The sequence below is a fragment of the Siniperca chuatsi genome, linkage group LG5, assembly GCF_020085105.1.
Source record: "Siniperca chuatsi isolate FFG_IHB_CAS linkage group LG5, ASM2008510v1, whole genome shotgun sequence".
Lineage (NCBI taxonomy): Eukaryota > Metazoa > Chordata > Actinopteri > Centrarchiformes > Sinipercidae > Siniperca > Siniperca chuatsi.
In genome coordinates, this window is record NC_058046.1 from 5,920,486 (window position 1) to 5,992,574 (window position 72,089).

The 72,089-nt window shown below is 40.3% G+C and overlaps 1 protein-coding gene and 1 long non-coding RNA gene across 2 annotated transcripts; one reads left to right on the forward strand and one right to left on the reverse strand.

Annotated features, from left to right (window-relative positions):
• Positions 1-4,745: 4,745 nt before the first annotated feature.
• On the forward strand, positions 4,746-44,450 carry LOC122876084 (protein crumbs homolog 1-like). The gene is made up of 13 exons (XM_044195988.1): positions 4,746-5,009; positions 13,581-14,276; positions 16,250-16,445; positions 18,362-18,501; positions 20,452-20,637; positions 20,750-20,863; positions 26,045-26,998; positions 30,078-30,619; positions 31,755-31,920; positions 33,876-34,737; positions 37,280-37,396; positions 37,559-37,685; positions 39,680-44,450. Exons 1-13 carry the CDS (start codon positions 4,940-4,942, stop codon positions 39,899-39,901), a joined length of 4,392 nt encoding a protein of 1,463 aa, XP_044051923.1. The 5' UTR covers positions 4,746-4,939; the 3' UTR covers positions 39,902-44,450.
• LOC122876085 lies at positions 27,462-28,936 on the reverse strand. Its single transcript, XR_006378001.1, has 2 exons — positions 28,608-28,936; positions 27,462-27,622 (listed from the first exon to the last, which is right to left on the reverse strand). It is a non-coding gene; the product is annotated as an uncharacterized LOC122876085 (long non-coding RNA).
• Positions 44,451-72,089: the final 27,639 nt, after the last annotated feature.

Genomic DNA, 72,089 nt, shown 5'->3' on the forward strand with positions numbered 1-72,089 from the left:
TAAATTAAGTTTGTCAGTGTTATTCTCACTGTAGCATACTGTTGTGGTCAGAGTGTTAATAGATGCGCCTCAGTGGGCAGCGACTGTTTTAAACCTCTATTACCATTCAATAGCAGAATTAGCATTGGCTGCCCATTAGCAGACAGCTGCAGCTCTTCCCACTGCTTGTAAAATACCACCAACAGTGTTTCCTCTTTAACTGCTTTATACCAGTGGACACTTGAACAGACAGAGGTACAGACATACGAGCAAGTGCAATGTTCATCTCATAGATTACATGCATTTTAACAGAATGTGAAAATTTGTATTATATATGTATATGTCTTACAAAGAACACAAATGTGTGCACTATTCCCTATGGGAGGTTATTTTAGTCAAATTTAGGTTGAAGTTTGGCTCAGGTTGTTGCTTATTTTAAAGGGTCAGTTCACAAATTCCAAATTCCAAAAGAAAAAAAGGCTTTCAGATATTTAAAAGATAAGTCTGGTATTATTCTATATTTTTCTCATTTCAGCAAATCCCAATGAAAAGACCAAAGCCAACAATGTATTAGTCTATCTCTCAATACTTTTTGACTTTGGTTCTTACAGAAGATGTAAATCAGGTAACGAATATATTGTTTCATTTCAAGATTCAGTAACTTCCTATAACAGCTGGTCACATTAGTTTTTAGGCAGCAGGACGGTGTATGTGGGATTAAGTCCAAATAAACTATTGTGTGCGTGTTCATGGTAATGAAGGAACATGTCACCCAGTGCAGCAGTGTGGCTTTTTAATAGCTTTTGGACAACAATGAAGCTCTATGGCACAGAGGAATAAGATATATCAGGCTTTGGATACACACACAATTATTTGAAGTATCAATTCATTGTTAATTTGTTCAATTTAGTCCTATCCACAAACTTTGTTGACCCAAGCTTCCTTACTGACTTCCTCCCTAAGAGGTTTTGTGATGTTCTGTTGCTTTTCTGGCGAGGAGAGTTTCATACTAATTTTCCAGGCGTGAAGTTTATAATTGCTTGTGACTGTTTGTTGTGTATTATAAGCATGTTTGTTTACCCACAGGCCACTTAGCTTTCAGCAGATCCCTCAGAGCACTGTTCCATATGTTACCATGGGTAAGCTGCAAATACTGAGGGACAGATTGGATGGTGGTCTGTTAATCTGGACAGTATTTGTTTATACAGTTGATGACCCCCTGTCATTGTTTGTCTGCCCCATGGATGAAACTGGATTTATCTGTCCAACTGCTCTGAAAGGAACACTCCCAAGTGTGGAACAGTCATCCAAGTGGTCAAGTGATAATAACATGCACACCTAATTTATCCTCATGTCACCTATAGATCATTAGATCATCCTAATTAAAACAACATTGTACATGAACAAGATTTATTCCTTTTCAGTGGCAGTAAACACAACACATGAGCCCACTAATAATAATATACACTGAATATCATGCACAATGTTGGACAATGTTGAATTAATGCGGATTTCCATCCAATACCGTTATGCGAATATTAGGAGTTGGTTCGCTGAGATAAACAGCTGATGGCACTAATTTTCCAGTTGGGTGCCATTAAACCTTTGCAGAAAAAGAGGGTGCAACAAGATGACGTAATTAAAAGGAGCGCCAGTCAAACCTCAAGCAGTGAAAAACAATGTAGAAAACACAATGGAAATATGGCTTTTATGTTTGTTTCATGTATTAATTTGAGAAGGGTTATAGTCTCCTCATCGTTTCATCTCTTCAGTGGAGCGGAAGCTTCAGTGGACGTTTCAGTCACATGCTTCATGTACGTCATGATTTATTCATTAAGTTGGTTTCCATTGCACTCTGTCTATGTCCTTGTCAGTGTTACTGAGTGATGGTCAGTCAGTCTCCTGCATGTCCCCTGGCTGTCTGCATCACACACTATGTGGCCACGCCTCCTACAGTCATCGCTCCCTCACTCCTCTGTTGCATTTTCAAAACACTTCCATAAACTCAGATTGACAGTCTACAGTTCTGAGAGACTGTAGCTGCCCTGTGTTGTTTTCTTTTTGATTTATCCATTTAATTTAGCATTTTTAACACTGGCCTGACACTTCAGCTTGCCAGGCCACCGGGAATGATGAATAGAGGGAGTCACAAATCTAAATAAATTCACTAGTCTTTAAAATTCAGGGAAAACATGGCAGCACAGTATATATTAAAGACATTTGTACCTCACTTTTCCTTGACAGAAAGACCTACAGACAAACAGAGAGACTGTCAGCATTCTCAGGCCTGCTCTTTGTATGGCCGACCTGCCTGAGACTCCATGTCAGCCTGCTGTCTATTTCTCTATTGTGTGGCAGCTTTAATGAAAGCAGCAGCCAGTCACTGAGGAATGTGAAGCTGTGGAGCTGTGACCCACTACTTTACACATTTGCATGTCGCTTGTTGAAGGCCCTGAAGTGAGAAGGCCTGTCCCTCCTTAACGCCTCCCCTCCCTCCCCCCTTGCCAAGTGTTTAATTAAACTTTTTTGTTGTTATGAAAGCAGCAGGTTGGAGTTAAGCCTGATGCTAGACTCAGGGCCTGGGGTTGCAGTTGAGGTTGGGGGTGGGAGTGTGTGTGGGAGTGGGAGTGAGTAAGGCATTCGTCTAGCTGCCACAGAGGCCTCCGCCAACCAGATAGCTCCCAAATGTGGGGGTGGAAGTTGAGGGGACTCAATCCATTGATCCAAAGCCTACACTCTACACTAATAATCCTGGACTGAACTACAGGCTTGGCTCAAAACAAACTTGTAAGTGGGTGACAGTTACGAGTTTAGATTTTATACCGAAAGTGCAAATTTCATTCTTCACATAAATATTATGAAACCTTTAAGATGATAACAAAAGTTAGGTCTCATATAAATAAAATATTATGTCAGTTTTGCCACTGTTGTTTCATTCACGTTGCATCATTAATGTTAGGTTTTTACATTAAAGGCACGGTTCACCCAAAAAAGAAAAGCAACAACAACAACAACAACAAAAACTAGCTTTCTCAAGTAAGTGTTACTGACCCTCTAAAGGAGCAGTCAGGCATTTTGGCAAATTTGCTTGTGTGCCATCTTATCCAAGGTCAACTGAGAAGCGAGAAGCTTTCTTACTACAATGACTGGAAACTCCTGAGACTCCTGTGGTTTAGGAGCAGTTACAATAGATGTGGAGGTGGATGCACTGACTGCACGCTGCATCTCACAAGCACTGTTCTCATAGTGGGGTTTCCAGGTGTGTGTTGTAACTTTAGTGTGAACAAAACACAGATAACTCTTTGATGCTAACAAAATCAAAATACAACACGTGATTAAGACATCACTGTTTTGGAGTTGTTGGGAGGTATACTGTAATTTTGATGGAGGCTAGCAGTTTCCCCCTGCTTCCAGTCTCTGTGTTAAGCTAGGCTAAACACACCCTGGACCTGTCTCTGTACTGGATGCACAGAGATGAAACTGATACGGATATTCTCAAATAGTACTGGGTAATACAGCAAACAAGTATATTTTCTAAATTCTTAAGCTTCTCCGTCAATGGCTTTAACAAGCCATGTCTATAAAGAGAATCACATTATGGACTGTTCTAGACAAATATGCCCACTTAACTGATAATAGTTCCGGTGTTTCCACAGTCCCCTAAGAAATATTGGAAACAAAATTCAATAAAAGAAAATGTTTCAAGGAGCAATCAAGGTGGTATCCTAGCAACATCTGTCTCCTAAAAACTACATTTATGTACTATTTACTTTTATCTACTAATTAACACCAACAAGTAGGTTTTTAAACAACATATTTAATTTCTTTTCCCTACAATACAGCATCTGCTCATGGAAACTAAAGTATGATTAATGTTTTTTGTGGTTGTTTTAAGGCATGTTAGAGTACTTGGGTAGAAAGTTGTCTTGGTTAAACAATGAAAAAGTCAAAGTGACACGAGAAAGCACATGTTTACTTTCTCAATATTTAACCTAAACCACAATCTGTGGCTAACCTTAACCAAAGTGGTAGTGTGATTAGCCTAAACCTAACCCGGTCTCAGGTGTCAGAGTCCTGCGCTTTGCACAACATCCGCCCGACCTACAACGTAACACTTCCTGAAGTAGAAAAAACATTGCCAGTGAACATAATTGCATTTCCTCTAAAATGTATTAGGCAAAACCATCTAGTGGTATATAAATGTACTTTTTAGGAGACAGGGTTGATCCCAGACACACAAAAACATATCTGAAAGCGGCTGCTAAAGGTGCAAAAATCAGTTGATTAAAAAGTAAATAATGCACAACACACTTTTTATTTGGAAATGTTATCATTGTCTTGGATAAATTGAGTACTTATTTCTTTCAGCTGCCATCTAGAATATCAATTGTTGTGAAAATGTCTAGCACTGAAACAATTAGTTGATTAATCGATTAGTCAATTGACAAAAAGGTTTGATAATTATTGCTCATTATTTGAAAATTGAATTGTAAAAGGAAAAATGTCAAACTTCCCGAGACTCTAAATTGTGAGGATATGCTGCTTATTTTAGTCTTATGCAATCTTAAACTGAATATATTTCTGTTTTGGACTGTTGGTTGGACAAAACAAGCTACAGTATTAAGACATCACCATGGACTTTTTCAATCAGTGAACCAGTGGTGGAGTCCAATCCAGTACTCCAGCTCACGTTTTTCTCCCCTCACTCTCTGCTGGGGTGATTACTCTGCTTTACTACAGCCCAGCTTGGTCCCCAGAGAGACTCACACACACTCCAAAACACAAGCTCACACACATTGAGACCCAGAGTCCCAGTGGTCAGGCATGGAGGTGCTGGTGCTCACTCTCAGCAGCTAACTTGGAGCAACCTGGATGGAGTGCTGCAGTGTGTTGGATGGAGAACCTGTGGACTGACAGCATCATTCTACACTGACTGGAAACCTCAGCAGCCTGTTTTACCATGGAGTTTGGAAGAGTTTGGTCCCGATATCAGAGGACGGTGCTGATCACCATGATGATGTTCAAACTGGGTAAGGCTTCAGCATGTGCAGTTTACTACTACTGTAGAAATGTAAACACATTAGTTTAAGATATACATTTATTCCATCAGAGTAGGGGCTTTTTTTGTTGCTGAAAAACAAACAATTCCGTCCACAATTGTAGCTGTAACCCTTGCTTGTGTATGTGTAAGTGTATGTGTGCAACTCTGCTTGTTTACAGTATGTGTACACATGCATGACTGTAATTAGTACCAAATTACAAGGTTCTTTTGAGGAAACTTCCTAGGGAATTTATGGACCCATAAAGTAAAACATCACTGTTAGTTTTCTTATCTCACATTTGTGTTATTCAATAGCAGCATCAAATCCATCTTTTAACAGTTTAACATCTTTTGTATATACTATATTGTAATCATGACAGTATCAGTAACTTAGAATCAAGTGATGTAATCATTGAAACATGTATTTATGTAGTGATTGCTAAAGATTTCTGTTTTTATCTGTAGGTTAGTCAGTTCACTAGCCACTACATTAGTAAATTTGAGTGTTTACAACTCCTTGATTCATAATAGATAATGAACTAATTTAACAGGATCTAAGTAGCTGGTTTCCTTATGACTCACACTCATGTGTGATGAATCTGCAGCTGGTGCAGCACCAGATTTGGGGTGTGTCTGAATGTGTGTGGGGGTGTCTTGGTCGACCCCAGCACCTTATGAAACCCTGTTGACCCATTTTTCCCGCAACCTTCATTTGTGAGAAGCGTCTGAAGCTCATTTAAACGGTTGCGGACCAGCAGCAGGGATTTGCTGCGGGTGGCATTGTTAAAGATCACCATGGTAACGAGCTGAGCGTCCGGCTGCACTGGTGCACAGACTTTTTTGTCTCAGCTTTGAATGGAGGGAGTGAGGAGTATTAAGGAGCATGGCAAGAGACCTGGCACTCTGAGCTCTTAAAGATTTAGAGAAAAAGACAGCGGCCAAAAACACAAACGGGAAGCAGGCTCATAAAGATAAAAAAAAAGAGAGAGCAGCCAAAAACACAAATGGGAAAAGGCACATGTGATGATGAAGGATGACAGGGATTGTAAGATGCAGGGTTTGACTACTATATTCAAGACTTCCTTTTAAAGAAAAGTACACAAAAGAACATCCTTAGCATTTATCAATCAATGTACTGAGAGGAAACAGCTTAAAAAGTTGAGCAGGAGGGGTCTGAGTGAAAAAGGGCCCCAAAATGTAGACTGGTAGCTTTAATAAAATCAAGCCTTAACAACAGCAGTTACAGGAAAGAGGAAAACCACCGGAAGTAGTGCGCATGTGCCAACGTGCATGCTGCCTGTTGCCGTTGCTTAAAGAGTTTCACCTCAGGGATCAATAAAGTATTTCTGATTCTTTCTGATTCTGAGAACCATCCTCTATGGGCCTCTTAAGGACTGCCATCTCCAGATGATACAAACAGAGGTGACAAGTGCATTCTAGGCTTTCAGTTTAAAACTGTGACTAAGTCTAGGAGGATTTGTTCTAATAAAAGTTGGGAACTGGTGACCCAAAAAGATGTAAAATATGGGGGTAAAATGGTCCAGAGCAAATGTATATAAAAGCTAAACCTAGTACTTAAGTATAGTTTCAAAGACAAAAAATTTGTGTTAGAAATGACACAGGCTTTGCAACAAAAAGATGGTCGTCTCTGACTCGTCTCTGTGTAACTGTGACTGATTCAGAGGATTTGTGCATTTTTTTTGTATAAAGCAAAGCAGTCACCTGCTGTGGAGTCTTTGGAGCACAAAGCTGAACCCAGTCAGAGCTGCCAGTCTCTTGTGGTGATTCAGTAAAATTCCTCTGAGCTCAACTTGTGCGTTAGTCAGTGTCTTCCCTTTCTCTGTGATTCATAGTATTGCTGCTTCCTCTGCCCTGCAGCAAGAGTCTCTGTTGACTTTGTGTTACTGTTTTCGTGACTCAGGGTAAACACTTAAACACTTTCTGTCACTCTCCCCCTCCCCCTGCCTTTTGCACCTGCCAAGAATGAAACAAAATCATTATCTCATTTAAGAGTGTATCATAGGTCATTATGAGACATGCAGAGGCCCTTAAAAACTCGAAATTGTTTTAGAAACATATATTACACATAGATTCTTGCCAAAAACACAAATTTGTGTGTTATGTGCTCTGGTTTTGGTTGTGTTTAGTTTGAAGTTTTGCTCTGGGTGTTCCTTAATTAAAAAAGTTGGTTCTTCTTTAAATACAGCTCACAAATATATAGTTTAATTTTTTAAAAAGGTTCAGTAATTTCCTAAAATAGTTGGTCACTGTAGTTTTTAGCAAACATTACTCAAACAAGAGGAAATTGTGCATTTGTTGGGGACTATTTTGTATGTGGGATTGAGTCAAAATAAACTACAGTGTGTGTTCATGGTAGTGAAGGGACATGTCACACAGTTCAATGGTGTGGCTCATTGATGTGTTGAGAAGAGTTTTTGGCCAACAATGGATCTCCAGAATTTCTTGAATATCACCTAGTGAAGGCCTTTACACACCAGAGACAAAATGAAAATGCGGAATATTTGTTTATGAATTTTCACGTTCAAACCTTTCACACCAACACCAAATGTTTGTGTTTGGTCTGAAAAGACCTTTATTCTTTAAAAAGTTGTGTGAAGTGTAAACGTGGTAGCAACATGCATTGTACAAGCCCAAAATTATCTCGAGGTCATTCGCTTAATTTCTTACATATCTTGCAAAAAACACACATTTGCGTGTCTATCCCATGGAAGGGTATTTTGTTAAAGTTTAGGTGGAAGTTCAGGGTGTTCTTACTTAAATGTTAAATAATGTGCAGCTTATGTGCTCAAACCTCAAGTCAAGTGTGTGCTACTGCAAAAGACCTCCTAAACATTAGGCTGCAAACATATAAAATAACTTATAATAATAATGATAATAATAGGAAACATGAGCCATTTAGATTGATGAATATGCATTGTAGATTTTATTCCATAACGTGACGTTTTGCCAACAATGTGCTTCTTCAAAACTAAAGAGAAGCATGGTAACATCTAATTTACTAGTCAACTGAATGTATAAACTAATCCATATAAAGTAAGTAAATATGTTGAATGCTTGTGAACCCTGTTAATGTTTAGCTCCTAATATTGAAGGCGAAATGTATGTCTTTCCTACTTTTACAAGTAAGGAAAATTAACCCCAGATGTTCTTTATTACTATTGATACAAACATTTTGCATAATGTGAACTGTTTGTATTTTCATTCAACATACTTGTTTCTCTATATGGATTATTTTGTACACATTGTTGCTCCAGAAGTGATAAATAAGATGCCATGGTGCTTGTATGTTAAGCTCTGGAGAGGGCATGTTGTTAGTAAAATGCCATCTAATGGAATAAAATCCATGTATATCCTGTCAGTGCTGTGTGTCCATGCTCCTGCTTACTTTTCAAGTTATCAGTCTTGTTTTCTGTAGAATGTAAAAAACAAAATACCACTCCACACTGGCCACAATTTTTCATATAGATAAGGATGAAGTGATGGTTTTAAATTTGCATTAAAAATTGCTATTTTCCTGAAACAAACCAACACTAACTTAATAATGTTGGGTCAGTGTTCCTGAAACTCTTGGTCTGGTCATACATAGACAGCTTTCATTATGAATCAGGTTGTTTTTTCCTGCTTTACTTCTATATTTTCTTAATTGGTTTCAAGACTAATTTCAGGGTTTAATTTTTGAAAGCCTATAGATACACTTAATCTAACAAGTAGACTTTATCAAAGAGGGATGAAGCTATAGCATTGCATGTGAATGAACTCCCTACTTCCCATCAGAGGGAGTAGTGATTTAATGTTAAACCAATCCCCCTTTGAAAGAGGTGAGGTCTCTGGAAAGCATCCGCAGTTTGATCCTAACATCCTTCTACTTGCTAACAGTCAGCGGCTCTGCTCAGTGTTATTGTTGGGCTGAGATGTTGGTACCAGTCAGTGCTAGGGATCAACCCTGTTTGGCCATAACCCAACATCTATTGGGGGGCTGTGTGTAGGAGGATCTGTTATCAGCTTGCTGGAATGTGTGAGGGGGTGATTGGGTTTGGAGGGATGAAGACAATGAGGAGATCCTCACTGCCTCAGTCATCCCTCAGGATTCATCAGATTACAGAAAGTGCGTGGTTATGACTGACTTCAACTTTACAGGCCAGTCCTAGTTTCGGAAAGTTTCCTTCGGTTAATTCAACATTGGAAAGGTGTGGTCTAGCTGAAGCTATTCGACCATCTGACAAGCACTTCTGACAAAGTATACTGGCCACATAGCACTCACAGTACTCACAGAGCTGCTAGCATGGCTGTAGACTTTTAGTCTTGTTTGGTGGCACACTGTTTATATGTTTTTAACTCAAGGAGAGCTGTTTCTAAATGTAAGTAATCATGAAATGGAAACATTGACTGTTATAGCAGGAGACAAACTAATTGTGAGATCAAAAAATATACATTGGTAAATGGAATGACAAAAAGTAAGACTTTTAGAATTAATTTTGCAATTCCTTTAGCAACACTGCTAATTCAATCAACTTTAAAAAACAACTTTCCTCATTGGTCACCACTGGTCTAAAGTGCAAAGTACTCCTTTACAAAACAAATCCAACAAGAGTTCAGACATTTTTCAAGGTCAAAACACATCAGAAAACATTTCCTCTCATCATAAATTCACTGACTCAGATCTGATTGCACCTCACTGCACTTCATTCTAACAGTGCAAACATCAGTTTAGGTAATAAACACTATGCTGGGACTTGTTACCAGCATTCAGATTAAAACAGAGGAAGCACAAACAACACAGCACTTCTCACGATTTATCAAGATGGTGGGAGAAGTGAGAGACTGATGTGAGGAGGAAGGCTCAGTGTTAAGAGCAGATAAAGGAAGTGATAACAGACGCATGTGATAGGAACTGGGGGTGGATGCAGTGGGAAATGAGAAATGTAGGTGTTGCAGGGAAGATATAAATGCATAGTTACTGCAATGTTGTTGATGACTTGCTAGCAGAGGAGCACATCGTCTGCCATTTTTGTTGATGATTTTATCCAAAGTACCCTACAGTACCATGATTCCATGCATCCATGAGTGTGGGTGATTGTGGTGGAAATCAAGTGTTGGGAGACACAAGAGAAGAAGGTGTCAGAAATGGCCTGCTCGGCATACATGTGCTTCCTGTACCATCGATAAAGAAGAATTTTAAAGCCAGACTATGTAACCTTTGAAAGGAAACATAGCACAATCTTCCTCTTCTAATTTTCTATTTCTATAAAATGCATCCTAGCTCAAGTCAGTATACTCACGGTTTGTTGTTACGGCATTACTTGGTCTGGTATGACCGTTAGCAACTGCTAGGAGTGCCTGACAATGTGGCAGGCCCATCACTCTGATATCTCTCCACAATGATTAATGCGTGTCCTGTGTGTGCATGTGTGTGTAATTCACTCAACAGACCCAAGATGGATTAATAAAGTAGGCTACTTCATAATTGTCATTCTTCAGTCTTAATTTTGCTTAGTTTAACTTGTAAACTTTGACCATATAATGGCACTACACCACAGGTTATTGAAACTCTGAATTCAAGAAGGCTCTTCTTCTGTGGAGCATGAGTGCAATGTGTGAAGTCAGAACTTCAGTATAATGGAGATGCTGATGGAAAGGCCATGTCAGTAAGATTCATCCTCTGTGGACCATGAATAACCATAACCATAGCAATCCAACCATCAGATATCTTGAGTACAAAGTTGACATTTTATTGTGGGGGTAGCTCAAGAAGAAAGTTCATAGGTTTCCAGGGGTGTTCAAGAGGAGTTTGTTACTCTTCATCACCAAATTGGTCTCTAAGCACTGCTAAAAACCATAGTTATAGGCAGCCCACTGTAAGCCAGAGGGTAATACAGCTAAAACTTGCGGGGAAAGGACTGTACTGTGTTAGCCAACAGGTATTCTGTTCACTTACAGCTTATAAAAGTGCTCATTCACAGTTTTGTACCTTTATGTTTGGCTCATACTACTTAGTAGTACTTACCAAGGTCACTTGTCAATTTTAGCTCTGTTTTTGTCTCCAACTTCTGATAAAAATATCTGGCTTTTTAGCTGCCAAATGCTCCACTGTGTTGTTGGGCCTCACCACGAGTGGAGAACAAGAGACATTAGCCTAGTTGGGACACAAAAGCCTTGACCCAAGGCTTGAATGGCAAACAAAGGCCAAAATAGCACCAAATCTCCACCAGCCGTTAATTCACAGTTAGATGTGAGATTTAGGCTTGAATCCAAAGACTGGATATCTATTGGATGAGCTGCCAAACAGGGAGCAGGAGACCCTGGCGCACATCTATGACGTCATCACCTCCATAAAGCCCAGTGCCACACACTGCTCGACATCTTTCCATTGTGACCTCAGTCGCTGCAGGAGATGCTCAACGTTGAACTTTTATTTTCCTAGGACAGCTGTCTGCTGTAGATGCACAGCAACCGACCATCAGAAATGGTCCACCTTGAATGATCTCAACCTTCTTGTGGCAGTGGGGGGTCAAGGTGCTATACGCATCACAGAATGGGGCTTTAAACGTAACACAACCAACAATTTCAGTATTAGACATCTCGAGAATATAAATAAAAGCACACAAAATAAACACAGCAATTATACCTGTTTGTAGATTTAGGGGGATCTATTGGCAGAATATGGCAGAAATGGAATATACTATTCACAAGTATGTTTTCATTAGTGTATAATCACCTGAAAATAAGAATCATTGCCTTAGAATGAGCCCTTTATATTAATAATAATAATAATAATAATAATAATAATACATTTTATTTGAATAACACTTTAAAAGGTACTTAAAGGCACTTTACAAGACAACGACAGAGACAGTAAAAGCAATCAACAAGATAAAACCATAAAACAACAAGAAGCAATAACAATATAAAAACAACTACTACAGTGAAAAAAGGAGAAGGGGGGGAGGACTAATGGATCACAGATTAAAAGTGGATTTAAATAGGTGTGTTTTTAATGCATTTTTGAAAGAGGGGAGTGAGGGAGAATGTCTGAGGTGTTGAGGGAGATAGTTCCATAGGGAGGGAGCAGCAATAGAGAAGGTCCTGTCTCCCCAGGTCCGGTGCTTGGACCAAGTGAGATGGGTGAGGAGGTTGGTGTCGACGGATCTGAGGTTGCAGAAAGAATTGTGTTGGTGCAGGAGGTCAGTGAGGTAGGAGGGGGCTAGGTTCTGGAGGGCTTTGTAGGTAATTTTAAACTGGAGGTCTTAAAGGACTGGGGTGATGTGATTTCTGGTTCGGGAGTGGGTGAGCAGACGGGCAGACGGGCAGCTGAGTTTTGAATATATTGTAGTTTGTTGGTGGACATGCCGTACAGAATGCTGTTGCAGTAATCGAGTTGTGAGGTGATGAAGGCATGGATGAGCGTTTCAGCAGCTGAGAAGGAGAGGGAGGGGCGAAGACGGGTGATGTTTTTAAGATGAAAAAAGGCAGGTTTTGTAATGTAATTAACGTGGTGTTCCAAGGAGAGGGTTTGATCAAAGATGACACCAAGGTTACAAATGTGCGTGGAAGCAGGAACAGTGGAGCTATCGATGCGGAGTGAAAAGTTGTGGCAAGATTTGATGAGGGTTTTGGGTGTTGATGATGTTTATTTCAGATTTGTCTCTGTTGAGAAAGTAGCTTGCATCCAGGATTTTATATCCGTTAAGTAGTTTGTGAGGGTGGAGTGAATGGCAGCAGTCATGGATTTGGTAGAGTTTGAAAGTCAGGTGTTCAAATGAGGATGGAGTTAGCTAGCTAGCCTAGCATGAGGAACAATGTCACGTGAGGCTCATGGCCCTCTTCCATAGAGTCCGCCATGTTGCACCACCATGTTTCTTCAGTAGCCCAGAACGGACAAACCAAACACTGGCTCTAGAGAGGGCCATTTGCATTTTTCGTTTTCGTTTTGTTTCGGGTATTCAGCTGGTTGCAATCTGCAACCTCACTGCTAGATGCCACTAAATCCTACACAGTGGACCTTTAAGCAAAAGGAAAAAAATGACATGCATAAGGGGCAGCTGTGGCTTAGTGGTAGAGCAGGTCGTCCACCAATCAGTTGGCAGTTCGATCCCGAATGTCGAAATGTCCTTGGGCAAGATACTGAACCCAAATTGCTCCCGAGAGCTGTGCACCTGCAGTTGGCACCTGCCATCAGTGTATGAATGTGTGTGAATGGGGTGAATGTGATATGTAGTGTGAAGCGCTTTAAGTGGTTGGAAGACTACAAAGGTGCTATACAAGTACAGTCCATTTACCATTTATCATAATATGCATACAAGCTATTATGTATGTTGCGTGTAAAAAAATAGTAATTGTGTATATGTACCTTACACAAGAATTTGGTAAAGACAAACCAAAAACCAAAAGACAAAGGTCAATATGTAATATTTAAATTTTTGGCTATTGGGTACTACCTTTCTCCATCCCAGATTGGGATTTAGGCTTGTAAGAAATATATATTTTTATACAAAAATGTTGCCTGTTGCATCTTTAATTGCAATTTTGTCTTCCATTCTAGGTCTATTGTGCACAGCAGCAGCAGACAAGTGTTTATCGTCTCCCTGCAACAATGGTGCCACATGTCTTGACCACCTAGGTGACTATGTGTGCCTGTGCCCCAAAGGACCGGTATGGTACATGGGCAAAAACTGCGATGAGCTGTATGACGCCTGTTTAATGGCATCTTGCAACAACTGTACCGGCAAGCCTGGGACTGACGAGTTCACCTGCCACTGCCCGGATGGCTTTGCAGGGCTCAACTGCACCCAGGATGTAGATCAATGTCAGAGCAACCCCTGCAAAGGCATCCAGTCCCATTGTGTCAGCGGAGTCAATGACTATTCCTGCCACTGCCCCCTTGGATTGGGAGGGGAGGACTGCAAGGATAATGTGACCGTTTGTTCAGAGAAAACATGCCAGAATGGTGGCACCTGTATGGACATCCCTGACACTGGGCACCAGTGCCATTGTGCTGCTGGGTACCAGGGGAGGAACTGTGAGGAGAACATTGATGAATGCCAATCTGAACCCTGTCAGAATGGAGCCATCTGTAAAGATGGGGTTAACGCCTACCAGTGTTTCTGCGTGCCTGGATTTCAAGGCTACCACTGTGACTTGGACATCAACGAGTGTGCCTCGCGACCCTGTCAAAACAATGGCACATGTGTGGATGAGGTGGATCACTACAGGTGTGACTGTGCTCCAGGCTTCAAAGGTAAGCCACTGTGTATAGTAAGTCAGGGTTATGACTAGCTGAATTTTTTTTATTTATGTTATTAGATCAGAGATTCTTGGCTAATGCGCAGACATTTGATATGAATACATTTGGCCATTTTCACTTTCAAGTATTCGTTGATTCTCACAGTTTAATTCATCTCAGGGTGAAAAAGGAACTAAAACAGAAATTCAACTATGAGGCACTAGCACCCTACACTTAAACACAAGGCTGGATTACCAAGAGGGTAAATGGGGCAACTGCTCTAGGGCCCCAGACCCTCACGGACTCCAAAGGCCACAGTTCAATGTGGTAATTTTGTTAATTTGATCTAATTGAAAAAAAACCAAAACCTTCATTTGATGCTTATTCCTAAATAAATGTATGTTTAATCAAATAAAAGTGTGGAGGTCAGGGTGGTGGATAAGTGTGTAGCACATCACTTTCATGTGGGAGACCAGCGTTCATGTCCTGTTACAGACTGGATTTTATCCTAGCCTTTTTATGAACTATAACCACCATCTTTGTTGTGTTTAAGCTGCCTAACCATAACCATACCTGAGCCCATAATAAATTTGCCATAACCATGATCTTTCCATAATGTTAACCATACTATGCTTCAGTTGTTCCCAACCTTTTTGACTTGCAACCCCAGAAAGCAAAGCTAAGCCTGCTTGGGACTCCCCACAGGTTGCATATATCAGTGGGTTTTGACTAAAGCCTGATTCTTCCCTCTAAGATTGTTTTTTGCAAGAATTACAAAAAATAATATACAGTATATTAGAAACATTTTTTGTGCCTTCCTATTCTGTTAAACATCTCGCAACCTCTCATATTAATCTTGCAACCCCTTTGCCCTACGCTGATATTGTAGAATGCAAGATTTTTAAAACTCTGGCATTGGACATTGAAAAAAAAAACATTGTCATTGAACATAATCAGGGGTTTTGTTGAATCATTGAATATCAACATTTGGTCTGTACCTGATAGGTACTTGAGGGCAACAGGATACATTCAAAATGCAAAGAGGTTTTTAAACTATGAGTCGAGAGAGTTGAAGGGCGGGCATGGAGGGAGAGACATGAGGCACAGATACTGCTTGAGGTGAAAAGGACAGGTGCATGACACAATAGTTCTGAAGACAAAGGGAAGTTAGTTACTGTAGTTTGGCCAGCTCACCAACAGTTCGTCAGCAGTTAGAGCTGCAGCAGTGGCTGTGACACACAGCTCATTTGCGTCATCCTACCGCTACTTCTTGGAGCATAATAACTCAGTCAGATCTGAACACACAGACATGATACATATTTGTATATTCAGTGTGACTTACACTTCCCCAGGATATCATTATCATTACAAATACACATCCATAAACCTGCTTAGAAATCAAAGAAAAAAGACACTCCTTATGACACAGAACTTGCCTAAGTATAGGTTTAGGTATAGGTATAGGCCTAGGTTTTAGGTCTGTGCATCTGGGGGCTTGGAGCGGGCGCATTTGTCTCACGGATGGGGCCATAGTGTCAGACTTTGAAAACCCCTGCTGCTGAGGGTTAATCCGGCCCTGCATAAAACTGTTCTTTTTGGTGGGTTTGGAGTAAGATTTGATTAATATGGTCATGGCACTACTTTTATGCTGACCAAGCTGTTATCCAGTATTTTGTGACATCATTCAGTGACTTTCAGGATGATCATTTTCAGGATGATAAAAAAAACTACATCTGTGAATGAAAATACAGAGAAGTACAGATAGTATATTGCTTTATTTTTATCTTTTTATACCAGTAAAAGAGAGAAAGAGTGTTTGAAAAGAGGTTGCACGGCTCTGTTTAAGTAGCATTAGTTTGTGTTGCTGTTGTCTGTCTGCAGCTGAGCTCTTGGCAGCTCCAGTGTTATTGTGTTGTATCTGTACATGTGCTAAGATAAATAGGTGTGTTTCCTACCCCACGCCTTGGCCCCTGCTCTTTCCCCTGCAGGGATTAACTGCAAGGTGGAGATCGATGAGTGCGAGGTGCATCCCTGCCAGAACGGCGCCACCTGCCAAGACCACGTCGCCACATACACGTGTGAGTGCATGGCCGGCTTCCAGGGCCAAAACTGCGAGGTCAACATTGATGAATGTGCCAGCATGCCCTGTCTGAATGAGGGCAAGTGCATAGACAGGGTTAACAGGTAGGATTACACTCACACAAGCATGTTTATACTGTCTGCACATACCCACACATACAATTTTAGTGTAGTTAGAGTGGTTTGGGTTTTTGAAATGCAATGCAACCTCATGGCTAAACAGTTACACGCAAATACTGATACATACACTATATGGACTACAGTATAAATTAGGTCTGACAAACAGACCATTGATATTTGAGTTTTTGAAATAATGAGATGTAGATCTACGCAGTTGAGGTTGACAGATTTGCTAGCTGGTGTGATGTTAATTACCTGAAACTTAATATTAGTAAAATAAAGGTTAAAACTGGTTAAAAATGTATATCTCAAGAGCAGAAGTCTGATAAATCAAGTCACCATACAACATCACAGACAACAAAAAGAGTGGTTATAAGCAAAACTAAACAATGATAATCAATGATAATGGCAGATTCGAACTGATATCGTTGGCCTCTGTCACAGTGTTTCCAATGATGATTTAGAAAAATGAAGGTCCTCTTTCTGTGTTTTTAGAATGAAGCTTCATTAGGCAACATTTTAATAAAACATAATCTTTATGTTTGAGTAGATTTTTCAGACATGCACACTAGAATGATGAGATGTCTGAATTTGAATAATGTGAACTTTGGTGGAATCTGATCAAATGCCCAATTATAATCAAGGTTAGACCCATACATAGAGTTAGACTGGTGGTTGGAAGAGATTATTCTCTTGTCATATGTATAAAATACATAATCAGTGCAAATTTCTACATGACTTTGTATTCTCTGTCTTTGTCTTGTGTTTCCCTCTCATGTTGAGCCTGGTAAGGCCGATGTGTCATCCAGCAGTGTGTTGTGTCCTGAGGCTGCACGGTAGACATTAAAGTTGACCAGGGATAAGAATTAATCCACTTACTGTCAGCCATTGTGATGAGTCATTAGATGGCTGGAGGTGGTGAGAATACCTGGTAGTAACACCGATTGGAATAGCAGGGAGTGAGGAAGATAGGGGATTGAAGGATGTTAAGTCAAGTAATGTTAAATGGTCTAGAAAACAGTAGATCATAGTGCAGATTTGGACAGGAAGTTGAAGTTGTTACCCAGATCATCAGCTGATCACCCTGAGCGCCAACTGTACACCCATTCATATATCTGAAGGATCATTTTAAGTACCCTTTCAAAAGGTACAGTACAATGATCAGCAAATGACAGGTCCAGTTTCTGTTTCTTCGATTTAAAATTTCTTTAAATGTTTGTTTATGTATATTTGATCATCTTTGAATATCAAAGCAAGATTATTCATTTTAAAAATGCAAAGGTGAATTCATAAGGAATTACACACCCTTGTGCGATTAAATTGATTTGTTACTACTTGGTCTGGTACGACAAGTACCTTGGAGTTGCTAATGTTTGACATTAAACTATGACTCTTCTCTACTTCTGCTATGGTCACAGTATGTTGCATCATGTCACAGATAAACATTCCAATGGTTTTATAACTAAACCCACCATACCTCACCAACAGACATATTTGTTATTTCCTGCATGTAGTCCCATTCCACTTACTCTTAGTCGGATAGCCTAATGATGATGTCTTTACTGACTTTACTGAAGGGAAATTCAACGTGTCATCATCCTGTAATTGCCACTTCTAGCCTCAGTGGCTGCTGTTCAGCAAAATCAAATAGTCTTGCATTACACTTTAGTTGACTTTACATTCTTTTTGTTATTATTTTTCTTTCCTTCACTAGAAAACTGAGCCAATGATTTAGAATATTAGAATTCAAAATGTGCCTTTGTGCTAATTTCTAATCATTTTTTGAACAAACCAGTGATTTTTCAAAGATGAATCGCACAAAAAATCTAGATATAATTATCCACCTCATCTTAACAAATACAGTATAAGACAGGCTTATTTGTGTCTCTGCTCTTTTCTAGCTATGAGTGTGACTGTGAAGGGACGGGCTTTGTAGGCGATCACTGTGAAGAGGATATTCCTGAATGTGCTTCTGACCCCTGCCAGCATGGAGCCACTTGTTTGGAGGGGATCAACCAGTACAAGTGCCTCTGCTGGCCAGGTACACCATTATTCTGAGCACCTAATATAAACCAACTCTCAAACATGAGACTGCAGCAGTCACACATAAAGTGCATGCAGTCTACATGTGATTTTTGCTGTCATATTTTGTTCATGAGTGTATGAAAAGTGATGCATGATCACAATGTGACAGAGAAAAATGCAGACGTCGGCAGTCTTTATGTGATTTTTGCATCATATTGTGTTCGTGAGTGTGTATGTTTTGTTGTGTGCATGTCCTAAAAGTACCATGTGCAGATTTCATGGGTGGAAGACTTAAAGGATAGGTTCAGAATTTTTCAAATATGTCTTAATACAATACTCACGTATCACATGTATTGTATGCCAGAAGAGATATTAGTCACTGTAATTATTCCTTCTGTCCATACTAGCTGCAATTGTGATCGAGCCCTTGTGCGACCTTGGGACAAAATCGCCCAATCCCACAGTCCTTTTTAATGTTTAACTGTTTTCAATGGAAGGTAGCTAAAGCCTGCTGGAAAAGTAGATAGATGACATTGCACGCTAATTTGCATCAGTGACATCATAAACTTAACTGACTCTTAACTAGCTTTAACATTATTATTTTTGAGGATGCTATAATTTCATCTTTATGCACCTGTGGACACTGGAATAAACTGGATCTTGGAAACTCTTGGAAGCTATGCGTTTTCTGTGGAAAAAATAAAGGTCTACCCTTGGTATTTTTTTGAGCTTCTTGTGTTCCTACTTGATGTTGCTGTCACTTGGGATTGCAGGATCTTAGCTTGGTCATTCTCAACTACCTTAGGAGGTGTCTTCCATTTTGACCTTGGGACTTCCCGTCCATACTCATGGCAGATGTTCCTGTACACTATGCCAGCCACTTGGTTATGGCGTTCCATGTACGCTGTTCCTGCCTGCATCTTACACCCTGCTGTTATGTGCTGTATCTTAGGGGCATCTTTGCACAGTCTGCACATGGGGTCCTGTCTGGTGTGGTAGACCCCAGCCTCTATTGATCTTGTACTGAGTGCATGTTCTTGTGCTGCCATTATTAGTGCTTCTGTGCTGTCCTTTAGACCAGCCTTTTCCAGCCACTTCTTCTATCTGTCAGTGGTACATGCTGTAAAGGTGCTTGTCTCTCAATGATGGTTCATCCTCCTGCTCATCATCCTCAGGTTTCTGCTGCCTGAGGTATTTGCTTAGCCATTCATCTTTGGGGGCAATCTTCCTGATGTACTCCTGGATCTTTGTTGTTTCCATGTTGGAAACATGCTGTCAGTCCATGAGATGTTTCTTCTGTGATACCTTGGTCAGTGAGACACCTTTTTAAAGGCCATCAGTTGGGACTGAACCAGCTGATATTAATTTGCACTGACAAGGGGCAGGATTGCTTTCTAATTACTGATTATCTTGGCTTTCCATGCCATTTTGCACCTCCCTTTCTTCATGTGTTCAATACTTTTTCCCTGTGTCATTTAACATTATTATACATAATTTAATTTATGGCCATCCATGGTTAGATTTCTTTGTATGTGTGGATTGCATGGGTTGTTACCAACATCTGGTGCAAGTTTCATTTCAATAGCATCTCCAGCTGCAGCAGAGGGATACGTCCTGGTACTCATGTGCAAGTTTGTTGACAGAACCAGCTCACTCAGACAAAATGTGAAATTTCAGCTTGTTTTATTCAGACAAATTTGAAAGCTGAGTTGTTTGTGTAGCCCGTGTTTATTCGACACAAATGGCCAATGCAGCTAACAGTACAGACGTTAGCTCAAACTAACTAACAACACGTATGTGTGGAATGTGTTGATGTAAATGTGTGGGAGTTTGGACGAAAAGAAATTATTACAGTGACCAATAACTATTTTAATGTGCTTATTGAGTATTGTATTAAGAGAGACTTAAAAGAAATCCAACCTTATCCTTTAAACATTTTTGTTTTTGTGCGCATGTGTGTTTTCAGGTTATGATGGAGAGAATTGCCAGGTGGATATAGATGAGTGTGAGCAGCATCCCTGTGAGAATGATGGCAAGTGTTTCCAGCGCTCAGATATCCTGAACTACGGGATTCTACCTGAACTCAGCAAAGCTAATTTCAGCTATGAAGAGGCAGCTGGCTTCATCTGCCGCTGTCTGCTAGGATTCACTGGTAAGCCAGTTCACAACAAAAAACCTTTAGTTTCTTGGTATATTGTCCCATAAACTCATCATAAAGTGATGAGGACAAAGATATGAATCTCATTAATATGCTCTGTTTGCAGGAGACAACTGCTCAGTCAATGTAGACGAGTGTGTGTCTGCTCCGTGTCAGCATGGAGGAAGCTGTCAGGATCTGGTCAACTCTTATCAATGTGTGTGTCAAGATGGCTTCACAGGTAGGATAAACCTCTTATCTGCTCTTCTACTATTATCTCCTAATAAAACAAAACTGAGCTGCTCTTCCTCCAGAGGCACCCACAGGGTTGTGTCATGTCCCTGTTACTCTTCATTCTCACTGACTGCAGAAGTCAGGGTGCAAGGACAGGCACTTCCTGAAATTCACACAGTTGTTGCATGGGCTCGCAGTCAGTGAGCCTGTACAGCTGTGACGCTGACTTACTGAGGCTGAACATTACTACAACTGAAGACATGACTGTCGAGTTCAGACAAACATCACTTGCACTTTCCCAGACTGTAAAAGGGAAACAGTGGTGTGTACCTTCACCTGTTGATGAAATTGAACTTTGACTTGAATACTAAGGCAACATGTTAGAAAGGGGAACAAAATGGTAACTGTGTCCCAACACCATACAACATACTAATTCTAAGCAGGTTTTGAGCCTATTGTTGTGTTTCACAATGGAAAAGTGACAAAAGTATACTCAAAATAGTCAGTAAGCATGATAAAAAGAGTTGATTTTTGAGTGTGCTGTTGATGTGCTGTGGAGATGTCTCTCCTAATGTAATGCACGAAGGAAATGGAGGCGCTTCTCATAGCTGGAAAATTGTAATAAATTGCAGGTGGTGGTGAGACAGCTACAGAAAGATCTGACATCAAAATATACATCCACACTGCTGTCTCTGTACAGACAAGCGTTTCAGCCCCTTAAAGAATCTCCATCCATACTAACATGTGACTATTCACATGCACTGGACATGCGCGGGCCGGTATGAACAAGAAGCAGATTGTCTACTCTGGATGTTCAGTTATAGTAAATACTGCAAACAAAAAACAGCAATGGCAAAAAGTAAGACCAGAAATTTCTTTGCTTGGACCGATGACGAGGCATAGACAACAAGGTCAGCAACGACTGTAATTCGTTAGCCATATTGAATGAGCAACTAGTAGTCAAGGCTGATGTCTTTGTTTGTTTTCTTCCGGAAAAGGGACACGTAATATGGGCGTGACAAATCAGGGAAGGACACGTAGTGACTGACAGGACCCAGTCAAGAAGCGAACCTGGGTGTCTGTGTCATCGTTTCCAAAAGCCTCCATTTTTGCATATCCAAACCAGAGCACAACCCTGGACGGGGCCAGCAGACGTTTTTTACTATACTTATTATGAAAGCAATGTCTATTTTGGTGAAACCAGATTGTCCTCTTTATACCCTCTCTTCTGGTAAAAGATATGTCTTTCAGAAATGTTTTCTGAGAGTTTTAAATTGACTGACATTGGACTGTTGGTCAGACACAACAGGACTAAATTCGAATACCAGTATTAGAAACTGATTTTCCTACCTTAAACAGCCTATACTGTATCGTATTTAATTTTTGTTGGACTTTTTTATCACATAGACTTCTATTTATTGTATGTTGTATTGTAATGTGTTATTAGATTAAAGGTCCAGTGTGTATGAGTTAGTGGCATCTAGTGGTGAGGTTGCAGATTGCAACCAGCTGAATACCCCTCGCCTCACCCTTCCCAGCGTGTAGGAGAACCTACGGTGGCCACAGAACTCGTGAAAAACACGAAAGGCCCTATCTAGACCAAGTGTTTGGTTTGTCCGTTCTGGGCTACTGTAGAAACATGGCGGTGCAACATGGCGGACTCCTTGGAAGAGGACCCGCTCCCTCTGTAGATATAAGGGGCTCGTTCTAAGGTAACGAAAACACAACAATTCATATTTTCAGGCGATTATACACAAATGAAAACATACTTATCACGTTGTTGTCAAATTCCTTTGAAATTTGTCATGTGTCACAAGCCAACTCTCTTTTACATTGATAAGTTATTAGGTTACCTCACTGCAAAAACAACTTCCCTGTGGGGGACAAGAGAGACCTGAAGTGAACTGAACTGCAGGTCTGCAGTAGAAGCCAGTGTAGACAGATAACCTTTGCACCAGATCTCAGAATCTCCTTGGTCAAACAATAAAGGGTTAATCTTCCTCCTGCTGATCATTCCTCATGGCCAGCCAAGGTATTAATTCCTCATTAGAAGAGATTTGTCACTGCATCACTGAAAACAGGAGGAACTGCACCAAAAGCTGACCTTGAAATGCACAATCTGGACTTAGAAGTGAGGAATTCAGCCAAAAGCTCTCATCAACAAAATGAGAGGCTAATTTGTGATATTATGGCCACGCGATGTGGAGGCCACAACAGAGCAGAGGATAGGAGGGGATGAGAGGGCATATGGTATGGAGGAGCATAGCAGAAAACAACAAAGCCAATAAAAAGGTGCCATATGTCAGGCGTCCACCTTGGGCATTAAACAGGGGTCTCCTAAGAAATTTGTCAGGGGGGAGGGGAGATTACAACAAAGCTGTTTAGGAGCCTAATTAAAGCCTGATGAAAAAAAGATAATACAAAAGATTGTCAGCAAAATAAGGGCCTTTTTCAAATGATCTGCACTTCATTCTTCTGGTATGCTAAACTGTAAACATATCACTGTAACACTGCAACAGCAAGCAGAGATAGAGGAAAACTCCATATGAGTGCATGAGGTGGTCGTCACTGTATCCGGCTGTTAAGCCGGTAGAGATGAACCCCTCATTGCACTTGGGCCATGCTTATAGAGTTAGGAGCTAGAGTTTAATTGAGTTTTTGAAGGCTGATGCAGGACAGTTTGGATTAAAAATGTCTGGGTTAGAGTTATTTGTTTGGTCTATATATATATATATAATTTACAGATCTTTAAGTGAGTAACACGTTTTACACTGTGGCTTCCTCAGGTTTTCTCATAACGTCATCAGCAACAGGTGTATGCTTTTAAAGCTTGATTTTGTCAATTACAGATCAGTTGACAAAACAATATGCATTATTCACATATGTCCAGATTTCCTGGCTCTTAACTCTTTTTCATGCCAAAGTATAAACCCCATAATTGCTGATGCATTTGCTGGTTCTTTCAGATTTATATTTGTAAATGTTCTTTTCGAAGGCTTTGAAACTAAATTTAAATCACAGAATGCTGTGAGGGAATACTGTGAGTGTTGCTATTATTCAAGAAGTGAATAATCACATAATAATCTGAACAACTGTTATTTGAATTTAAAGGTCCAGTGTGTAAAATTTAGGAGTAGCTATGGCAGAAATGTAATATTATATTTATAAGTGTTTTCATTTGTGTATAAAAACCTGAAAATAAGAATCGTTGTGTTTTCATTACCTTTAAAATAAGCCATTTTTATCTACATAGGAGCGAGTGCCCTTCCACGGAGGTCGCCATGTTGCACCGCCACGTTTCTACAGTAGCCCAGAACGGACAAACCAAACACTGGCTCTAGATAGAGCCGTTCACGTTTTTCACAAGTTTCGAGGCCACTGTAGTTTCTCCTACATGCTTGGAAGGGGAGGGTGCAGCGAGTTGTATTCAAATGGTTGCAATCTGCAATTTCACCACTGGATGCCACTAAATCCTACACACTGGACCTTTAAGAGAACATATAATTCAAACAACATTTTTAATGAACTATTATTCCACACATCCCCTTTCCCACCCACCCATGGTGAGCATATAACAAAACAGAGAAACACAGAATTTTTATAAAAAAGTTGGATTTTAAAAAATAGACAATTTGTAAAGTCAGAAATCTGACAGCAAGATGGGAATGAAGTCAGAATAGTCTTTAATGTCACTATCTCTGAAATTCTCAAAAATTTGACTTTATTTCCAATAAATCAGAATTTAATACTTAGGTTGGAATTTAGACAGACTGTGACTTTAGTAATTCAGAATTTTTAGGAAAAAATTAGGATTGAAAGTTTAAAATCACAATTCTGAGACTATCAGAATTTAATCTGAGAATTGTTTGATCTTAGATCTCATAATTTAAAGAATAATTTCCTGACTCAAATTTCAGTAATGAAATAGTCTTAGCTAGCTGATATGCAAATGTCAATAAAAGATCAATATTGGCTCCATGTATTTGTCCAGAAGTGCTCAGGTGTGGCGCACCTGAAGCCTTGAACCTGCCGCACCTCCTGCGGGTTCATTATAGCAGCTCCTGCCATTAGTGGACATCCACAAGCCAGCTCACAGAGCAGGGAGGGGACTGCAGCACTGCATTCCTCTTGTCAAACACTGACAGGAGCCAGCTGGAGGCTGGAAGCTTACCACTCTGCTAGGGCTGGGCTGCAGACAGGAGAAGAGCAGGGGGTGTGAGGAAGGGAAGGGAGGAATTCAGTGAGGGATGGAGGAGGGAGAAAGAGAGGGAGGAGAAGAAAAGGTGGGCAGGACTACCTTGTAATCACTCCTGCCTGTCTGCCTGGTACAGAGTGGAGGTACTTTTGCTTTGTAAGCTAAAGAGAGAGAAAGAGAGAGGACCTGGTTGTGTTACTTCACCCAGCAGTGTGAGGAGTGTGTTGGATGTTGACTCAGTGGATCATGGGGAAAAGCAGGTTGATGCTGCTGCTGTGCTGCTGCTGTGGTCCCTGGTGGCTGACAGGTACAGTATGGTACAGCACTTTAATGCTACATTATCAAAGATGAAAGTTGCGTGCTTGTGTATGAGGGTGGAGTATTGGCACAGAGAGGATGAACAGCTTTAGAGTTCCTTGGGTGTAGAGTATTTTAAAGGACTATGTTAATGCAAGTTGACTGCTGCTGTCAGGGCTTAATGTTGAATGTGGTTTGATGAGGCAGCTCTGACTACTGAAACCAGGCAGACAGACTGTAATTCTGGCATAGGGTGCGTGTATGTGTGTGTCACAAATTTGTCTGACAAGCATATAGTGCAATATTTCAATGTCTAGCTGATACAATCAGTATGACAGACACTGATTTAATTGCGTCAATGAAATCTAATTCACCTCTAATTGTGCAATTAATGGCTATTTCCTCCAGTCATTTCTTCATCTACAAATGACACTGATGACTCAACCAAACCTGCCTGTTCATCTGTATGCGTGCATGCTTAGCTTTGTCTGATCTAATTAAGTAATTTGCTGTAGTGTGACTTTCCAGGCTCCCACTACAGTCACCTAGTTGTTTGATTAATTAACCAGATTTATGTGATTAAATTATTAGATTAAATATGACTTCCATTGTGATCCATGTGAAGGATGTGTTTTGGCTGCTAAAGAGGAGTTAAATCAGTGTTGTAGTACTAAACGTGAGTATCTCTCCATGCAGGCGTACACTGTGAGGTGGACATCAACGAGTGTGACAGCAATCCCTGCCAGAATGGCGCCACGTGCGAAAACGCTGCCAACTCCTATAGGTGTCACTGCCCCGTGCCAGAGCCTGGCCAGGAGCCCTGGGGCGGGCGAGACTGTGACATCCGTCTGGTTGGCTGCCAACAGCACCAGTGTCAACACAAAGCAGGGTGCGTCCCTGTGCTGACTGATGATGGAGAGCACAGCTACACCTGCCTGTGTCCGCCTGGCTGGACCGGAGAACACTGCAACACCTCCACCACCTTCTCCTTCAACTCTGAGGGCTACGTCCACATGCAGCTGCCTGTTTCCAAAAACAGGACAAATCGAGAGACTAAAGACCACAACCACGGGCTCCACATGCAGCTCCGATTCAGGAGCACTCTGCCCAACATGTTGCTGTACTACCGGGGCACCATGGAGCGCTTCGTCTCCCTGGAGCTTGTCGGAGGCTCCCTTCAGGCCAGGGTGAAGTCAGGGAAAGTACTGCAGGTCATTTACTCTGGCCCAGTCAATGACGGGGAATGGCACCAGGTCACCATGACCATGGATGAGAGGTTGGTTCTCGTTGTAAAAGGACCCGGCTGTGAGGAAGAATGCCAGGTGAAGAATGAGGGCTACAACCATCTGATTTTCCTCCAGCCCAGCTCCTTTCAACAGCTGTATGTTGGAGGGGCACCGCAGGAGTATTTAGCCCATACGTCCAGCGGAAGGGGGTTCATTGGCTGCATGGAAGACTTTCAGGTTGACCATAAGCTGCTTCTGCCTCAGGACCTCATCAGAGAGGAGAACCAGGGCTTGGAAATAGGATGTGACAAAAAAGATTGGTGTCAGGATGACCCATGCATGCAACGTGGGCAGTGTGTGGACATGTGGGTCCGTGCCAGCTGTCTGTGTCATCGGCCCTACTATGGAGAAAGCTGTGAGAAAGGTGAGAGTACTTACAATATACCTTACACACAAAAAACTGGGTTAAAAAATAACTAAATAATAACTTTAACCCCACCGCTGGGTAACTATGGGACAGAACACATGCTGGGTTGGTTTGACCCAAGTGCTGGGTTTTACCTTTCAACCCAGAATACTGGGTTGTTCATTTGATCCAACCAAGTGAGTGAAATTAACTCTATTTCTGGGTTAAATATTACCCATACACTGGGTTATTTTCGTCTCATTGCCTTTCTACTTTTATATTTAAAGAAAATAAATTATTAATAATAATAATTAATAATACAACCTTTAATTACAGGTCGGATCTTTCAGACAGAAAACATTTCACTATCAATGACCGAAATTAACATAAACATCTAATTTTATACAATAAAAACAATATGCACCACCAAAAATAGCTACCTGATATTGTGTATGGGTAATTAAGACACACGATTCAATGACAAGTTAATGAGAAGAAATTTAATATCGGGTTGGATGTAGCCATCAAGCTCTTAAAGAAACTCCAGCACAGAAAAGTGAAGGACCAGAAACCAAACCAACGTTTGGCAGGTCTGGAGACACAATGTGGCAGCACACAGTCCACATTCTGCAGGGAGACAGCCTGCGAGAGGGAGAAAAAACAAAACACATGAGCACATCGCTTGTGTGAAGCAATTCTAACATGTACCTATTGATAAATAAAAATGAAAAGCCCCGTTGCGTTCTACCAGTTTTCCATAAGGGCCGGTTGACTACTTCCTAACTGTTTCAAGTCACAATCACCGTCATCATGGTCGTTTTTAACTATATATTTTAACCAGATGAAGGATTTTAACCATCGGACGTCTGGATCTGAAGTTGTCAGAGAAAAACTGAGCAAACAGCTCGGCTCGCATGCCCCAGACGTCTGGTCCGCCGAAAAGCATCGGAGAAACACTGATTTTTAACGTGAAACTACTTTATTTAGTATTTTTACCGGTTTTAATTTTAGGGGCCGTTTGTTTTGACCTCTGGGAATAATTCGGCTCCCGGTAAAAACCTCGTGAACGATGAACAGTGAAGGAATCCTAACCTAAAAAGAAGCTGAGCTAACATTAGTGGCAGCTCGATCGGCTCGCAGCCCCTCCTCACGTCTTGTGTCTGCCGAAGAGCGTCGGAGAAACACATTTTTAATGTGAAACTGCCGATTGTTTCCCGGTGATCCAGCCGAGATTTCGGCGGGGGTCCCGACGCAAGCGAGCGGGTTTTTCAGCACCGATGGCAACAACGACAGCTAGCTAGATAGCTAGCTAACGTTAGCTAAACTAGCTTGCTAGCTAAAGTTGGCTAAGTAATGAGCCGGCATCTGTGCTAACGTGTATGGCAAACCGGCACGGTTTGCTAGCTACTTTATTAAATGTTACGGAATTAACAAAATTTTATGTCAATTTACTTCAAATGACAGCTTACCTGAAAACCGATGAGTGTCTGCGAGCAAGAGTGCGCTCAGCGCTATTGCACCGCCTCCCTCCATGTTTGCAGATTGTATTTTACAGTGAAATGAGCTTAAGATCATGCTGTTACCACAACTTATTAAAAATATAGGTAAAGTATTCAAATTAACCTACCATAAAATCCTGCCCACCGTGTTGTGCGAACCTCTGACTGCAAACGATGGATCCAGAAAATTCGACAATGGAAGAGCGGGAAAATGAATGAACCATCAGCTGGGTCAAAGTAACCCAACCAGCTGTTCAGCTGTGAATAACACCTTACAACCCCTTTGACCCAGCATGAGCAACCCAACAGTGTTTACAGAAACACACTTTTTTGAGTGTATAGGTTTGCAGGAATGCCTCTACTTTTACAGCAAAAACACTACTTATGGACCACTGGATAGATTACTTTGTGGCTAGCGATCAAAGCTTCTCAAAGTGGGGGTCACCAAGACTATGTGTAGGAGGAACTGTGGTAATGCTTGCCTAGGTGGGATTCTTACTCCCACAAATTTTTGTGGACAACCACAAATTTTTGTATTACACTCAAAGCGAAAACTCAAAGCTGTTTTTGTTGAGTATACAAACTCATTAAAATGTATTAACAGAATCTAAACTCCCTCCTAATGAGCACTCAACAAACACTGGATGTATTAAAGTCTGAGTTTATTACTTCCTCCACCACCAAATTCGTCAGTTTGGTGCAAAAATAAAAAACAAAACACATAAATACCACATGTTAATATCATTTTGAGAATGCAAAAAATATGCCTACTAGTGTTTACATATTTGTGTAGTCTTGAAAGGTCACATCAATTGCTTGATATGACCTGATATGACTCAAATCAGCTCTTGCCAACTACAAATAATTGCCACTGAAAATCTGCATGATGTGTATTAAAGTATCACTTCATCATTTTAGTATTGCACTTCCTTAAAGTTGGGGCACAAAATAGAACATTAAGAAGCAAGGCAAGTTTATTTGTATAGCTTTTTTCAACAACAAGGCAATTCAAAGTGCTTTACATAAGACATAAATAAATCTAATCAATGCAGTAGTGGTAGAGATCCTGACTTTTATTCTCTACAGTATGGGTCAAGCTCCAGAACCACTGGATCCTACACTTCCCATAATGTGACTCAATGGGATCTTTTCATTAGACCCTTCCTTCCTGGTAAATGCACCTCTTTCAGAATTTTAGTTAAAAAGTTGTACAGTTCAAACCCAAGCCGAGACGCACAAGTGATATGTCCTCCTCCGGAGCCACACAAGACCACAAGACATTATAAAAGTGTTTCAGAGGCTAAGTACTACCCCCCACCCCAGCTAGTAAACTGATATTTCATGTAAAACTGGAGTGCCCCTTAAAGGAAACCAAAATAAAGCATTGCTGATACAGATGTAGCATGTACCAGTGTGAACAGGAGGGGGCTGAGAACACAGTCCTGGGGGGCTCCGGTGTTAGGAGGTTTAGAGTGGAGAAGGTGTGACTGCCAATCAAAAAATAAACAAATAAAACCCAAAATAAACTGACCCTAGACAGTTCTCTGGGGTCTGTTTGTAAGGAAGTGATACTGACTACTCTGTGCTTCTCACCTCAGAGTATCCATCCTGGACCTTCGGTCATGAGAACACCACCAGCTACGCCGCCTTCAACATCTCAGAAACCCATGGAGACAACTTCACCATCTCTTTTTTAATGCGCTCCTTCAAACACAACGGCCTGCTCCTGCAGCTCTGTCGAGAAGGAAAGCCTTACCTGACAATCTATCTGAAGGAGGGCACTGTTGCTATCTACAGCCCTCACACCACACTGCTGTCTGAGGCCAAGTTTGTCACTGATGGCAACAATAATCTGGTGACTGTAAAGGTACACTATGGCCATGTGGTCTTCCCCAAAGCAGGGAATCATCGCGCTTTAGGAAATGTGAGTGTAGAGGCAGGGGATGTGGCGTATGTCGGAGGGCTCCCGGCAGGCAAGAGCATGAACGCCTGGGGCGGAAACTTCAAGGGGTGCCTGCAGGACATTTGGCTGGACCACAAGCATCTGGCCACTGAGGATCATCCAGAGGGTGTGGAAGTTTACCAGGCAAGCACAAAGGAGAACATGCTGTCAGGATGCCAAAGTGATGACACATGCAAGGTAAAAGAGAAATATACAGTCCACTGTTTGATCATCACTTTAACTACAGAATAGACACAATTTATGATCATGTGAAATGTAGAGAAAGGCTGAACTGATATTAGGTTTTGTAATGTTACTGATATTTTTGTAAGGGAGTACAATTAAGAATCTTTAAGTCTGACTATTTTTACACCACAACAAAATAGCATTTCATTTCAAGGTCCCATGGTAATCCAACAACATTTAGGTCAGGGTTTTTTTAAACACAGAAAGCCAGAAAACTACACCTATTTTCACTACAACTACTGCTCAGCTGTCACTACAACCACCTCTGCTATTTCTACTACTATTCTCTACAACATCTACATTTTTCTACTACTACTACTGCTGCTTATGCTACTACTACCGCTAGTACAAGCACCACAACTAAACAAAACAACCAAACTATTACCGCTACTGTAAAACTAATAGAGAGAATATTAATGCATGTTTATGTGGAATCTGGCTAATTTGTTGCATTAGAAATAATTACCTATTAGGCTTGGATGAGTTGTACAATAATATGTCCAGAGCCAAGCTAGTGCCCACAGTGAGGCTGTAATGCATATTGTTAGATTGATGCTATTAGTTTTTTATCTCTAGAGGGGAAATACTGTACAGTAGGGTTTGTCTAACCGGATGTTGCATATTTATTATTACTAATGTGGAAGAAAAAAATCTTTCAGGTCCATTTCTGTGGCTGGTTTAGATGAGTTTTATTCACTGAGCAGTGGAGACAGAAATTCACAACACGGCTGTAGAATTCTCTGAAGATCGACATTCAGAGCAAGGTTTTGCACTGTTACAACATGGGTAGTCTAAAACAATAGGTTATTATGGTATTATTATGGTAAAAACAATAGGTATTATGTTTTGCAAGTGTTTGGCACTAACACTGAACCCATGCTAATTGTGTTAGCACCTTGCAGTGCTGTGTGATAGCTGGGCTGTACTGTTTTGCCTCAACCCAGTTAACATTGATCTGCTTGTGAATCCTCTTGATCTGTAAGTTACCGCTGAATCCTCTCTGCAGCTTTTACATCCGCGGTTGCATCAGGTGAGAGACTTCACAACTGATCATCTAATCCATCCATCTGTGTTTGTCTGTGCACAGGATGAGCCCTGTTTCAATGGTGGACAGTGTCAGGTCACCTGGAATGACTTCAAGTGCGACTGTTCCATTAACTACTCGGGCCGGCTGTGTGAGACACGTTTGTGGTGCGTCGACAACCCTTGTTTTGATGCAGTGCGTTGTGTTGACCTTCAGGATGGTTATGAGTGTGAGTAATCTTTTGGCATTGATTATCACTCTTTTTATCCAGGCAGGGCAAGTCACGTGAGGTCAGGTAAAGTTTATTTGTTTAGCTCTTCATTTCTTAAGAGTCTTACAGTCTTGAAAAGTTTCTTAAGGGCCATTTAACATCAGATGGTAAGGGCAACCTGACAACCTTAGACCCTCACTGACATCAAAGTAAAAATTCTGTAAGTTAGCACAAGAGAGGGAAGAAACTCCATGACCTCAAGAGTCTGATTGCAAGATCTGTTGAAAAGAAAGATTACAACATACAGAAATACAGAAACAACAAATATATAGTTTATGGTTGATGCTTTTTTCAAGTAGCAGAAATGAAATGGGAACAGGAAGCAACAGAAACACATGGGACATGCGATACTGACAACACAAAGCATAAAATAGTGGCTACCAATCATCTTTACTATGCCTCATTTGTTTACAGTAATTGCATCAAGGTATCACAATTAAAGGGGCACTCCACTGGTTTTATGAATGAAAATCAGTTTACTTATTGCTTATTCCAGTGATCATGATCATAATGAGATTGCTCATCTTTTCATTTTCATGTGTGACTGCAGTGGGATTTGAACTCCTGACTACTACTGTTAGTAGTATATTTTGCTTAGTTTAGCTCAATTCCTGGATGCCTATGGGATCGTGATTATGTTATTTGATCCCATAGACACTCAACAATTGAGCCAAGATAGCTTAGTTTGACATAACTTGACAGACTTCACCATATACATGAAAAATGAATTCAAAACTACTCCCCCAAACTACTGTATGACTGAACTATCTCTTTAACCAAATCACACACATTTAGGCTATTCTATGTGATCTCATTTAACTAATGTAATAACTAATGTAATATTTTTTCACTTTATTCACTGAGCCTCCCTTGAAACTGTTTGGAGCCCCCCCTGGGGAGGCCTGCCTACCACTATGAAAACAACACTTCAACTATTAGTTAGTATTATTATTGTAGTATTGCACTCCCATAAAGTTGATGGAAACAAAAAGAACGGACCAAAAGAATGGCCAAAATCAGTACTGCAGATGGCGAAATGACCTGGTATTTACTCCCTTGTATAGGCAAAGCTCCCAAAATGCTGGATCCTCCAATTGTGTGTGTGAATGATTAGTATCCAACTGATGAGCAGTTGCCATCAGTGTATGAATGGGGTGAATGTGATATGTAGTTGAAATGCTTTGAGTAGTCAGAAAGACTAGAAAGGCGCTATATAAGTACAGTCCATTTACCATTTAATTGTAATTACTTTAAACAAAAGAGGTATGGTCACGATGACGGTAGCTTCTATCTCATTCCCTGGTTGTGTCAGAAATATGGGAAAATGAAACACTGCTGTTAGTTAATGACATTTGTTCCTGCTCCATTGGGTGTGGCAATCCAGATGTGGGTTTATTATGAATATTCTGCTGACATCATTTATCTGTGACTAATTTATTATCAGCTGTGACAGCCAACTGGCAAACAAATCTTTTTTACGGTATTTGGAGAACCTCTGGATAGGACATCCAATAATGTCCTATCCTATATAATGCAATAAAAGAGTGGATACACTTATATGCAATTCAAGCTGTGCCTTTTAAAATTATTATACTGTATATTACCATATTAGATAAATAAAATCAGTGGTGAGCTACAACAATGGATTCAAATTGAACAGTTTTTTTTGTTTGATTTGATGGATTTGAATACTTTCAGAAAGCATGAGAGCTCTACTGTACAATTCCATCAACAACAATTAAACATATCTAAACCTTAGACCAAGGAGTACTTCAGAGACATTTTTTCAAGTGTTGCTTCCAGGGACAGCAGATCAGTTTGGGGTTTTCCAATCAATGCATCAATCGTGTAACATCTAAAAATTCTTGGTTTCAGCAACTTTTCAAAACTGTTCACATGATCTTCTCCCACAGGTTTAACTGAAGCCAATTTTCAGGACAATGCTCTCCAGTATGATGCCAACAGCTCCCTTCTGAGCCCTGTAACCAACATCACCATGGATATACGGACGAGGGATACAAACGGGATCTTGTTGCGGGCTGCCAGCAGAACCGAGGTGTTCTGCCTGGGTCTGCTCAACTCCTCCCTGCTGGTCAAACTGGACAGCGGGGCAAGTGCAGAGCTGCTGGCCTTCACAAGTGAAAGGGTAATTGCAGATGGAGCGTGGCATCAAATCCAGCTGACCATGGTCGATCCCATGCAGTTAGCGTCCCGCTGGCACCTCATTGTGGATGGGCAGAGAGTTGGTGGCAGCTTCGGCGTTGGCGGCAACCTCAACTTCCTCAATGACACCAACATCTGGTTGGCTGAGAAATACACTGGATGTTTAGGGGAGGTGAGAGTGGGTGGAGTCTACCTGCCACTCATAAATGTACCAGACGCCCCTCAGAGGAGCCGGTTCTCCAGACTGGGTGGGCACGAGCCAATCATAGGATGCCAAGGTGCACCAATTTGCGATTCCCAGCCCTGCCTCAACCGGGGTGTGTGTCAGGACCAGTTTAATGAGTTTAACTGCAGCTGCAGCGCAGGATGGGAGGGGGAACTGTGTGAGACTGAGATAAATGAGTGTTCTTCAGGTCCCTGTCTCTATGGTACATGTAAAGACCTTCTGGCAGACTACCAGTGTGATTGTGAGCCTGGATACACAGGGAAAGACTGTCAGGATGAGGTGGATAACTGTCTGGAGTTCAGATGTGTGAATGGAGGAACCTGCGTGGAAACAGTGGGAGTTCACACATGTTCATGTCCTCCTGGCTATGTCGGCAAGCGCTGCCAGTAAGTACAGACTTTTCTGTTCCTCTACAGTACATTTTAGGCTTTTACCTATTAGGCTGCAGTGTAATGACATTTTAGGCTGAAAAAACATCCTTTCTATTAGACTGTTTTTTATTTGTGTAGACATGCGAGTGATCAACCTGTGTTTCAGAGATCTGTGCATGGTGCATGGAGGATAGAGTGGGCCAAAAACCAAAAGCTCACGAGCCGTGAACACAGCTGTTGTGTTCACTGTTGTGCCAACATGATGCAGGAAGAGTTCACTGAGCAATACACATCCACTGTGTTTTTTAGCGGAACAAAATAGCTTTCTTTCAGCTTTTAGGAATCTAATGAGGTGTCAGGGTTTGCTCAATATTAAATCTGCATTAATTGATTTTTTTTTAACCACTTGGGGGCTTGCTTTGTTAAAAAAAAATTACATATATTATCACCTTTTATAAAGTTGATATGGCGAACGTGTCAACAGACACTTGCCTATTTACACATCTGACAGACACAAGTTGTGTTTGTGTCCACCTGATAAATGCCCAATTAAGGTGTCTATCTTTACAAACTAAATTTAAGGTTCAATGTCCATTTATTTATCATTATACAACACAGGGTTGTGCAACGAAATGCAAGCTGTAGACCCCTCATGATACACATAAAAAACTAAACAGAAAACAATTTATTTATTTACCCTCTGGTTCCCAAGCCAAGTCCCAACAAGAACTTAAGAAACTTAACAAAGTTGACAAGAACTGGGCACAGGAATTTTGCCTTCTTAAGTTTCCTTAAGAAATCCAATTGTTTCTGAGCTTTCTTAAGCAAGATGGAGATGTGTGATGTCCATGACAGGTTCTCAGTGATGCTGATGCCCAGGACCCTAAAACTGTTAACCTGCTCCACCTCAGCTCCACTGATGTAGACATGGGAGTGTGTCTTTGTTTCCTTTTTTCTAAAATCAGCTCCTTGGTTTTGCTGATGTTGAGCAGTAGGCTGTTCTCAGTGTATCACTCTGCAAGATTGTTGATTTCCGCCTGATATGAATTCTCATAGTTCACAACAGAGTTCTGTCCATGTCGGGGATTGCAGTCTTGGGTGTACAGTGTGAACAGTAGGGGGCTGAGCACATAGCCTTGGGGGGCTCCGGTGTTGAGCGCTATTGTGGAGGAACTGTAATTTTCAATTTTATTTATTTATATAGCATCAATTCATAACAGAAGTTAGGTCTAGACCGTAGACTTTATAATATTATTTACAGAGACCCAACAAATCCCACCATGAGTAAGCACTTGGCGACAGTGGCAAGGAAAAACTTTAAGAGGCAGAAACCTCAGGCAAAACCAGACTCAGGGTGGTTGGTCATCCACTGCTGCCAGTTGGGTTGAGAAAGAGGGAGGGGAGAGACGGAGAGAGAGAAGGGAGGTGGGGTAGGGTGAAGCACAATGCAAATTCCACCTAGAATTTTAAAATAGTAACAATGTAATGGTAATATTAATATTAATACAGTAATAATAATAGGAATGATAGGAATAATAATGACAATAATAGTAACAAGGCTAATAACAACAACTGTAGTAGCAGCACGTGCAGGAACACAGGGGCAGCAGGTGGCCCACAACCAAAGATCCAGTCTCTGCAGCTCTGGAGGTAGAAATACCTGCTGAAAGTGACAGAAGGAGAGAGGAGAGAGATGAGAAAGCACAGGAGAGAGAAGATGTCGAGTTAGTAACATACATTAATGGGATAAAAATGCATACAGATGGAGAGGGAGAGAAGGAGAGAGGAGCTCAGTGCATCATGGGAAGTCTCCCAGCAGTCTAGGCCTATAGCAGCATAACTTAGAGATGGTTCAGGACTCACCCAAGCCTGCCCTAATTTATCAATCAATTTCTAATTTATCAATTTTTCAGCATCATTCTGAGATAGGATGTGCCTGACTTTTGCAATGTTACATACATGAAAGAAGGCAGTCCTTGAAGTTTGTTTCATGTGGGAGTTAAAGGATAAATCCTAATCAAAGATAACTCCTTACGGTGGTGCTGGAGGCCAGGGCTATGCCATCTAGAGCAACTATATCTTTAGATAATGTGTCCCAGAGGTGTTTGGGGCCAAGTACAATAACTTTAGTTTCATCAGAGTTTAACAAATTAAAATAAAAATTATTTTATTGCTAAAAAAAATAAATAAAACTTGATTAAATGATAATAACAATGCCGCAGCAGCATGTGACCAAACAATACAATTTTATCTTTACACAAAAGTTGCCATTAAGTTAAACTAGCAAGTTGCCTGTGCAATGAAAATGTTGTGATCGGTGGGACAGTTTACTCTTGAAAATGGAGCCCTTGATTTGATATAGCACAAGCTACTATTAGTGCCAAATCACAACACTCAAGTTTAAATAATTGTGGGAGCCAAAATCATTATATAATTGTGGGATTAATTGTGAAGTTCACCTCCACTGCTTTTGAGTCATAATTAAAGGTCACCTAATTGTACAAAAAGTACAAAATGATACATTAGAGTGTAATGAGTATGTTTGCGTGTCCAATAGGTGGCGTTTCCCCCCAGTGACATGCGATGCAAACACAGAGTGTCTCAATGGCGGAGTTTGTATAGGAGGTGACTTCGGAGGCAACTGCACCTGCAAGCCGGGATACACTGGTGGCAGGTGAGAGCAGCACACTGCACATTCCTCACGACACATCTGTTGCTCATGAGAAAGTGTGTCTAACCACATCCAAGTGTAAAGGTCAAGAGAGAGAGTGTGTGTGTGTGTGAGCTACTTCTCTGTCAGTCAGCATTGTGTTAAAACCCTGCTGTTGTGTTTCAGGTGTGAGACAGAAATAGATGAGTGCGAGTCTAGCCCTTGTCTCAATGGTGCCACCTGTCTGGACAGACTCAACCACTTCCAGTGTGTGTGTGTGCTGGGCTTCAGCGGCACACTGTGTGAGAGCAATGTAAGTGATGGACAGATCTTTTCACTGACACTGGCTTTGTCACTTTCACAGCACATGTGCTCAATTAGAACCTGAATCTGAGTGATGGGTTGAAAATCCATGGCTTAGATTCAGGTTCCATTTAGCTGCTATAGAGCATCATTCTGTGTTAATCCCATGATGTATTGTCCCGGTCCAGCGTAAATTGGATTTATCACCCAACATCAGTGTTACCAAATTGGTAACATTTCAGGATTCCTGAAATAGCATAAAAGGTTGTAGATTTTTCCCAACACATAGAGAATCATGTAAACTTTTAAATTACAATTAATACCTGAAAAGTTATAGTATTTATAACTAAAGGTGAATAGGTTAGAATAATTTTTGAATCATGAAAATGGGTTATTATAACTGCAAATACTAACTAGAAAAGTGCACTCAGTAGAGTGCAGATCTCTGACTGTCCTGGTATCACCAAATGGTGTATGAATAACACACCAATGTCTTAAGTCATTTTGCGTGTTATCACAATACCTTTATTGCTTTTTGCGTGTAATTTCACGCCATTTACTCTCTGCTGACCACGAGAGGTCCTTGAGCATACAATCAAAAATGTGCACAAAAAATATTAGGCTGATGGGTCCTGTAGTATGTGATTAGCTGCAGACAGACACACACACACACACACACACACACACACACACACACACACAAACCCATGATCCCCTCCAGGCTTGCACCTTGCAGAGATAATAAAATACAGTAAAGAAAACTGATATAAATGAGTTATATAACATAAGTTATATAAGTATGTGAGTGTACAGGGAACTAGAAAGTGAAGGTAAATACAGTTTCAGTATCATTGAAAAGTATGAAAAACTGGATTACAGCATTATGATGTATAGCATGCATGATGTACAGCAAAAATGTGCAGTGTGCAACAAAATGTACCAAGATAGAGATACAACAAATTAACCTATCCAAAAATATTACTTGCATTCAGTATGAAATATGTGAAAAATATATTATGTAGCATTCACATGCAAGATACAGAAAATAAAATGCTTACATTTACAATATGTTGGTGCAGAATGTTTATATGAAGAAAGTTAGTATTTACATTAACTTTCTATTGGCACCTTTTCCCCTTTTATAGAAGTTTTCCCTCACAACAGGAATAAACAATCAAATAAAATGACATACCACTTTCTGATAAGGCACCCTTTATAACAGGTCTATAAGTTGTAACTAATGGCTTTATAAATATTAATAATCATTTACAGATGAGTTATAGAGTTGTTATAAGACATAAATGTTGTCATGTTGAGTAAAAATACTTTTGGCTGGTGTTTAATTATATAAAAATAATTTTTTAAAATTCATTTATTTAGTCATAACATACATAGAGGTAATCAATTAGCCTTTTTGGGTTTGTGATCTCAATGCTCTTGTGGCTGAATGAGAGTAAACATTTCACATTTTCAAATTTTCATTTGTTTGATTTTACTTAAATAAAACTCAGACTCCTCAAAGATGACTCTTGTGTTGTCTTTTTAGCTCTTAAGTTCATCAGGAGGACCACCCCAATGGACTGTTTATCGCTGACCTTTTTGAAAAGTTATGCAGAGCATATTACACAACATATTAGCATGTGCAAATGCAGTATTGATCGATTGTTTTAAAAACTCTCTTAGCAACTTTTATAACTACAGACATAATGGCTTATTGAAAAATGAGTTCAGTTGTTAATAAATGGATTGTCATCCAGATTCTCTGCAGACAAGATAAATGTCGTGCTGGAGCAGAATAAACACTAGGCAAAAGGATTTTCCCAACCTAGCAAACCAAGTGATTGCTTATAACTTATCTATAAAACATGAACAAATTATTTATTAACCATTAATAAACTCATTTGTTACAACTTATAAACATTTCCTTATGGGTGCCATATTAAAAACTGGTACCAAAAAAGGTATGGTCATGTATACATAACATTCTTTCCTATCCTCTTGCAGAAAGAGGAGCATAAGGAGCGAGTCCCCTGGCTGGCAGTGACCATCCCCCTGACCACCCTATGTGTGTTACTGGCCATCCTGGTGGTGTTTTTCCTCATCATGACAGCACGGAAGAAGCGTCAGTCAGAGGGCATGTACAGCCCCAGCTCACAGGAGGTGGCTGGTGCCAGGCTGGAGATGGGCAGTGTCCTTAAAGTGCCCCCAGAGGAGAGGCTGATCTGAGGCCTGCAGCCCTGCCTCACAGCCTTACTTCCAGTGGATGTATATATGTACAGGGCGGAGAGAACATATGCTCTGCAGTGTCAAACTGCCGGGCCCTCCTGTCCTACAAGGAAGTGATGGAGGATAAAATCAAAGACTGATCCTCCACCTGGGAAAACTACTGAGGTTGAAGCCTCAGAGATGGCCAGGTAAAGACCAGAGGCTGAGAAAGACAGTCTCCTGATTACTCAGGCTGTCCTGTTGGGGAGAGTGTGGTCAAAGGATGCTCTGACCCTGGACGTCCCCTTGAAGAGTTAGGTCTTGAGGACAATCTCAAGCTTAAATTGTATGGGACCAAAATCATGTGCGGACCACATGTACTAAAGAAAAGCCCAAAAATCTGTGGATATTAAATTAATTCACACAGGCTTAAAATCACTGAAACTTAAATTCTCTGATGCACTCCATACGGTCATGTCAGGGCAAGTAATTCATCATTTTTGGTTTAGCAAAGCAAAACATTCAAAACCTTCCTCTGCAGATCCCACTGCCGATTCTGTTTTGCATGACAAATGCTGCTTTGCATGTTTTGCAGGGCAAAGAGGAATGTGTAGAAGGAGAAAAATACATATTAGAGTTTAATTTGAAGTATAAATTGCATGATATTATCAGAGGAGCCCTGTCTTCACCAATATTCTCCTTGTAGTAGTATTACATTACATATACAAGGGGGTGTCTGGTTAAGAGATTTTTGGAGACAGACACTAATTTAAATCCTGGCTTTATCTTGTTAGAGGTCCCTTAGTAATGCTAATACTGCATGACTTCAACTCTTCTGCCATAATGGGTTTTGCCACCTGATTTCCTCTTTATTTTCTCTCCTTCCACAGTAAATTTGTGATTTTAACTTTTTTTGTCTGTCTTAAAAAATGTAAGCAGCAGTTTCGAAATCAGTCGAAGAAGGAATGTATTTATGATTCAAACCTCATGTTCTCCTTAGCTGAATCAGAAATTTTGAATTTGTACGATATCGCCTTGAGCACCAGTGATTTCAGGTGCTTAATATTTATAAAATAATTCAGTCACATGGGAAAAGATCACTCTTAAATTGAACACAGTATTCTTCCATCATGTGTCTGCAGATTTTCATTGACTCAGTCACTGAGTAGTTCCTCCTTATCTAAGCTGCTGCAGTCTTTAGTGTGAATAAAAAGATGCAAACAGTTCATACAATAGAACATGACTGCAGCCTCTGCAGGAGTCAAACACTGTTGTGTTAATAATTGCTGTATTATTTAGTCAATGCACACTGTATGGCTCAACAGGCTATCCACTCTGCCCACTCTCTATAATGCGCTGCAAAAGTTCAAGTCACTGCATTTTCTTTTTTGTAATATTTTCAAGGGGAACAGTATTTAATTATAGGAATCTTATTGCTGTGGTCTAAGGTGGTCAAATCAGTATTTGTGGACATAAATAACTTTCTTCTAATGTCAGAAAAAGGGAGACTTTAATTTTGCAATGAATGTCTACTTGAATTGTAGATAATTTAAAAGAATAATTCAACATTTTTGGAAATCCACTTATTCATTTTCTTTCCAAGAGTGAGATGAGAAGATAAAAACTAAAAATATGGAGTTGGAGTCATGCAATAGTTAGCCTAGCTTAGCATAAAGACTGGGACCAGGGGCAAATAGCTAGCCTGGTGGTGTCCAAAGTGAAAAAATATACCTACCAACCCCTCTAAAGCTCACTGATCAAGAAATGTAAAAATGTTAATGTCATTTTTACATTTCAGTTTGTGTATGGATTAAACAAACAAGATAAAATGTTTTAATTAGTAAACTTTACAGATGTTTGTAGGCATATTTTTCACTTTGGATAGAGCCAGGCTAGCTGTTTCCCCCTGTTTTCAGTCTTTATGCTAAGCTAGGCTAACCATGTCCTGACTCCAGCTCCCTACTTAATACATAGACATGAGACTAATATCCATCTTGTCATCTGACTCTCAGAAAGAAAGCAAATGCAAATAGTGTATTTCCCCAAATGTTGAACTATTTCTTTAAGTTGTCATATCAATAAAAAAAAAAGTCAAGTCACCATTTTCCATACTATAATCTTATGGAGGTGCTCCAGACAAAACTGCATTTAACTTTAGGATAATTTTTTACAAATACTGATTAGATTGCCCTAGGCCCTAAAAGTAATGCAAACAATTCTTCATTTAAGTTAAGAGTTCTTGAACTGAGAATTAGCCCTTAAACTGTGATGCCACTGTACTCACATTTGTATTCCAAGAAGTCCCACCACTCACTTGCCTTTCACTCTGTACTCACCAGTGCTGCTAACTTTATTAAACCACTTAACCAGGATGCTTTTACAGGTCACAAAATGTGCTAATATGATATAAATTCAGACTGACACACTGTACCAGTTTCATGTTAATGGAACAGTTTGTGGATTTTGGATCATTATCTGTTTTAGGTAGGATTGGTACCAATGACCAATGACAATTACTTTCTAGATTTCAAAGTTTACTTTGACTTTATTTCATCTGAGCCAATATTGCTTACATGTGGCACAGATTAGATTTATATAATAATTATATGGCCAAAACTTGGATTGACCGACTATACTTTTGGGTGTTTTTCATTGTTTGGTCTAGGCCCCTTAGTTCCAATGAAGGGAAATCTTAATACTACAGCATACAATGGTATTTTAGTGTGCTTCCAACTTTGTGGCAGTTTGTGTTTGTCCCCTTCCCGTTTCACCCTGAAAATGCCCCTGTGCACAACAAAATGGTTTTCAGTTTGCAGACTGGCCTGCACAGAGCCTTGAACTCAACCCCATCCAATACCTTTATGATGAGCTGGAACACTGTTATCACTCAACATCAGCGTTGGACCTCACTGATACCCTTGTGGCTGAATGGGAGATAATCCCTGCATCCAGTTTCAAACATCTGGTGGAAAGACTGAAACCAGAAGATATGAGACTGTTATAGTGGCACATTATTGCCTATGGTTTTGGAATGAGATATTCAGCAGTTAGATATTGGTGTAATGTACAGGTGTCCACATACTCCTGGCATGTGTATTAGTGAAGGTGTAAAGTTTAAAAAATATAGAAATGTGATATATCCTCATCTTTTTGGGCCAGATCTGCTTGAGGTCAGGAGGCCCTGCTAAGAACTTTTATCAGAAGCCCTCCAGCATCAGACCTGGGCTCCAAGTCTCTACAATAGAGGTCTTCCGAAACGGATCTGACTGATTTCCCCAAATATTTTCTCCCGTGGTGATGGTGATTAGAGTTTATAGTACTTTCCGATTCGTTCAGATCCACTTGAGTATTAGACATATTGAGACTGACCTGAGACCAGTGGCAACAAAATGAGACCCTTCCCAACCCAAGTATAATTTGGACCCTGTCCGACTCACGGGTTCACGAGTGGACCTGTGAAGACCTCTTCTCTCCACCAACCCAAACTCACCCCCAGTTCATTTATTATATGTGTTTTGTTTGCACCTATTGCAGATAGCAATATGAATATAGGTTAGGCTTATGTGTTATGTCTATGTTTTTAGGTGACAATAGAAAAAAATATACAGTGATATACAGTATATTCAAACCTGACCTCCCAGCATACTACTGCTTCTCACTGAGTACGAGGATGCAGGGTTGTTGTCATTCCTGTTGGCTACCTGTGGGGTTTAATAAAGGTCAGAAATCACTTAATACTCCTTTAATAATGACTGCAGGGAATGTTCATGTATGTGCATGATTAGATGATAGTATGTGCCTTCATGTTTTCCTGCATCCATTAAACACAAGAATCCTGTGGTCTGTTTTTATGTTACTTGTTCAGACAGATTAAAGCCTTTGCGTAGACTATACTTCAAAGGATTCAAAGAAGAGGTCATTGACAGAAACATCACTGTAAGAGGTGCTCTATTATTCAAATGATGTTAAAAGCATTATGGTATTGTTCAGACATACAGTGTTATACAGTGCTGTGACTTAACAACAGAACATATACAGGGCTGATAAGTACCCCAGCTATGTACAGAATGGTAGTGATTTTACACTGGAGTTGTTTTTACTAAAGCTGCACCATGTACAGCAGAGAGATCAGTAAATGATGAGTTCTATTCCAAAATATTATATATTCACTTTAGGAAATAATAATCATTCCCTGGAGTTGTTTAAAGACAGGATTCAATTTGTGAGTGATACTAATGGGTCAACCCAGGACTTCTACTGTAATTCACCCACTAGCACTCATATTCAAATATATCAATGTTTTAAAATGTGTTGTTTCTGGGCTGCCAGTGATTTCTAAGTAGTTGCCCCTGTTCTCTAAAAGTGAATGTCTCATTTTGGAATAAAACTCTTGCTTGTTTATATGTGGGGGATTTTATGATTTGTCTGTAAAGTAAGATTTCAATCCAAGTGGATAGTTACACTGTAATTTTGTGTATATAGTAGGAAAGGCCACTTTGATTGGAATCAGAGTTGGCAGGTATATGTCTTAAACAGTGTTCAAGGAAAAATAAAACACAAATGAAATGAATAACCTGGATGGAATTTTTAATTTTGTAAAAACATGCTTCCATGTTGATCATTAATGCTTGTTGGTGATTATATATTAAAAAGCCCCTTCTCATCTCTGAATCACCAAAGATTGCCAAGAACGCATCTGGTTTTATCTCTTTCTTAAGTACCCTGTAGAAAATCATCTGAACACCTAAAGCCACACACAGAACAAAATGAAAATAAATGAGAGTGACACTTTAGCTAATTTACTATCACATAATGGTGATACAGATGGATAGATTTAACTTTGTATAGTTTTGGAAGAGCTGAGCTATATGAACAACTTTAAAATGTATTCATTTGTATGTGTGGTTTATAATCCACCTCTGTGATATAAATAGTCCCTTATTCCAAATCTCATGTGGTAGTCAGCACTCAAGTCAGACGTTCATGCATCTCCAAGATGTTTACCCCAGATATAAAAGCTGCAGCAAAACAGGAAACTGAATGTCTAGAGTGATGGGGTAATGAAAAAAAAATCATACAAAACACAACATTTTGGCTTAATTTCATAATGAGGGGTGTTACGCTGAACATAACATACATGTGTAAAACACAACACTGTCTCTGACAAAGATTATATTTGGTTTTAAGTTGGGAAAAAGAAGCAAATTTGTAATTTATATAAAGATCATCTATGCAACAGTCCCTCAAGACAAGAAAACCTCCATCCATCAAGGGCGGAGGAAATCAATGACTGACACTGTTCAGGGTTTTGCTGAACGTATTTGTTCAAAATGAACGATATTGCTTCACCAATAGAAAGAAATATATGGAAAGAAAATAAATATACCAGTAATAACTGCTCTCAACAAACCAAAACAAATAAACAAAAAAGATTGATATCTGCCTTAATAATAAAAAAATGCATAGTTGAACTGTTGAACTCCCTCCACATTCCCTGTCCTTTTTAAAAAAACATCTTCTTTTCCCACTTTGCACTGCTCACTCTCCCCACCCCTGCCCCCTCTCCCCTCTTTGAAGCTGTATTGGTGCATTCCTTTGTGTCTCTGAGCGACTCCCATCCAGGCTGGCTTCTGGCTGCTGGCTTGGTCAGTGCTTCTCCTCCCTAATGATGGCAAATGAAGCAGGACAAGCATCCTCCTCCTCCTCCTCCTCCTCCTCCTCCTCCTCCTCCTCCTCCTCCTCCTCCTCCATGATCCTAGTGTGAGGGAGGAGGAGGAATGCTGGCATGAAACCCTGAGGTCATCCTACTCCAAAGCAAGTTAGAAAAGGCCAAGGAATTGTTTTCAAAAACTAAAGAAGTCAGACTCAATGGAAAGGTTCTGCTTTCATTGAAATATCTAACTTGGAAACTTGAAAATGATGTAACAAACTGACAACAAATTCTACTGTCACAAAAATCACAACCTGGGCATTGTTTGTTGGAAAGACATTGCTGAATCATTTTAAATGTAACTTTTCGATGCTGTGAGCACCACAAACTAAATCCCATTCACTTCCATTGTGTTGAGGTGGAGGCAGAAATCTCAGAAAGATGTGAAATGTGGACAAATATCTGCATTGCTAGATACCACTGGAGGTAAGTAAAAAAAAAATGTTTCTTTTGTAATTAGGGTGAACTGACCCTTTAAACCATGCTGTGTCACAGAGCTTTTCAACCTCTCCTTGTGCCAGTGTGCAGTCTCACAGTCTTACCTTTGTTGCAAAGTTTTAAAACTACACTACAATTTTTAACCAAAACTCCAATTGTCTTATTGTCCTCAATGTGTCATGGTTTTGGGTTTAGTTTAGTTATTTCCTGTTTTATTTTGATAGAGTCCTTTTTCATGTGTATTGGGTTACTTTACTTCCTGCGTTTGTATGTTTCTCGCCACTTTTGATCGTCTGACCCACCCTGATTAGTTTCACCTGTGTCTATGTATCCTTCCCTCACTGGTGTATTTAGTCCTTGTGTCTTCCCTCTTTCAGCTGTCAGGTCGTCTGCGTCTGTTGCCCACTCCTGTGTTTTTCTGGTGTTTCTACGGTTCTCCCTGTTGTTGCTGCTTGCTCCTAGTGAACCTTGTTTTTTTTCTGGATTTTTCTTGTTTTGTTGGACTACTTTTGTTTAGATTATTCTGTGTTGGACTCCTGGAGTCCTCAAGTTACCTTTTGTCCATTCAAATTTCCTGTGTGTCCTGTCTGCATTTGGGTCCACCTTTGAACTGAAACCCTGACACAGTAGGTCTGCAACAGAGAACAGTCCTCCATGCAACTAAGATGCAGATAACTAACTGAGATGCAGATAGTGATACATTGATCGTGACAACCAAAAGTGTCTCCTAATTAAACAGCAGTAATGAGCATTCTCATCCAGACAGAGAGAGACCCCATTTACACCTGAAAATAACATGTGATCAGTATCTGGATGCGTTATTGGGATAATGACATCTGATCATGGGCCTTTGCCTTTACACCTAGTATTAGTAAGTGTTTTAATTATCTCCATTCTGCCAGACTTGTTACAAGATCTCAATATGTAAATTAGGTTGGCGGAAATGGTGGTCTTGTCAACAAAGGTTAAAGGAAGTGATGCAGGATGCTCTCAAGGGACCACTAAGACAGCCAAAGGCATCCGTAGGCTACTTTTCTGTAATCTTGCTAACTAGGCTAACATTACCTATGCTGTGAAGAGCCAAATATACCCCAAAACAAACGCAGACAGTGTATGCGCACAGGGGTCTGTTTATACTACACCGGGTGTCTGCCTACACGGATATGCTCGCACATGTTTGTCAGCACATATGGTCCACACAGACTTGGGCATATGATGAAAAGTATGTTAGGCAGACCCCTGTGGTCATTACTTAGCAATAGTTAGAAGTTTGGGGGAAAATGAGGTAATGAGTTCAGTAGCATTTTATAAATCTGCTGAGTTAATTAAAATATACTACCATATACTACATACCTACACTGGAGGGATTCAGATAATAACAAAAATTGGATAGGCAAACACATAGTGGTAATAACTACTGGATTTGTGTTTTTACTTTACAATTCTGTGATTTACGGAGTTTCCTGATGGACAGATAACTTGTTGTTAAAGTACTTATTAATATCAGACATGTCTGATTTTGTCAGAACAGTCATTTGGTGGAACAGCCAAAATGACATAAAGACTGTAGGCTATTAAGACAGCCCTGACTGAGTTTTTGATCAGACTACATCTAACGACTAGGGTGACGGTGGCGTGCACCAACTGAGGTAAAACTCTCATGATTTTATTACGACATTGGAAATTTGTCTGCGACAGTAAAATCGCTTGAAATGTCGTTTGGTCTAAGACAGCCTACAGCCCTGCAGTCACTGAACTGCAGGGAGAGTGTGTGTTTTTGGAGCAATGGGCCTTCAGAGCAATGGGCGTTAGTTTTCAGGATAACGGGCTGTCAGACAAATGGGCTTTGGGTCCAATGGGACATTTTTCAGACTATTGGGGTTTCAGAATAATGGGCCGTCGGAACAATGGGCAGTCCCCGGTAAAACAGGGTGACGTACAGAACTTGACATGATACATGTATAAAACAAAACAAACAAGGATCAAATAATAGTTATAATAATAACATCAAGTAGTTACTGTGATTTAAATTAGTGTTTTAGGGGAAATCTGTTTAGTATGGCACACATGTTAATGTGTATGATTGTGTGTATATGGGAGAGAAAAAAAAGATGATGATAATAATAATACATCATGTATTGAAAAATAAATAATAGGTAATATAACAGAAGAATGAAAAAAAATAGTTTGTAATTGATATATAGACATGTCAGCTATTGTAGTATGGGGGGGTCCTGGCAGGGCTTGAGAGCTGTCTATTCCATAGTTGAAGTATGTGGAGGTAGGGGCACTGATGTCACCGGCAGTAGGGGGAGGTTGTGACCCGGGTGAGGATGTGTCCATGTGTGTATGTATGTATATTGGTTTGTGTTACACGTGTAGGCAAGTGATGTTGATGAATGGGGCCCAACATCTATTTTGTTGTTTTATATTTTAAAGCAATTTGTCTTTCTGTTGAAATGTACTCGGATAGCAGAAGGTGCCATTTGGATGTTGGAGGGGTTATTTCTGTCTTTCCAGCTTAGTAAGGTTATCTTTTTAGCGATTGTTAAGTGACCAGTATGGGTTGTTCATGTTTCAGTGCAATGTATCCTCATACAATGGTTCATAGGTATCTTAGGAAAAGTAGTGCACCATTTTTCGTGCATAATCCTACAAATGTCCAACAACCAGCAATGGGCGTACCAGACCTTCGTTGTCATGTTAACAATAAACATGTGGTTAAGTGTGAATCGTCATTTAGTTAGGTTTAGGCACCAAAACTACTTGGTTAGGTTTAGGAAAAGCTCACGGTTGCAGTTAAAATAAGTAAGTACGTTAGTTACGTTAGTAACTCACAGTAAGTCATGTGACATAAACACGTAAGTCACATAACTTAACTTACGTACGTAACTTAACATAAGTAAGCGTAACTTAAAATAACTCAACATTGACTTTTGGTTTCACACGGGACACGAACCATGATCTCCCAGGTTAAAGTCCTGTGCTTGCCATGGCTCCCTATTACATGGGTTATATACGAATTAAAGTGCATTACTTTTCACAAGTTTAAATATGAAAAGTGAACGAGAACAGCCTCTTCAGTGGTGGTTCAACTAAGGAAAGATCTCCTAGCAGACATAGAGATGGGAAGACTGAAATGCTGCGACCTACAGTTGAGGATAGTTTATGTGTAATGTTTGTCCAGAATGTCTGAATGGGTGGGCAGAGCCAGGTGGAATGAATGTAGTCATCTGCAGTGTTTAATGTGCAGTGTGTACAGGTGTTGTTGTCTGTGAGTCCCATTTTGTGTAGTTTAATTGGGTGAGGTGATCACTGTGTAGAATTTTGTATTGAACAAGTTGCAGTTTGGAGTTATAATAATAATAATAATAATTTGTATAGCACTTTTCTAAAAACAATGTTTACAAAGTGTCTTGTAAGACAAGATTTCTTGCGTTGTGCTGAATAAGAGTATTTCAGTTTTGCTTTCATTCAACTGAAGAAAGTTATTTGACATCTAACATTTAATGTCCTTGAGACAGTTTCTGAGAGCCTGAACACAAGTCTAAAAGGATTAAGACTGAGCATTCTTCTCCATCTGCTGTGAGGAGGAGGTTCTTTTGCAACTTTGACAAGTGCTGTTTCTGTGCTGTGTAATGCTCTAAAACCTGACTGGAATTTAAAACAAATATTATTATGATTATTATTATGATGGGAAAAAAATTATAAAAAAAATGTTTTGATAAAAAAGGCAGTTTAGAAATGGGTCTAAAATTAGTAATAGCTGATGCATTGAGAACAACATCAGAGCAGCAAGTAGAAGACCTCATATGAGAGACAATATCCTTTAAAAACAATAAAGAAATTGGTTGAAAACTATGTAAAACCACTGAATTTCCCAGCATAACAGAGTTCATGTCATTTGGTGAAATCTGGCCTCTTATATTATCGACCTTCTGAGTAAAATAGACTGAGAATTCCTCACACTTCTCTTTGGAGGCTTCGAGGCTGTGACTGGGTGAGGGGCTAATGACAGAAGCAATGGTTTGGAACAGAACCTTAGAGTTGCGACAGTTTTTAGATATATGGTCTGAGAAAAAAGCAGCTCTTGCATCCTTAACCAATTTCTGATATATACACATTTAATTTCTCAAGATATCATGAAAGATCTGTCATTTATCGGCCTTCCATTTACGCTCAGCGTTTGTACATTCTCTTAGAATAGTAAACCCACTTTGTACTTCACACTTATTATATTTTATACTTATACCCACTTGGTACTTAATTTATTTTCTGACTTGTATTATAGTGTATTATATTTTTTTGCCTAGTACTTCTATTCCTGTGTGCACTGACGTGATAGTGAGCCACTGTAGCAAAAGAGTTTCCCCTCGGGCATCAATAAAGTATTTCTGATTCTGATTCTTAATTCTTAATTTCAATTTTGGGTAGAATGGTCATTTTTACTGCTGCTATTCTTGCAATTAGTGAGATGGGGAAGTTGTTCCAGCAGGTGAGGTCTTCCTCGATGCTTTTTAGTAATTGTGTGTAATTCAGAAGGAATAGCTCTGACAGCTTGGTGGAAACATTGATACCAAGGTATTTAATGTTGCCTCTTGTTACTGTCACAGGGAGCTTTTTAGATGCAACATTCCAGCCTCCCACGTAGAGTGCTAGAATTTTAGATTTAAACACAGCTTTTGGTTCTGATGGAGCTGCCGTAGTAGCTTACCCTCACACAATCTGTTGTATTTTACTCTATTGTTTTCATCTACTTAGTCATATACTCATATACATATACTTTTTTTTGGGTAGTGCATTTTACAATTTTTTTTTTTTTTACACTTTTTTTAACTATCATTTTCTACCAAAATATCTCACCAACTACTGCCCATATTCCTATTCCTAACTTGCTATACACATTCATGCTCCCCAGAGAATAATTTCAAATATTACTGGTGGCCCCCTGACTTTCCCCTTATACAATCATTAGACAATAAATTCTACTTTGTCAACATCTAATAGGCATATTATCATGAAATTAACTGAGCACATTCTTGCTCCTCAGAGGATGAACCCTTTTGATTTTAGACCTTTTTAGTCTTTCCTCTTGCACCACCTTCAGGGCAAACTTTACATGTTAGACCCACAAAGAAAAGGTAAATTCAGTATATTGTGAGGTGTAATGTAACTTGCAGCCTCTAGTGCTCACTAGTGGGGCTTAAGACTTTTGGTCTTGATTATCATTAGTGTTTACCATATATTTTTATCCCTTAATCATCTCCTTATTGCTCTACATTTGTATTATTTTACGAGAATGATTTTTGCGAATGCAGGGTGTAACCCTGGTTTAAAATCATAGATAAACTTAAAATTTGCTGTCACGACACTAAAATGTCAACCATAGCCCACGTGTCCTTCAGAAACTATGACATATATTGACATTTTGCTATACAAATAAACTTCATTATAGTCTCTCCCTCCCTGGGGGTGCATGGTGCACCCTCCCACCCTGCGCCCCCGCCCTCGAGCACCTCCTCCACTCATCTGCCCCTCGCTCTCCCTGACTGGCTGGCTGGCTGGCAAGTGACAGGACTGACAGACGAGGCCTGTTCCTGGGTTAGTATCATGTCGGCGGGGAGCGAAGCCTCCCGGCGGTGTCAGCCATCATGGTGCCAGTTCCAGGTCTAATGAGGGAGACTGCCGCCTCAGCATTCCCTCTCCGGTGTCAGGAATCGGCCGACAAATCAGCAGTGCATCACGGGCCCAGCACAAATGATATGTTGACAAATGCAGATATTTCACTTTTAATTGACACTAAGAGACGGAGATGATCCGGCTGCCAGGGCTTCTGAGGAGACAAGGACAAGACAAGATGGGAGAGAGATATGGAGATGGAGAGAGAGAGCAGGGAGGGGGGAGGGGGGTAAAAGCGTTAGTGAAAAGAAGATAATGGAAAAGGCCTTGGAAGATGTTTAATATTTGCGCAGGGTGTCATTTTTTCTGTGTGTTATGGTTCAGGGGTAGAAGAAAGGGGGGTTGAGATTAGAGGTGTGCGTTTCTGAGACTTGTCAGCGCTGACAGCCGCTGTATTATACGGCAGCCTCACAGCCGACTGACTCTTCTAAACCCTGACAACATTGCCTATTCATTTAGCCAGGTGGGCTTTCTCTGTAAAGTCCCCTATCTCAACTCTGCCTGACAAAGGCTGGATTAGGGAACACTTGATACTCTACTATGTGTTTTGCTCTTATTGTCTGCTTGCTAATTCATTTTTGGGGCTATAAAGGCCTTTCTTTAAAAAGTCACACCGCTATTCATAAATTACAATATACATATAATACAATTTTTATATAGATGATTATGATGAAGTTTTTATATTGTGTCATGACACCACAAGTTAAGATAACCAGATCCAGTATACTGTGTAAACATTTTCAAACAATACTACAAATAAATAAAGAATACTCGTTTACATAATTTTCCATAGTCAGATTTTCAGACCTTTTATGTGTACAACTAAATTCACAGATTACTGGTAAAGCAAATGGTACTTGTATAGTGCCTTTCAAGTCTTCCGACCACTCAAAGCGTTTTACACTACATGTCACATTCACCCCATTCTCACACATTCATACACTGATGGCAGAGGCTACCAGGCAACGTGCCAACTGCTCATCAGAAAGAAACCAATCATTCACACACGCTCACAAAGCGATGGCACAGAGCCTTCGGGAGCAATCTGGGGTTCAATATCTCTAAGTAACTCTAGCATGCAATTAAATACATAAAAATTAAACAACCCCTCCAATTTTTAATTATCTGTACATCAGAATATTTCAGTTTTGTTGAGCAATTCCCTTTCAAGTGATCGTACTATGTACTTTCCACTTCTCCCAAATCACACAGCTTACACAATCTGTTTTCTGAAATCTACTAACTTCAACAGCTTGAGGAACAATACTAGTTCTTAATTGTGTTACTTAAGAGCTTTGGTTTCTGGATAAGTGTGATGTAACATTTGACTCAGGGCTATATTTTTGTTTGATATGCATATGTGTTCTTAATACTGGGTTTTGTAGGATATATATATATAGGACCATTTTCATGGATAAAAGATTACTTATGATGGTGTTAACAGTACACCATACAGTAAGTTATTCCATTAGAGAAGGCATATTAGCCATTGATTAAAGATTTTTAGTCTATAGCAATACCACAGTCGAATTGTCTGAACTGTCAACATGGGAGTGAATCAATGAACCGTCAGAAAACAGGGTCTGCAATTTTGGATTCATGTTTGACACAGGATGAATCCTACTGACTGTGGAGAGGCAAAAAGGTGAGGCTTAAAATACAAAAATTAACAAATCGCCTACTGCTTATGATTACATGTTACTCACCACGCAACTCCGACTTGTTGAAAGGAATAAGGAATGATTGGCAAAAGCATGAAAACAAGACCCGGACTGATAATCAATAAAATGTGTTTTATTTAAACTGTTTTGTTTGTAACTGTTCTTTAAGAATTTTGATTACAGTCTGTTTTCTTCTGAAATGAAACTCTTTGGAGTTTTCTATCAAAAATTCTGAATTAGTCTAAGTAATACTAAACCGAATTCACATAGGCACAAACATGTTTAACTGTTTTGTATGCAGTTACAAACTGCCTTTCTAGTCTTCTGACCACTCAAAGCGCTTTACTCTACATGCCATTCACCTACATTCATACATTGATAGCAGGTGCCAACTTCTCATCAGATGAAAGAAACTAACCATTCACACACACTCACACATCGAAGGCACAGCCTTCAGGAGCAATTTGGGGTTCAGTATCTTGCCCAAGGACACTTTGACATGTGGGCTGGGGGAAACCAGGGATCGAATCACCGATTAGTGGATGACCCGCTCTACCACTAAGCCACAGCTGGCCTAAAAAAATGGTTTACACAGATTTGTGAGGATTTAAAATGATGTATGGTTTGTTCAGTGACAATTCAACCATTCCAAATAAAGTAACAAACCCCACACACTGGCCCATATTCAGGCCATGGAGAAAATAACTCCAACAGCAATTGAGTATTCCACTTCCATAAAGTTGGGGGTCTCACAAGACAGATAAAAAAAAAATAAATGGTAAAAATCAAAGCAGCTGGGGCCAAGATACTCTGACTTTTAGCTGTTAGTATAGGTCAAATTTCTGTAACAGTATTGTATCTCTTCATTCCTTACGGTGGAGCTCATTGCACTGCAACTTAAGAAAACACATGCAAATAGACAAAACACAAGCAAATTATGAAAACATCTTCATAAATTTGACAACACATGCTGCAAATACAGAAAACAACCAAATACAGAGCTAGAAAGTGTTGTGATAAAGTGATGAACATGGCTGAAGGTAAATGAAGGTACATTTTTAAGGAATTTGAAATTAGTTTTTTGGAAAAGGTACCGTTAATCAGAGATAATAACCAGGTTTATCAGGGATGACAGACAGACATTAGCCTGTTATCAACGTAGGACAAGTGCACATAAATAGCGTTTCCTACAGTGTGAAAGTTTTCCGGCATTAAACCCACCGGTGAAATCATTTTTCCTCCTCACCAATATGTAGTTGTCTGCATGGCAATTGCTTAAGGAAGGAAGTCTTCTGGGAATGAGTAGATATTTCTAGTTAGCAAATACAAAACTAAATGTCACTAGTTTACAAATAGACATCACACACACAAAGGCAACATTCAAGTAAAAAATCTCCTTTCCCTCAAAAAATGTGATAATGTGTGATGAGTAATTTTTTGAAGCTGAGGATATTGCATTCATCATTCATTCATATATCATTACATTGCCTGGCCTACTGTAGCCTATACCTCGGGATATTTCTGGTCGAATAATGCCTATATGATTATTACACAGGCTACAGGCCATCTGTCAACACTGGTGAATAGTAAAGGATACTGGATAGTAAAGGTTAATATCTGTCATAAACCCTAAATCTCCTCAGAAATCATTAAAATGTCTGATGGAATTACACTTCAATTTGCAAGGTCCTGCGAGGTGCGTGCAGCAGTCACTTTCAGCAAATGCGCATGGGGAAGAAAAGTCAAAAACAAAAATTTGACTTGTTTGGTTTTGGTTTTCTGTTTTATTTGATTACCCACTTCAGTATGAAAGTAGGAAAACAATAACTTCATGAGTCACAACAAGCGTGTCTCAGCCATGTTCATCACTTTTTAGTGTCCTCTGGAAACACTTTCCGTTGTCATATGTGCTACTTACAGCAAATGTCTTCATTTGGTTCTGTTTGGTTGTTGTATTTGCAACGCATTTCTGTATTTGGTTGTGTTTGTGTATTTGAAGCATGCTTTCTAAATGCTGTGCATGTGTTATCAAATTGATGAAGATGTTTTTTTAATTTGCTTGTGTTATGTCTATTTGAACGTGTTTTCTGAAGTTGCAGTGTGTTGAGCTCTCAGGGCTTCACATCTTCTGTCTCCATCTGTGTCCCCTATGTTGCAGTTCCCTGCCATGACCACCAGAGGGCAGAGACAAGCTGCAGCTTCGACTGAGCGCTGACAAGCAGAAGCAGAACATCCAAGTTTCAACGTGTTTATTTCACATCCTTGGGCTTTGCTCATCAGATCAGTTTAAATTACTAACCCTCCCGCCGCCACATTTCTCTCATGAATAAAGCTGCGGCCCTTAGTGGTGCCTGCACTGTCTCTTGGCAACACTAGACTGCTCTCTGAAGCTTAATACACAGTCACTCACACAGACACACACATGAAAACCCACAAACACACACACGGCATGGGTAATAGTTGCGGGTCACAACAGAAACATCATTAGATATCCAGCTGTCAGCCACTTTCTTGGATTCTAAATTGGACGAGTGGATGAGAGTGATACAGCACAGCCGAATAATGACTCAATTGCATATTGTCTGATCTGTTAAAAAAAAAACCGTGGTGTCTTCTCACCTTTAAGTGTCTGCTGGAAGTGAAGGCAGACAGACTTAAAGCACCCCAGGAATCAAGTCGAGTCTGGGCTGAATTGCTTGACTCGAGGGGGGGCCAAGGAAGGCCCGCTTTCTCACGGAAGTAAGAGTTTAAGAGAGGAGTAAGTTTCACACGAAGGCAAGAGAGAGTATTTACTCTGCTGATGAATTTGTGGTTAATTGTGAGTGTTGGTGTGTATGACTATGTGGGGAGAATGTTAATGTGTACCCTTGGGTAAGGCTGATAGAGAGGGAGACATCCCTCATTAAAGTAATTAGACCTGCAGGAGAGGATCCCCCAGCCCAGGAATAGATATGCACACACACACACACACACACACACACACACACACACACTGTGAAGACCTCTCACACTCTAGACACTAAGACATATGCATGCATGCACACAAACAACCCAATGCATGCATGCACACACAAAACTACACACTTTTCTTCAAACCTACATACACCACACTACCTAATCCAATTGTGCCTCAGACTCTTACACATTAATCCTTCGATATGCCTTAAAACAATATAGCTGGATTTTTTGGAAAAGAATAACAAACATATAATACATTCTATTAATACTGTATGTAAAGGATAATTCTGGTTTATTACAACTTGATTCTTATTTGGGTCTGACTGTGACTGCATGTGTTCCAAAGTCACCATTTTCCCAAATTACAATTAAGTAATTCATTTAGTGAATACAATGTTATCATAACTGACAGAAATGATGACAAAAGGAATAAAAATAAGATGCAGGGTTTTAATAAACTGTCTAGTTTTTGAATCTTTACATTTTTATTTCATAATGTTTTAACTTTGTTCGATGGTCAAATTTGGTGCAATTTCTGGAGCATCATATGCAAACATGTTTCAAATTGATATGCGGTCTTAGGCCGAGATATTTGGGGGAGCAAAATGCTACAACTGCTAAAAGATACCCTTTAGCGTTTGTATGGGACGCACAGGGCTGCCAGAAAGCCTAAAGGAAGTCAGGTGACGTAGTACAACAAGCGACATAAAGTGCTAGAAAGTCTGTGAAGGCAGTGGGTGGGGGGGGTCGAACAACACAGGACTTTAACCCAGGAGATCGGGTTCATGTCCCGTGTGAAACAAAAAGTTAACGTTGAGTTTTAAGTTACTTTACATTACAAGTCACGTCACATGACTTACATCACTTGCGTTACGTGACTTCCTGCTACCTAACCAAGTAGTTTCTGAAGGTGTCTCCAAAAGACGCTAAAGTAGTTTCTGAAGGCATCTCTTACAGATGCTGAAGGGTACTATGTGCGTCTGTATACAACGCCGAGGGGTGTGGCAAAACGCCGGTATTTGACGCCCTGGGAATGATGATGGGCTGAAATAATTAAATGAATGATGGCTGAATTCCATATAACTGCTTCAGTTTCATCGTCCTGGTGCATGCTGGTTCACTGTCACACTGTCACGCAGTGGTGGAAAGCAACTAAGTATTAGTATTAGTAGTAAGTACTAACTATTTACTCAATTAAGTACAATTTTGAGATACTTGTATTTTACTTACGTATTTCCATTTTATACTTCTACTCCACTACGTGTCAATGGAAATGTTGTACTTTTACTCCATTACATCTGACTGACAGATATAGTACTAATTACTTTACAGATTTCAATTTTACATAAATAACATATGTATGACAAGTTCATGAAATACAATGCATTGTTAAAGATGAATCCGGTGGTTCTCAACTTTTTTTGTCTCCTTGCAGGTTGGAGCCCCTGGTCACATCTCAGATGTCTGAGTTGTTAGCAGACATTTCCCCTCCAAATTTCTTAGATGATTTCATTTACTCACTGTTTGAGGCCCAAAGAGATTAAATTATCCAGTGTTTTGCAAACATTTCGAGAAAAGTCTCAAATATGAATGCAAATGTGTGTAGCATAACTTTTTTTTTCTCAAACCCTATTAATCATCTCACAACCCCCATATTTATCTTGTGACCCTTTGGAGGGGCCCGACCGCTGTTGGGAATCACTGGACTAAACTGTATATAAAGTAGTTAAAACTAATTCTACTTTGACTAGCTACAACAATAAAATGGTGCTTACACATTAATCCATCAGTCTTAACAATCAAATAATATATATACCGTGTCAGTCAGAGCGGCCAGTTTTCTGCAGCACAGGTAATTTTAGTTTTGATACATTAAGCGTATTTTGCTGATTTCTGTACTTTTACTTCAGTAGCATTTTGACTGCAGGACTTTTACATTCATGTATTGGTACTTTTACTTTAATTATAGATCTGTATACTTGTTCCACCACTGTTGTCATGGCTCACACTTAAATAGAACAGATAGTTGGTTCCCTCAGTATTGACTAACAGCAACATACAGTAACCTGTCTCAACTGTACTAAAATCTGTACAGTCAACTCTGGTGTAATTGACAATTACAGTTGAAGCTTCCCTTGAGTGTGCTGTACAGTACACTCCCAGCAGAGGGGTCAACAGTTTTGGGTGAGGTGCACGAGATTCTGTCAGACTTTGTTCACAGCTGTATTATAGAGGAGATGGGGAGGTATACATGAAAGCCTAGTGCTGTTTGTCTGTACTGAAACAGAGGGATTCTGAGAGGAGGAGAACAACAGAGCTTATTAGTCAAGAGGAGCGGACATAGCCCAGCCAAGTGGCTCAGCACCAGTCAGGAAGGGGGAGGCAATGGTGAGGGTATGGACATCAGGGTTACACAGAGTTACTCATTTATTGGTGCTAGACTTTTATTAAATATCACATATTGTGCAGCTAATCATCAACCACACTGCAGTGGCATGGTTGCATGGTTACATGTATGAATGTGCTTCATTATTGTCGCTATTATTATTATCCAGTGATTTTAGCAGATCCCTTAAAGTATCCCTCCACTCAAAAATGTGTTTTTCTTATATTTAAGTCCCCTAAAATGTCAGACATTGACTTTACTGACTTGTGTGCAAAGTTTCAGTACAAAGTTTGTCACTAGAGAGGTGTTTTCACATTCCTCTACTGAGATACCTGTACACTTTCCTAAAATCTGAGATTCAAACGTACTCCGGAAAGTATTTACACACATTTGTGGATTCATTTTTACATGTGAAACAGGTTTTGCACATTTGTGGATTGCTTCCTGTCAGCTTCGGAGCCACGTGACATTTGTGACTTCCCTCCTATTTATTTGTGGCATTTTGTCCAGTTCGTACCGCAGCAGATCTGTAAAAAGGAATCTGTAAATTGAGGTGCAGTTACTAGCTACACCAGCAGGTGGTGAGATTCCCTCACATGAATAAAAACTCTGAGGGAAACTCTGGGTTTTCTGTTCCAGCAAGAGAGGTAACTTAAACTCTGGGTCACTTACCATGGTAAGGGCTGGACAGGTGCGGGATAGAAGACCTCAGGCAGACGGCCCGAGGGCTGGACAGAAGAGCAGAGCAGGTCTGGAGAATGGCCAGATGTGTCGAACAGCACAGGAGACCGGCGACGAAGGCGAAAGCCCTCTGGAGGTCGGACAGCATGCCAGCGGCAAAGACAGAAGTCCTCTGGAGGCCGACGATGAAGGCAAAATCCCTCTGGAGGAGGGAACTGGAGGTGGTTGCGGCCCAACTGGAACTGGGGGTGGTTGCAGCCCAACCGGAGCAGGAACAGGTGTCGCCCGGGATGCCCGACCCCGGACCAGAAACGGGTCAGCCGGGACGCTGACTGGGGACCAGACAGGACTGGAGACATCTCTGTGGCATTAGACAGTTAAAGATCTGTGGCGCTGGGTAGCTGCGTGTCTGTGACACTGGACAGCTGAGTCTCTGAGGAACTGGGCAGCTGAGTCTGGACAGCTAGGCAGCAGGGAGGCACAACTTTGGTGGGAGCCATGCTTTCTTCTGGAGGACCTCCTTGAAGGTGACTCCAGGACAGGCAGGGAAGTGGGCTGGAAGCTAGATGTCTGAAGGCTAGCAGCCTGGGGGTTAGCTGGCTGATAGCTGGGAACTAGGGACTGAGGCTTGGGTGCAGGGGAGGCTGTAGGGTCAACAGACTCAAAGGCATGATGATCACCGGGGAGCTCAGGGAACGTAATCCAGCAAGCTGCCATCAACATTTTGGACAGAGCTGGTCCAAAACATAAATTGCTATCAAACAGGACACCAAGATTTCTTGCAACAGGCTTGATATGTTGTGACAGGTTACTAGTAGATGGCAGTAGTTGTTTAGTGGGTGTTGGGGCCCAATAACAAGGATTTCAGTTTTATTTGAGTTGAGCCGAAGAAAACTTATCGACATCCAATTTTTTATGTCAGACAGGCAGTCCTGCAGATAACTCAGCATACTAAGGTCAGTGGGCTTGACAGAGAGGTACAACTGAGTGTCATCTGCATAACAATGAAAAGAAATACAATGTCTGTGGATGACATCACCCAAGGGAAGCATGTATAAGGAGAACAATATTGGTCCCAGAATTGAACCTTGAGGCACACTGTGCTTGATATGGGAAAAGGATGACATGAAGTTATTAATGCTGACACAGAACTTCCTATTGGACAGATAAGATGATAACCAATCTAGTGCAGTGCCAGATATGCCCACCCAGTGCCTCAGTCTATCTAAAAGAATGCCACAATCAATTGTGTCAAAGGCAGCACTTAAGTCCAGCAGCACAATTGAACACATGCCTGCATCTTCTTGTTCATTAAAATGTCATTAGTGACTTCAAGAAGGGCTGTCTCAGTGCTGTGGTGCTGACGAAAGCCAGATTGGAACTTTTCAAAGGTATTATTGTTTTCCACAACAGCAAGAAGCTGCTTAGAAATTTTATTTTTGAGAATCTTCGAAATAAAAGGCAGTTTGGAGATTGGCCGATAGTTATCCATGAGGGTGGGATCAAGACCAGGTTGCAGGGTTACTTGTGGTTCCTAGAGTCTGCAAAAGTAGAATGGGTGCCAGAGCCTTCAGTTATCAAGCTCCTCTCCTGTGGAATCAGGTCCCAGTTTGGGTTTGGGAGGCAGACACCATCTCCACATTTAAGAGTAGGCTTAAGACTTTCCTCTTTGATAAAGCTTATAGTTAGGGCTGGGTGAGTCCTGAACCATCCCTTAGTTATGCTGCTATAGGCCTAGACTGCTGGGAGACTTCCCATGATGCACCTCTTTCCTCTCTCCTTCTCTCCCTCTCCATCTGCATGCATTTTTATCCCATTACTGCATGTTATTAACTCGACATCTTCTCTCTCCCATAGCTCTGTGCTTTCTCGTTTCTCTCCTCTCTCCTTCTGTCATTGTGCCTCCCTCTAAAAAAAAAGAGAGAGAGAGACTGACAGACGTCAGGCTGACAGGGAGGAAGGGAGTCAATGTTGAAAGTAAGAAGTGAGAAATGAAAGCTTGTTTTATTAAGCTGAAGCTGAAAGAGCCCCTGCAGACCAGCCTGTCAGATAAGCCCAGCTTTCTGTTACTTGTAGCTGTTATTCACCCTGGGAACATTTGCTTATGTACTGTTCTTCAGCTATACACTGTCTCTCACACTTTCAGTTACAGTACATGGCAGCTGCCCAGCTCCATAGTCTATAGGAACACTTAAATCTTACTAATCAATATTTTTATATAATCAGTGGATGAAATATGTGCAATGTGAAAGTTATCGCTCATAGTGATGAGCCAACGGGGAACTATCGCCCAATTCACTGCTTCAGATAGCTGCAGGTAGATGTAAAAAAGCTTGGTAACAGTTTATTTGAAGGGGTGTGCATAAGATGTACATGACACCATCATAACCATGACATGACACCTATCATGACATGAAGGAGTCTTTATGAATGTTTGATTGTTGTCATTAATTGTCATTTGTTCAATTATGTAATTTTTATTGCAAAGTTGATATTGTTTGAGATGTCTTTGTTATGACAACTTGACATTAACCAAAGCCGTTTTCTCATATGAACTCCGTACAGTGTCCTGAGAATCAGGTCGGGACATTGTCTGGAGTTGCCCTTTCACACATGTAGCACACAACAGGAGACTGTCCGTGTCAGACGCATTCGGGAGATGACGCAAAAAGTACGCTGCGGACATCAAGCGTTTTGTTTACAGCATGTTGAAGATGGCGGACGAAGTTACCGACTCATTCTTAATGATGACAGCTTTTGCGTTTATATCAGTACTGCATGTATTTGGACGTTTCCGCAGTATCACTGAAAGAGTGGAAAACAATATACAGGTAAGCAGAAAAGAGAACAAAGCAGCTACACTCTGCACATGAAGATCTCAACGGAGAACGGAAGCTTCAGCGTTTTGGATCTGTGTCCAGCAGCAGCAGAGTGAGAAGGCTGTATAGGAGCGCAAAAGACAGAGCATGGAAATTTTCTGGGCAGATGTTTTATAGTAGAAATGTCATTATCGCATGTCCTGATGTACGTTTGAGTATGTGTTACGTCTGGTGAAACCCTCGCTAACATGAAAGATTACACAATGGCGAAAACCACTTTAGACTGGCCATTGTTTTATGGTGGAATACCAAGTGGGCATTGAACAATAAGCTGTCCCTTTGGTGCAGGACTGTCCACTGTATGTGTCCTAGTGCGCAAAGTTACATCTGCTCTAAAGGACAACCTATTCAAGCGTTTCATTTGCCTGCTGAAGGGGGAACAACTTCAGAAGACCCAAGATGGATTTGCAGAGCGAGGTTATCCTATGTGTGCAGCCACGTGCCCGTAATTGCTCTGAGGGATGATCCAGCTTCTTATTACAATTGGAAAGGATGGTATTCCATTTTACGGCAAGGGGTCGTAGACCACAATTTCTGGTAAGAATTATTATTATTCATATAATACCAGTGGTGGACGAAGTATTCAGATGCTTTACTTAAGTAAAAATACTAAAACCACACTGAAAATACTCCACAACAAGAAAAAGTCCTGCATTCAAAACCTTACTTAAGTAAAAGTATGTAATTATTATCAGTAAAATTTACTTAAAGTATCAAAAGTAAAATTGCTCAATATGCAGTAAAATGTTCCCTGTCACTGTTTGTTATTATATATGATGTTTTTGGATTAATATTACTGCTAGATAGCTGTAGATATTAAGGCTTGAGCTAATTTTAACTAATTAATAAACTGTTGGGTAGTTTAATCTACAGCAATGCATCATATACTATAAGCTGCCCTGTGAATACCACATATCTCTAAAAAGTCAACTTTTCATGAGCTCAGAAAAACAGCCCTGTTTTCTAATTTGTGATGATGCATTTTTGAGCTTTAAATACCTCATACCCATAAAAGAACACTTAATCCTTCAGTTTATCAGAAACATTAACATTCAAAATCACCAAATTTGGAGATACAGGAAGGATATGAAAAAATTGTAATCTGAAAAGTAACTAGTAACCAAGGCTGTCAGACAAATGTAGTTGAGTAATTTGAAATTTGAAATTTAGTGGCGTAGAAGTATAAAGTAGCATAAAATGGAAATACTCAAGTACAAGTAGCCCCGAATTTGTACTTGAGTAGAGTACTTGAGTAAATGTCCTTAGTTACATTCCGCCGCTGTATAATACGTATTAAATGTAAACTCTGTTGTAGCTAAATATTAACTGTTGAAATGTGGTATGTTTTGCTCATGGTGGTTTCCTTTGTTCAGCTTCACAGATATATATGTAGGGGGGCCAGGTCGAATACATGTTGCAAGAGTGCTAGGCAACTCTCCTATCTTCCAGATGGCTGAAGAACAAGATGGTTACTTGTTTCCCCGTGATGTACGTATCAACAATGACTGCGTTCAATTTCCTAGGCTGCAGCCCAGCTATTTTCACTGACCTGCAAAAACGCATATCTTGTGAATGGCTATGTGGCTATGTGTGTTGGTCACATATTGTGTGTGTTTCACCAGCCCCTCAATGTAGTAGGTAACAAATGTACATATATTATATTTTTATGCACAGAAATCCATGACTGTAGACAATGTGGAGGTCCCCATTCATCTGGTCGAAAATGTATTTGGACGTTTGAAGGGCCATTGGAGGTTCCTTGCCAAGTGCAATGATGTGGACATTTCTATAATGCCTGACATTGTTGCTGCTTACTGTACAATGTTTGTGTAAACAAAGAATTTTTTGGCTGAGTGGAACATTGATGCTACTACCGACCTCCCAAAGTAGCACAAACCCATTCTCATTCCCAGGTTGTCAAATACAGACGTTTCGTCATGTCCCTTGGCGTCTCATACAGACGCACCCTTTAGCGTCTGTATGAGACGCACCGGGCTTTCAAATAACTCCAATGTAAAATCTGCGGCATTTCTAGATGCTCAGAGGAACTTCTCTGGCTGTCCATTCACTCCAATAATCAACCTGACCGCGGCGCTATAAGACGCTGTGAGCATCAGTTCCATTGGAAAACCGAGGATGATGTGAGGAATATGATTTATTTTACTGACATTTTAGATTTGTTTCCAGTGATGAGAACAGGTGTGGCAGCAATCATGCCTGGGTGTGGCTAGAGAAATTGAACTCAGGTGTGATAAACCACAGTTATGTTTTAACAGGTGGGGAAATCACTTTTTCACACAGGGCCATGTAGGTTTGGATTTTGTTTTCCCTTAATAATAACAACCTTCATTTAAAAACTGCATTTTGTGTTTACTTGTGTTATCTTTGACTAATATTTAAATTTGTTTGATCTGAAACATTTAAGTGTGACAAACATGCAAAAAAAAAAAAGAAATCAGGAAGGGGGCAAACACTTTTTCACACCACTGTATACTACATACTAATTAAAAGTCATTTTAAAATGTTTTAGCAGTTAGTAAACAAAAAATCAATACACTATACCGCTTTATACTAACAGGAAATTACGCAATATTGCAACATCAGACATCCATCAAACTGCAACATTGACTACTTTTTCCCCCCAAGATCTTTCTGGAGTGGTTTCGCCACCATCCACAACTTATTTTCATTGTTTGCAGCTGAGAGCAGCATGGATGCATTAAGGAGAACTGGATACCACGTTGAAAGATGGCGCCCCATTCATTCCTATGAAATTTGCTCACTGGGTGCATACACAGAAAAGGCCCCTGTGAGTTTCCTCACACGGTAGTTACAATAACCGGTGTGGCCACAACACCAAAATTGCTTCACAGCCCAGCACTGTTCCTAGGAGCTTGGTGAGCAGCTCCTCCATTTCCTTTGTGCATTGTATTGTGGGAGAATAGTGTCCATCAACAGCACACTCAAAAATGTACCATATTTACAGTTTCACTGTCTCAAGGCTTTTACGCCAGAGTCTTTAATACCTGAAGAGCATTAGATTTAAATTAAATTTGACCTGCTACTTTTCTGACGATTGGGTTCTAGGCTCTGATTGGGCTACTTTGTAACAGTCCAATCTGGCAACACTGATCCTGATACTGATTTTAGAAGAAACAGAGGATGCAAACAACAACTTGTGTAGCTGTAGAAAATGAATATAATGTCTGATTAACTAGTGCTCCACAACAGTAATAAACATGACTGAATAACAGTATTGAGGAATGTATTATATTTTTTAGCCCAGCACAGGGCTAAAAATCCTAATGTCAGAAGTGCTGCCTGATCCTCACCTGCTGTGGCAGATAAAGGAGTGGGCTTGGTGCATATGAAAAGATTCATACATATTGAAACCACAGCAGGTCTGATCCAGGCCTCATTCATAATCCATATTCCTTAAGAGTCTCAAGAACAAAATACCTCTTAGTGCTCCGCTTTGGCATTCATTACGATACATTCTCCCACTGTTGCTTGGTTTGGACCTGACTGAATGTAGAAAAGGGTTATAGAGAATAAAACTGTGTGGCCCAAATATAATGTGATTATAAATGCAAGGCATAATGCATTTGGTACCAGGGAGGCTTTTTTCAATAGGTAGATAGATATGGTCAGATGACAAAGGAGAAGGAATGGCGAATTGTGAATAGAGGCACCACTGTTATCTGGCTATGCTGCAACATGCACAGTATGGCTGATGTTGCTAAAGGGGAGAGTTGCTTTCCCACTTGGTGTTCATTTAGACACCAAGTGTCTGATAGTAAACCTTTCTACAAGAAGCTATTAATTCATCAGTTCACTTCACGAGTTTCTATTGTCTTTTTTGTGTGACCACTTTTCCCATCCTATCTTGCATCCTTGTAGTGATCCCCTATGTTTCCTTAAAAGTCTTTTAATAACCCAAAAAGTGGCTGCAGTTTGAGAATGATTTTAACTTTAACCCTGTTACACCCTATTATCACCACTGACCTTTCAAAAGGCGCCTGATCAGATTGCGAAAAGCTCTGAGACTACAAAGTGTCCTTGTTTCTGGGGATATAATATTATTCTGTTACAAAAATAAGTGTGTTGGCTTTTATTCAGCATTACTTTTTTATTTCTTCATTATAGATTATATAAATGATATGATGACATATCAGCATTGGGCTGATCTCAGTGCCAAGAACTGACTAAGTGTAGATGTGGCACACTTAAAATAGTGTGACCACATTTATGTGAGAAAATTTGAGTAATTATTATACTAATAATTAAGGGTTATATACATTTATGTTTGTATGGGGGGGGGGGGTCCAAGCTAATTGTCATTGCACTAATGGAGTGAGGAATACGTTATTTTTTTATTTTTTGGGTAGCAGTGAGACGGAACGTTCGTGTTCGCTTTAGTTGATCTGGGGTATTGGTGAGAGAGTGTCCGTTTCTGCTGTTTCCTCAGAAGCAATCTGCCTCTATCCTTGACCCTCGATTCCAATAAGGAAAAACTCCCCAAAAAACCCTTTTTAACAGGGGAAAAATGGAAGAAACCTCAGGAAGAGCAAGTGAGGAGGGATCCCTCTCCCAGGATGGACAGACATGCAATAGATGTCATGTGTACAGAATAGACCAACAGAGTAAAATTACAGTATGAACAATCATGATGACAAAATTATGAACAGATTGTAAACACATATAAAAAATGGATTGAAGAGGATGTTGAGCAACTTCAGGTGTCACCTCTCCACCACGGAAACCGGAAGAGGACAGACTATACAAACAAGGTAAAACTCAAACACACCATTCAAATAGATGGTAAATGGACTGCACTTGTATAGCGCCTGTCTAGTCTTCCGACCACTCAAAGCGCTTCACACTCTACATATTCACCCCATTCACACAATTATGGCAGAACTGCTAATCAGTACAAAGAAACAAATTAATCTTTCACACACCAAAGGCACAGCCCTCAGGAGCAATTTGGGGTTCAGTGTCTTGCTCAAGGACACTGCAACACATGGGCTGGGGGAAGCCGGGATCAAACAAAGGAGTACCTTCAGCGGAAGACTCATCCCCCCAAAAAGCACCACAGAGCACCACAGGAAGTCATTCCTGCCTGTGGCCTTCAAACTCTTTAACTCCTCCCTCTAAGTATTAGTCTATATGACCCTAAGTCATTAAACTGGACATTGATCATTAACATCACTGCAATACTTGACATAATTGTGCAATATTCTGTGTTAATACTCCTGGGCAATATACTCTTTTCAGTTTAAAATTCCATATTTATTGATATTTATTCACACCTCTATTACTGCAGTGCAATATCCTCCGTCTCATTATAATCTTAATAAGCTACACTTAACAGTTCATGCACTATTACTTTATACTGTATTATTATCATCAACCGGCAAACCCACTTTGTACTTCACACTTATTTTAATTTTATACTTATACCCACTTGGTACTTAATTTATTTCCTGACCTGTATTATAGTGTATTATATTTTTTTCTTAGTACTTCTATTCCTGTGTGCACTGACGTGAAAATGAGCTGCTGTAGCAAAAGAGTTTCCCCTCGGGGATCAATAAAGTATTTCTGATTCTGATTCTCAAACTTCCGACCTTCCGATTGGTGGACAACCCACTCTACCACTAAGCCAGAGCCGCCCTGGGTGTGACAAAATAGGAGAAAGGAACAGGGGGAGCGAGAGACAAGGACAACGTGCACACAAGGGAGAGAGAGAATGTTCATTGTTTTTTTTCTGCTATTTTCCTGATTTTATGAATCATACTTTTTTTGTTTTTTATTTAATCTCATTATTACTCGACGCTTTGGCAATATTGTCTTTGTTATACTCATGCCAATAAAGCGAATTTAACTGAATTGAACTGAAACAAGATGAGAGGCTAAATCTCCTGGAGGACAAAGATCCAGATCTAAACATCTGGAATGAGGCAGCAACAGCCAGGGGAGAGCGAGAGGTCCCAGGCTGGCTGATGGTCCAGCCTGAGTGAAAAGAGAGGACAAGGAGGAAAAACTAAGGAGAAAGAGAGGAGAGAGAGAGTGTCCCATAGGCACACAGCTGTGCGTGTGTGTGTGTTTCAGGATTGTGTGTGTTTCAGGATTAAATTGTCTTTAATTTAGCCATCTCCATGCCTTATTTCAAGATACTTGTCTGTGTCTATCCAGACAGATATACACAAACTACATGGAAAGTAATGTTGGCCAGATGGCAGATTGTTTTTTAATTTGTTTAAAGCTGCATAAATCCTTGTTTGGCTAATAGAGGGGACTCTGGAATTCCAAAATAAGCTGACAGTAGTGTTGTATACAGATGTCTATTTCTACATGCAGCATTCATTTAGTTACGTGTTTGTATCCACCATGATGAATTTAAGTTCAATATTCACGCTCCTTTTTCCTCTGGTTTGGTCTCCACCAGCTTGTCGATTGTGTTAAGGAATCACGTGTTATCACATCTCTCAATTACTTTCCATCCCAGACTGGGTTTGCTGTTGAAGCTGAAAGGCAATGAGATGGTTATAGTACACTACATAGACCACCAGCAGAGACTGGACGTAATTAGCAGCAAAGTTTTCCAATATGTCTTAGTATTCAACTTGAGATGGATATTTAATTGAAACATGGGGTGTTGCTGCAGAAAGGGAAAGCCTCTGACACATGTTTGGAATAGTGGGTACACTCAAAGGCTTTATTGAAAATAGTCCTCTCTTGATAGAAACTCTCAGACGTGGTTTAGCAACTGGAGTCTGGTTTTTAGCCATGCTAGCATTGAGGCTCTGCAATGTCCACCCACGAAATATATCAACAACCGTTTTATGCCATGACATTTTGTACAGACATTCATGTTTTCCAGAGGATGAATTCTACTGACTTTAATGATGCCCTGGCTTTTAATCTATCGCCAGAATGAGGTCTATTTGTATTCTTTCTATTTGTTCAGTACTTTGGTTTATACCTGCAAAACTAATGGCATTCCCATCTGCCTCATGCTTGCATGCTAAACTAAGATGGTGAACATCATAAACATCATACCTGCTAAACATCGGCATGTTAGCGTAGTCATTGTGAGCATGTTAGCATGCTGACATTAGCATTTAGTATAGCATAACAGAGCTGCTAGCATGGATGGATGGATAGACAGTATCAGTTTAATATATCAGCTCCTCTAACTCTCTCTTTTTCTTCTTCTCATTACTGGGTAGTAACAATCAGGTCCTTATGCAGTTGTACGTACAGTTTGTGTGTGCTTACTGTATAGGCTACATATGTGTGTGTGCACATTTCTTTGTGTGTGTGCACATTTCTTCATGTGAGTGATGGAGAGCTGATTAACAGAGTGATAAGCAGCCAGAAAAAAAGCACATCCTGAAAAACACACCGCATGCAAATGCGTTTGTCACTCTGACAGTATGTCTCAATTAAGGCCCGAAAAGCCGAGCAGCCACGGTCTGAGCTGCCAGCTTCACTGACCTCCACCACCAAACACACACATACACACATTATGTCCACACACTTCCTTACAGCATAGCGAAGAACTGAAAAGAACAAAGAAGAAAGAGGGAAAACTGAAGGGAAGGGGAAAGAGGAAGCCTTCAGCGGCGTGTCAGCGGGGGAAATTCTTGAGAGGAGTCTGTACGGTAAATTGACAACCGGAGAACCACGGCGAGGCAGGATGGTAATGATAAGACTGGCTGGAGCACACACACCACTGATGCCAGCGCTAGCCGTTATGACAACAGTAATGGTAAACAATAAACACTCAGATCCGACGTTCCCCCCACGGCTGACGGCTATTGTGCCACAACTCTCTTCGGGAGCATGGTTTATCCTGCAGAAAATACACACATATAGAAAACACACCAGAGAAACTGAAACACACACAGAATACACACATAATGTATATACATAGGCAAACTGTGGACACACACATTCACACCAAACACAACAAATGCATAAGTACAACTATAATTGGACACACATTCTGTGTAGTCGCAAACAGCTGAACACATATCCACACATTCTGTACAACTCTGCTCACACACGAATACACGTACCATAAATTTAATTTCCTGCTCACAAACACACACTTATATGCATATATATATACACACAATTACACAGACAGAGCATGCAACAATGCACTTAAAAAATGTCACTGTGTGCAGCTGTGCACAGCTCACACATTAGAATATACACTGAATAGGTAAACACAGATACATTTTAATAGTCTGTGTAGCTGCACGCACATGGACAGACTTGCACTCTCTCCAGCGTTACTGCAGCAGGGAGGTGATGGTGAGGAGAGGCTGACGATGGCTGATGTGGCGGTGGCTGGCTGGGTAGCCGTTTAATTAATCTCCAGACAGACAGTGGCATCAGAGAGAGGGAGCGCGTGACAGAGAGAGGTAGAGGGAGAGAAAGAGAGAGTGCATAAGGAAAATAAAGACAGAGACACAAGCAGCGACAGCCACACAGAGGCTGTGTCTCACTTTCTGTCAGCCCTCAGGACACATCAGGACACACTGCTGGATTTGCGACATGCTGAATCTCAGAGGCCCATCTCTGGCTCAGTGGAACAGTCCCAAGTCTTGGTTTATAGAATATGGAGGAACAGAGAGATGGGTTGAAGTCTGAAGAGTGGCTGGATGGCTGTGCAGTGAGTTTGGGGGGTCCATGGAGGCATTCAAGAGGAGACACTACCATCTTTTTACATAATCATAAATTACGATTGAGTTACATAAACTCATAAACTGAGTAATTCAGTAGTTAAGAACACCTTTAGGTATATGTTTGTATTATGTTTATATGTAAAATTGGCTCTCAAAATAATAATTATTTCTAAGTATTACATTTAACACTATTATGGTTATTTTGTAGTGAAATTATTTGAACAAACGCTTGACTGCTGCATCTGAAACGCTCTGCTCCAGTCTCCAGACTGTTGTTGGGAAGCACAGGGGAGACTCCTTTAATGTTCCATGGTTAAGTTGTAGCTAACTTCAGGGTTAACCTCCCCCACTACACTCAGATGCTGTGGGACACAACCCATTGGGAGCTCTGTGTTTACATTCAGTGTGAGGACCCACATTGTGATCAGTGGATTGATCTGTACAAGCTGAGCATTGAAGCCATGTGTTTTGACTGTGAAGACAGGGTCATTAAAACTTGTAATGTGAATTAACACAATGTACAATTTATAAAATTGTACAGTGTCTGCACAGCTTAAGCGGGTAAATCTAGGAATAATACCTCTGCACAAGCTTGCAGAGGAGCTGGTGCACACACTTCCCAAATCTCAAAAATGCATTGTGTGGCCCTGCACAACAAACAAGCTGATTGGTTGACACAACTTCCTGTCAAGAAGAATATTGGAACAGGAATAGATACTGGAAAAGAATTTGACATGTTAATATTAAACCCAAAAGTATAACACAAACCAGCCATACATTCGGAGCAGCCTTAAATATAAGAATGCATCTTTTCTCTCTGTTTTGGCCTTCCATCCATCCTAAGCCTTGTTCAAACCCAACTGTGTTAGGAATGGACAGGGATGAGGCACGGGTCAGACTGTGTGGCAGGAACGTTAAAAAGATACATTTTTGCTACCTCTAACTCTCTCTCTCATTTTAAACAATATTTCTGATACAGGTGTTGTCATTAACCTGTATTATGTTGATTTTGCCAGACAGCCTCATTTGATTGAAGTTTTTGACCACAATCAAATCACTGTTTATACTTGTTCAGTTGTCAGACAAAAGATACAGAAAAATATGTAAATTAGAAG

What these genes read in the sequence shown, in the direction of transcription:
- LOC122876084 (XM_044195988.1), top strand. Translation starts at nt 4,940, where the DNA reads ATGGAGTTTGGAAGAGTTTGGTCCCGATATCAGAGGACGGTGCTGATC. An exon ending in CCTTCAGGATGGTTATGAGT is followed by an intron (nt 31,921 to 33,875) that starts GTGAGTAATCTT and finishes CTTCTCCCACAG; the next exon opens with GTTTAACTGAAGCCAATTTT. An exon ending in CCGGGATACACTGGTGGCAG is followed by an intron (nt 37,397 to 37,558) that starts GTGAGAGCAGCA and finishes GTTGTGTTTCAG; the next exon opens with GTGTGAGACAGAAATAGATG.